The sequence below is a fragment of the Dermacentor andersoni genome, chromosome 8 (genome assembly GCF_023375885.2).
Source record: "Dermacentor andersoni chromosome 8, qqDerAnde1_hic_scaffold, whole genome shotgun sequence".
NCBI classification, from domain to species: Eukaryota; Metazoa; Arthropoda; class Arachnida; order Ixodida; family Ixodidae; genus Dermacentor; species Dermacentor andersoni.
In genome coordinates this window covers 138,142,805-138,214,893 of record NC_092821.1, presented here as the reverse complement: position 1 = coordinate 138,214,893, position 72,089 = coordinate 138,142,805, and the positions used below count along the sequence as shown (strand labels likewise).

General features: G+C 47.5%; 3 protein-coding genes across 3 annotated transcripts; 2 read left to right on the top strand and 1 right to left on the bottom strand.

Annotated features, from left to right (window-relative positions):
- Nucleotides 1-4,448: 4,448 nt before the first annotated feature.
- On the top strand, nucleotides 4,449-11,755 carry LOC126526044 (uncharacterized; the record flags this gene model as incomplete). The annotated part of the gene is made up of 1 exon (XM_072284130.1): nucleotides 4,449-11,755. A coding segment is annotated over one exon (6,585 nt), but the record flags the coding sequence as incomplete, so codon positions are not given.
- Nucleotides 11,756-15,408: 3,653 nt separating this feature from the next.
- LOC126526043 (arylsulfatase B-like) lies at nucleotides 15,409-33,959 on the top strand. Its single transcript, XM_055067829.2, has 10 exons — nucleotides 15,409-15,793; nucleotides 17,981-18,140; nucleotides 19,014-19,123; nucleotides 21,277-21,387; nucleotides 23,423-23,557; nucleotides 26,045-26,171; nucleotides 27,353-27,655; nucleotides 29,825-30,105; nucleotides 32,598-32,777; nucleotides 33,652-33,959. The coding sequence occupies exons 1-10, from the start codon at nucleotides 15,602-15,604 to the stop codon at nucleotides 33,835-33,837; spliced, it is 1,785 nt and encodes a 594-aa protein (XP_054923804.2). The 5' UTR covers nucleotides 15,409-15,601; the 3' UTR covers nucleotides 33,838-33,959.
- A 5,853-nt stretch (nucleotides 33,960-39,812) lies between these two features.
- LOC126525795 (uncharacterized) lies at nucleotides 39,813-47,382 on the bottom strand. Its single transcript, XM_050173728.3, has 4 exons — nucleotides 47,324-47,382; nucleotides 43,036-43,191; nucleotides 41,523-41,756; nucleotides 39,813-40,056 (listed from the first exon to the last, which is right to left on the bottom strand). The coding sequence occupies exons 1-3, from the start codon at nucleotides 47,333-47,335 to the stop codon at nucleotides 41,526-41,528; spliced, it is 399 nt and encodes a 132-aa protein (XP_050029685.2). The 5' UTR covers nucleotides 47,336-47,382; the 3' UTR covers nucleotides 39,813-40,056; nucleotides 41,523-41,525.
- Nucleotides 47,383-72,089: the final 24,707 nt, after the last annotated feature.

Genomic DNA, 72,089 nt, shown 5'->3' with positions numbered 1-72,089 from the left:
TCACTGTCTTCGGGATCGGCCCACGTGCGAGGAGCATTTTTCTTACGACACGGAAATTTTCTTGGACAGCAGAGGTATACAGCTTCGCTGTAAAATGCAGTTTTGTTCAGCATATTAATGCATTGTTAACACGTAAACGGGATTTTGATGCGGTTAGTTTTCGTGGTATTGTGATGTCGTGTGACCGACAGGTGAAGTGGGCGCAGCCCGAGAACTTTTCAGCAATAGCAGAGGGCTATTGGCGAAAAGTCACCGAATGAAAAATGATTATTTTTCTTTTATTTGGTCTATTCATGCATAATCAGTGCATGCACGTCATATCAGATTGGGAGCTATCGTTGCTTTAGTGACGTCGCGTGACAGGCTGGAGCGCGCTTAGCATATTTCGCGCTCGATTAAACGTGTTTCTGTGACAAACCATTATTATTTCTAATAATACAAACATGCCAACCACTCAGCACAATGGACCGGCTAGCTAAGTTACACTCACATTAAGGCTTCTTCAGTCTCACTCGCGCTGCTTGGTCGAAGGAAAGGCTGGCAAAACATGGCGGTGTTAATGGCATTACATTCCGCTGCCTGATGGGATATATAGATTAAATGGGTAGTACAAGCCTACTCTCCAAGCTCAATTCATAGTGATGAATAAATATAACAGCTTGATGAATATGTTGGGTTAGCAATGATAAAGGTGCAACAACAGTATACTGAAGTCATGAACAACTTCAGTGCAAAAGTGGTGAAAAAGCAGGCTGGGGACAAGCAATTGGCAACCACGGCATCGATTCTAGGAATAGTAGAGGAAAGATGTTGGTAGAATTCGAGGAAAAAAGTAGACTCCGAATAATGAATACCTTCTTCAGGAAGCGCAGTAAGAGGAAGTGCACCGGGAAATGCCTTGATGGAGAAACAAGAAATTAAATAGGTTTCACACACTATCCCGATCCCAGCATAGTGCCGGATGTAGAAGTGTTAGGTAGGGTAAAGAGTAGTGATCATAGTTTAGTGAGGAATATTATTGCTCTGAAGTTTAAGAGGGAAAGAGCAAAATAACCAATAAGAAACAGGCCAGCCAAGATGCAGTGTGGGTAAAAGTAGACGAATTCGGGCTGGTGTTCGCAAACAAAGATGCAGCTTTAGGACAGGAAGATAAAGATAAACTAGAGATAACTAATGAAAAAGTGACTAGGCTGATATCAGAAGTTGCAATTAAAGTGAGAGGTATGGGAGCAAGGCAACCAGTAGTTAAGCTCGTCAATGTAACAAAGGACCTAATGAAGAAATTACAAAGAATACGCGATAACTAAACGATTTCCTCGTGATCATTTTTACCACGAAGCCATACAATTATATTAACTCGGAATCTGAATTCTACAAATTAGTATAGAAATTACAGTGAATACCTTTTTGACCGAAAAAGCAACATGATTGGTCCTGATGTGACGTTTGAGACTTGTCATTCGAGGCGTTCGTAACCATTGAAAACAATGTCACGCTTCTGATTTATGCAGTTCACTGAATTACAGCCAGTGTCACCTAGAATAACAAAACTGAACTGCCGAAGAACGCAGTTGTACCGCTCTTAGCAAATGCTAATGAATGACGTGAATAGTTATGCCTCGCCGTCGAAAAAGAATGAGGCGAGAGGCAGGGAGGCTAAGCAGTTACATCATTCGTGGGCACCTGGTAAGGGCGTGACAGTTCCATTCTTCGGTAGTTTTGTTTCGCTGTCCAAAGTAACATTGGCTGGCATTCACTGAGTAACGTAAACCAGCAACGTCGACTTTTCGCATGCCTGGAAATGATTATATACTACTACGACGAAGGACTTCAAGTCTGGGATTGGAAACACTCGCCAGGCTAATCTGGTTGAAATGCGTTTATTTATTTATTTATTTATTTATTTATTTATTTATTTATTTATTTATTTATTTCAAAATACTGCAGGCAGAAATGCTGCCCTAACAGGAGAGGTTTACATTAAGTGCAATGACAAAGATTTCACAAAGGAATCTACATTTGCAAAATCAACAACAGACGCTGGCAGACAATTCCACTCTTCAATTGTGAGCGCAAAAAAAAAAGGCTTCTGAAACATCTTCGTCCTCGCAAAGTACGGGCGGATAAGATTCGAGTGATTAATTCTAGAAAACCTGTGTTGTGCGCAGGAAAGATAAGTATCGCGCGGCAGACCGATCTTGTTCTGATAGATCAAATAAAGCATTTTTAGTCTCGCAATCTTTCGGCGGACACGGAGGGGTTCCAGATTCAGTCGCAGCAGCCTGTCAGTAACAGATGAAGACCGATAGTCAGATACAATGAATCGCGCAGCGAGGCGCTGAATTCGTTCTACTTGTGCAATATCTTTAACGTAGTATGGGTACCATACTGCGGAAGCGTACTCAAGGACTGGTCGAACCAAAGTGCGGTATACCTCAAGTTTAACACTTGACGGTGAGTCCTTTAATTTCCTGCGCAAAAAGCAAAGTTTATTAAACGCTGTTGTACAAACGTTCTTCAAAAGTTTGTCCCAATTTAAGTTGCTTGTGATAGTTAGTCCTAGATATTTGACAGACGTTATTGATTGAATAGTTTAATAACAATGTGGCACTTATGAGACATTGGCGTTTTCTCTGTGGTTATTGTCATAGCAACTGTTTTATCAAAATTGATTTGCATACCGTTTCGTTTGCACCAGTCCGCGAGCTTACACAGGCTATTGTACAGTAGTGTTTGGCAAGAGGAGCTATTGACAACACTATACATCACGCAGTCGTTGGCGAAGAATTTTACTGTAACAGAATGATCGATGTTAGAAGCAATGCCGTTTATATAAATTAAGAGCAACGGAGGACCAAGCACGGAACCTCGTGGAACCCCAGAGAATACCGGCAGATCAGCAGACCTAACACCCGCACACTCCACAAACTGTGAGCGATTATTCAGATAAGCCTGCAACCACAATATCAATCTCTCAGGAAGCCCGGCATCCCTTAATCTGTCAATGAGTAAAGTGTGTGGCACACGATCAAAAGCTTTTGATATGTCAAGAGAAACTGCATCTATCTGCCTGCAATTATCTAGAGCTGAAGCAAAATCATGTATAACCGAAATTAATTGTGTAATTGTTGAGACAGTCTTCCGGAAACCATGCTGATACTCAACGAAGAATATTCTTTTATTCAAGGTGCTGAGATATATGGTGACGTATTACATGTTCAAGCAATTTACAGCATATGCTTATTAGAGAAATTGTTCTGTAGTTCCAAGCCTTTAGCCTGTTTCTCGATTTAAATACCGGAACTACCCTTGCCGTGAGCCAATCTGCGGGCAAGGAGCTTTGGTTGAGTTATGCGTTAAACAGAACATAAAGGTAATGGGACACAATCTCTGAGTACCGTACAAGGAAGGCATTCGGTATGCCGTCAGCGTCGCTTGACTTTTTCATTTTTGCATTTAAAAGAAGAGAAAGTATTCCTTCGCGACCAAGAACTAGGTTAGGCATTGAGATTGAAACCGGTGGCGAGTCAAAGAATTGCGTTCGTAAATATTGAACATTTGGTCTTGTAAACGCTTGGTGAAAAGCAGTGTCAAATTCATTTACAATTAAAGTAAGTTTTGTACACTTGTTACCATTAATCTTTAGATAATTCACACACAGTTTGGAACCTGACAAGCAGCGCCAGAATTTCTCAGGAGATTCCTTCAAGAAAGCTGTAAGAGTTTGGCCATAAAATTTACTACGCGCAAGTTTCAATTTAGTAACCAGCTGTTCTTGAAGGGCGGTTAATGCTGACGTAGTTTAACCTTCCTTTTCGTTTAATACGCCGCTTTAGATGGATTATGTCCTGACTAATCCATGCGTTCCGACGCTTTGTAATCTTTCTACGCAAAGGAACAAACCTGTCAATGCATGATGACACTAATTTCTTGAACTCGTTCCAAAGGTGAGAAACATCGCCACCATGCTCAAAATCAGAAAGCGAGAGATGCATTGCACCTAAGACATTGCCCTATTTTCATAACTCCTTGTTTAATTACTACCTCGAGTCATGTTAAAATGTAGCTGTGCTTGTTATAAACGCAATACAGTGCAAATTAGTCAATTATTGCATATTACAAATGTTTTATCAACTTCTAATGCATTTTCTGAAACATCCTGCACTGATGTCGAGTTCTGTTGGAGTCTGTAGCCATCATTTAGTAAGAACAGATGAAAACATGTAACGTGCTTTGAATATGAGCTCATAAGAGGGGCTGTTTGCGTAAGCCGACAATCTAAATGCGGTTATGATTATTTGGTTTACATAGCACACAGACCAGCTGGAAGGCTGGTCTGGTCGTGTCCAGAGTATAGAATTCACGGGTACACGCGCGCAATGGCTGGCAAGTTTCAATAGCTGCTGTGGTCCAAGATGCGGTGCCAGCACAATGCTAATACTGCGTAATCTTCTGCGCAGTGCATCATCGTACTCTTGGGCCTGGCCAGCAGCGCCTTCGCAGGATTCCTCCATGGGGGTGGCGCAGCCATCCTCCAGCCCGCCGCGCCCACCGGAGTAGCCGTCGGCACAGCCTACCCGGCGAACCTCGCATACAGGCCTGCCCCGGCTGCCACGTTTGTGCAGCAGGCAGCGCCTGTCGCAGTAGCACGGCCTACCGTGACGGTAGCCGCGGCGCCTGCTGCAAACTTCGCTTATCAGCAGGCGGCACCGGTCGCATTCCGAGGCCTACTTGGAGGCGCCGCACCAGCGGCGACATTCGTCAGCCATGGCCCTGCGGTGGCTCAAGTCCGGCCGTCGTTCGTCCAGTCGGCTCCGGTTAGATTCAATGTAGCGCAGCCGGTGTCCTACGCCGCACACGCACCCGTGCCAGCCGTGGGACAGACTCTGGTCGGACCTGCGCCGGGAGGTGGAGTACACGTGAAGCACATCGTTCCCGCCGCCGCGCCAGTTCAGCTGAGACAGTTCGTTGCCGCTGCGCCAGCGCCGGCAGTCATCCAGCAGGCCCCCGTGCACGTCAAGCACTTCGTATCGGCCCCTACGCCCACTTTTCTACAGCAGGCGCCCGTCGTGAGACAGGTCGCAGTCGCGGCACCTGCGCCAACGTTTGTCCAGCAAGCACCAGTCTACCGACAGGTTGCCGTTGCTGCTCCGGCTCCGGCAGTCGTCCACCAAGCTCCTGTACACGTCAAACAGATATTCTCCGCCCCAGCTCCCGCGACCTTCGTTCAACCGGCACCAGCCGTACCGGCACAGACCCCGACCTTCGTTCAGCAAGCGCCTGTGCACGTCAAGCACATCATCCCTGCGCCAGCTCCGGCAGTCGTTCAACAGGCTGCGCCACTCTTTAGCGCTCCTCGCGTGACCGTTGCAGCAGCTCCAGCTCCTGCGTTCGGTTACCGTCAGGTCGCTTTCCCTGCTCCGGCGCCTGTGCATGTTAAGCAGTTCGTGTCGGCGCCAGCGTCGGCTTTCGTCCATCACGCAGCTCCAGCGTTCGCCGGTCCTAGATTTCCAGTAGCTGCTCCAGCGCCTGCTGTACTGCATCACGCAGCTCCAGCCGTCAGCGTTGCCGCTCCCGCAGTCGCTTACCGAAGTGCTGCTCTTGCTGCTCCAGTGGCGACCTTTGGAGCAGGTCTTGGCTTCGGCCATACACTCGCTGCTCCAGCATTTGCTGCCCCAGCGCCCGTCCACGTTAAACAGTTTGTGTCCGCTCCCGTACCTACAGTTGTTCACCACGCCGCGCCAGCGTTCGCAGCGCCACGCTTCACTGTTGCTGCCCCAGCCGCGCCTGTATTCGCCGCTCCGCGTGTCACGGTGGCCGCACCAGCACCGGCTGTTGTCCATCATGCCGCTCCTGCGGTTTCTTATCGTACTGCTGCCCTTGCCGCACCGGTAGCGACCTTCGGAGCTGGTCTTGGCTTCGGCCATACACTCGCTGCTCCAGGATTTGCTGCCCCAGCGCCCGTCCACGTTAAACAGTTTGTGTCCGCTCCCGCACCTACAGTTGTTCACCACGCCGCGCCAGCGTTCGCAGCGCCACGCTTCGCTGTAGCTGCCCCAGCCGCGCCTGTATTCGCCGCTCCGCGTGTCACGGTGGCCGCACCAGCACCGGCTGTTGTCCATCATGCCGCTCCCGCGGTTGCTTACCGCACTGCTGCCCTTGCCGCTCCGGTAGCGACCTTCGGAGCTGGTCTTGGCTTCGGCCACACACTCGCTGCACCAGCGTTTGCTGCCCCAGCGCCCGTCCACGTTAAACAGTTTGTGTCCGCTCCCGCACCAACGGTTGTTCACCACGCCGCGCCAGCGTTCGCCGCGCCACGCTTCGCTGTAGCTGCCCCAGCCGCGCCTGTATTCGCCGCTCCGCGTGTAACGGTGGCTGCACCAGCACCGGCTGTTGTCCATCATGCCGCTCCCGCGGTTGCTTACCGCACTGCTGCCCTTGCCGCTCCAGTAGCGACCTTCGGAGCTGGTCTTGGCTTCGGCCACACACTCGCTGCTCCAGCGTTTGCTGCCCCAGCGCCCATCCACTTTAAACAGTTTGTGTCCGCTCCCGCACCAACGGTCGTTCACCACGCCGCGCCAGCGTTCGCAGCGCCACGCTTCGCTGTAGCTGCCCCAGCCGCGCCTGTATTCGCCGCTCCGCGTGTAACGGTGGCCGCACCAGCACCGGCTGTTGTCCATCATGCCGCTCCCGCGGTTGCTTACCGCACTGCTGCCCTTGCCGCTCCGGTAGCGACCTTCGGAGCTGGTCTTGGCTTCGGCCACACACTCGCTGCACCAGCGTTTGCTGCCCCAGCGCCCGTCCACTTTAAACAGTTTGTGTCCGCTCCCGCGCCAACGGTTGTTCACCACGCCGCGCCAGCGTTTCCAGCGCCACGCTTCGCTGTATCTGCCCCAGCCGCGCCTGTATTCGCCGCTCCGCGTGTAACGGTGGCCGCACCAGCACCGGCTGTTGTCCATCATGCCGCTCCCGCGGTTGCTTACCGCACTGCTGCCCTTGCCGCTCCGGTAGCGACTTTCGGAGCTGGTCTTGGCTTCGGCCACACACTCGCTGCTCCAGCGTTTGCTGCCCCGGCACCTGTCCACGTTAAACAGTTCGTGTCCGCTCCCGCACCAACGGTTGTTCACCACGCCGCGCCAGCGTTCGCAGCGCCACGCTTCGCTGTAGCTGCCCCAGCCGCGCCTGTATTCGCCGCTCCGCGTGTCACGGTGGCCGCACCAGCACCGGCCGTTGTCCATCATGCCGCTCCCGCGGTTGCTTACCGCACTGCTGCCCTTGCCGCTCCGGTAGCGACCTTCGGAGCTGGTCTTGGCTTCGGCCACACACTCGCTGCTCCAGCGTTTGCTGCCCCAGCATCCGTCCACGTTAAACAGTTTGTGTCCGCTCCCGCACCAACGGTTGTTCACCACGCCGCGCCAGCGTTCGCAGCGCCACGCTTCGCTGTAGCTGCCCCAGCCACGCCTGTATTCGCCGCTCCGCGTGTCACGCTGGCCGCACCAGCACCGGCCGTTGTCCATCATGCCGCTCCCGCGGTTGCTTACCGCACTGCTGCCCTTGCCGCTCCAGTAGCGACCTTCGGAGCTGGTCTTGGCTTCGGCCACACACTCGCTGCTCCAGCGTTTGCTGCCCCGGCACCCGTCCACGTTAAACAGTTTGTGTCCGCTCCTGCACCAACGGTTGTTCACCACGCCGCGCCAGCGTTCGCAGCGCCACGCTTCGCTGTAGCTGCCCCAGCCGCGCCTGTATTCGCCGCTCCGCGTGTCACGCTGGCCGCACCAGCACCGGCCGTTGTCCATCATGCCGCTCCCGCGGTTGCTTACCGCACTGCTGCCCTTGCCGCTCCAGTAGCGACCTTCGGAGCTGGTCTTGGCTTCGGCCACACACTCGCTGCTCCAGCGTTTGCTGCCCCAGCATCCGTCCACGTTAAACAGTTCGTGTCCGCTCCCGCACCAACGGTTGTTCACCACGCCGCGCCAGCGTTCGCAGCGCCACGCTTCGCTGTAGCTGCCCCAGCCGCGCCTGTATTCGCCGCTCCGCGTGTCACGCTGGCCGCACCAGCACCGGCCGTTGTCCATCATGCCGCTCCCGCGGTTGCTTACCGCACTGCTGCTCTTGCCGCTCCGGTAGCGACCTTCGGAGCGGGTCTTGGCTTCGGCCACACACTCGCTGCTCCAGCGTTTGCTGCCCCGGCATCTGTCCACGTTAAACAGTTCGTGTCCGCTCCCGCACCAACGGTTGTTCACCACGCCGCGCCAGCGTTCGCAGCGCCACGCTTCGCTGTAGCTGCCCCAGCCGCGCCTGTATTCGCCGCTCCGCGTGTCACGGTGGCTGCACCAGCACCGGCCGTTGTCCATCATGCCGCTCCCGCGGTTGCTTACCGCACTGCTGCCCTTGCCGCTCCGGTAGCGACCTTCGGAGCTGGTCTTGGCTTCGGCCACACACTCGCTGCTCCAGCGTTTGCTGCCCCAGCACCCGTCCACGTTAAACAGTTTGTGTCCGCTCCCGCACCAACGGTTGTTCACCACGCCGCGCCAGCGTTCGCATCGCCACGCTTCGCTGTAGCTGCCCCAGCCGCGCCTGTATTCGCCGCTCCGCGTGTCACGCTGGCCGCACCAGCACCGGCCGTTGTCCATCATGCCGCTCCCGCGGTTGCTTACCGCACTGCTGCTCTTGCCGCTCCGGTAGCGACCTTCGGAGCTGGTCTTGGCTTCGGCCACACACTCGCTGCTCCAGCGTTTGCTGCCCCGGCACCCGTCCACGTTAAACAGTTCGTGTCCGCTCCCGCACCAACGGTTGTTCACCACGCCGCGCCAGCGTTCGCAGCGCCACGCTTCGCTGTAGCTGCCCCAGCCGCGCCTGTATTCGCCGCTCCGCGTGTCACGCTGGCCGCACCAGCACCGGCCGTTGTCCATCATGCCGCTCCCGCGGTTGCTTACCGCACTGCTGCCCTTGCCGCTCCAGTAGCAACCTTTGGAGCGGGTTTGGGATTCGGTCATACTTTTGGAGCTCCAGCTTTTGCTGCTCCTGCGCCTGTGCACGTTAAGCAATTCGTGTCTGCTCCCGCACCAGCCGTGGTCCATCACGCCGCTCCACAGTTCGCCGTTGCTGCTCCCGCGCCTTTGCATGTTAAGCAATTCGTCTCTGCTCCCGCACCGGCCGTGGTCCATCACGCTGCTCCACAGTTGACCGTTGCTGCTCCCGCACCAGCGGCCACACTAGTCCACCACGCGGATCCTGTCGTTGCTTACCGTACTGCTGCTCTAGCGGCACCGCTGGCGATGTTCGGCGCTGGACTCGGTCTTGGCCACACTCTTGCTGCACCCGCCGCGCCCTTCTTCGCGCAGGCTCCGGTTCACGTTAAACATTTCGTCAGTGCTCCTGCACCTACCACGGCTGTGGTCCACCACGCTCCACTTGTGAGGCAGGTCGTCGCCGCTCCTGCTCCATCTTTTGTTCACCACGCCCCAGCGGCACCTGTGTTTAACGTCCCACGCATCACGCTAGCCGCTGCTGCTCCGGTTGTGCACCACGCTGCTCCCGCCGTCGCCTACCGTACCGCTGCTCTCGCCGCTCCTTTGGCAACATTCGGAGCTGGACTCGGCTTCGGCCATACTCTTGCCGCACCTGCATTTGCGGCAGCGCCAGCTCCCGTGCACGTAAAGCAATTTGTATCGGCTCCAGCGCCGGCTCCCAGTTTCTTCCACCATGCCCCAGTTTTCGCTGCGCCCCGCGTCGCAGTAGCAGCTGCTCCAACGGTCGTCCATCACGCCGCTCCAGCCGTGGTTCAGCACACCGCTCCGGCTCTTGCATACCGCAGTGCTGCCCTGACAGCTCCACTGGCCACTTTCGGTGCAGGACTCGGCTTTGGACACACGTTCGCTCCTGCGTCAGCTCTGGTCCACCAAGCCCCTGCCGTCGCAGCTGCCGTTCCTCACGTTAAGCACTTCGTTTCCGCTCCAGCTGTGGCTCCAGCACCTGCCGTGTTCGCTGGACCAGCAGTCGCTCCTGCTCCTGTCGTTCACCACGTGAAGCAGTTTGTATCCGCCCCGGCCGTCGCTGCTGCGCCAGCATTCTCTGCAGCTCCCACCCTAGTCCACACCGCTCCAGCAGCCAACCTAGTCGCTTACCGCACCGCTGCCCTGGGCGCTCCCCTCGCCACGTTCGGAGCCGGTCTCGGTTTGGGCCACACACTCGCTGCTCCCGCGGTACCTCATGTCAAGCACATCTTCTCTGCTCCAGCTGCCGCACCTGCAGCTGTCTTTCAACATGCTCCCGTGGTCCAGCAAGTACACGCCGCTGCCCCAGCCGCCTTCGTCCAACACGCCCCCGTAGTCCAGCACGTTCAGGCAGCGCCCAGCGTAGTTGCCTACCGCCAAGCCGCACTCGCAGCTCCACTAGCGACGTTCGGAGCTGGTCTGGGTTTCGGTCACACCTTCGCCGGCCCGGCTACTTCGGTGCTCCACCATGCCACTCCGGCCGTCCACCATGTGAAGCACATTGTCCCCGCTGCTCCAACCTTCGCTGCTCCAGCTGCCCCTGCCGTAGCCGTCGCCCACGCTCCGGCGCCAGCTTTGGTCCACCACCTCGCCGCTCCTGCAGTCGCCGCGGCTCCCCAGGTCGTCGCTTACAAGACTGCTGCCCTCTCCGCTCCACTGGCCACTTTTGGCGCCGGCTTGGGTTTCGGACACACCTTCGGAGCTCCAGCTCTGCTGCAGGCTCCCGCTGCTGTTCCTCACGTCAAGACGCTTGTACACCACGCTCCAGCGGCCGTCGTCCAGCAGGCAGCTCCGGTGACAGTGGTCCAACAGCAGCACGCAGTAGTCCATCACGCCGCTCCTGCAGCAGCCGTCTTCCACCACGCTGCTCCCGCCGCGGCAGTTGTAGACCCGCTGGCATTCGATCTCAGTTACCAGAAGCTCTTCGCTTCTGGTCTCGGTCTGGGTCAGACCATCTCGTACGGCAACGGCCTCGACGAGGAGCCCGGCTGGGAGGTGAAGTACATCGAGTTGCTTCGCAGGAGGAAGAAGAAGTGAGCGGCGCGCTCAGCTCCGTCGGGAAAACTAATATATTGTTGCGCGAGGATGTTGTTGAAAGGAAAATAAACTTGTACAGGTTGACAATAAATTTTGGCTTGCGAAAACTGACACCAAGGCGCTTTTATTTCGCGAACCAGCCCACTCTTGAAGTATGTGGACAAATCAGCCAATATGTACAATGATTAGAGGCCGCTTGCACGTGGCATTTTAGCAGTGATTGATTTTAACCACTGTTCAACAGCGCTACATCTGCGAGAGTAGGTTCCAGCAAACTAGACTGTCGATGAGCAAAGAAGATATTTGAGCGAAAGCACTTTTGCTTTGTCACTTGATGACATAGGGTGCAGCAACTTAGCGTCGTTTGTGGGACACGTTTTAGCCGCGGCTATACTGACCCAATGGCGTCGCATCCCTCAGAGGAGAGACCCACGATGTCTCAATGGTTTCGATAATAGCGTTTAATTGAACACGACAAAGCATTGCCATAACGTGTATTTTTTCCCCTCTTGCGCTTTGGTTACACGCCATAATGTGGGTTCGTATACCTAGTGTTTGAATGACCACAGTCTGCGATTATTCAATGTGCAAGATTCAAGAAAAAGAAAAATTCCTACATTCAACACAGCGCTTCATAAGAGCTTCAAAACAGCGATGTACATCAACAGTGGCGCGATCAACCCCAATTTCAAAAGCAATAAAGTTAACTTTTTAATCACCGACTTTACGGAGCATGCTCTAATTACAAAATTGAAGCCAGCCAGTGCTTGAAGCACAGCCTCCTGCTGCAAGCTCTCTTCTTTGCGTCAGTTAGCATGGGTGGGTACTTAAATGTGCAGCTAAGTGCATTGCTGTTGCAATATACATGAGCTCCTTAGAGTAAAACTATGCCGTACGCAACACTTAACTGGAACAGCAATGTATATAATGGCACAATTTTAATGCGTGGGTCTCAAAAGTGGTACTATACGTACCAAGTTTCTAGCTCAATGTTGTGATTTGGGTACTGGCAGACTTCAATCCCGCAACTACAGAACGCGCCCCAAGATCATCAACCAAAAAAAGTACAAGTGGAAGCTTCGCATATATATATATATATATATATATATATATATATATATATATATATCAGCTTTATTTCCTTGGAATAGGAGGAGTGCGGGACTAAAAGCTTGAGCAGCTTGACGAGGTCCCGACCCCTTTACAGTTGGCAAAACAGCAGGATGACGGTCAGTCATGCACAAAGAGTTCAAATAAATCAACGAATATTACATAACATCGAGCAACAGAAAAAGTTTTGTAACAAAGCGCAAGAACACTACAACCCGATTGCATAGACTTGAAATGGCATGAACATAAAAAAACAGCCATCGACAAGCAGAGGGAAAAGAATTCGAAAGGATGTACTATTCCCGAAAATAAATGGACTGGGCGAAACGCTTAATGAGAGAATTTTGATTACACAAAGGATCACAATCTCCATGGTTTAATAGGTTCAGAAGGGAAGGTAGCTTATAGGACAAAGATTGTTCATCATAAGAAGTTCTAGGGGTGGGTACAGTCCACATTTATTTGTGCCTGGTACAACGAACACTTGTGTTTGCTTTTAACTTAGCAAGATTAATTATGGTATTGGTAATTATGATATATATATATATATATATATATATAAATATATATGTATATATATATATATATATATATATATATCCTAAACATCATGTCGACGCTGACGGTGAAAATTCTCCTGGAGTATCCATATATTTGCTATCGCACTAAATGCTCATTATTGACAAATGTCTTCATAATCGACTTGACGACTACACCTGCAGATAATCCCGTCCGCCACTGTTAGGAAGCTTGGTAAGTAAAAAAGACGATCAGTTTATCTCTGATATCCCATTTCTAAATAATCTCAGATCGTCGTCACAGGAACGTGCAACATCTTGCGCCCTTAAAGTAAAAGACAAGAAGCTCTTTTCCAAGAAATCTGGCCTTCGAGTTGAGTAAAATGATCCTCATCGTAGACGAGAAAATCTACCTAACAGAAGAACACGCCAGCTTTGATCAATGTTAAACTTCCTCGGCAGGAAGTCCGATGCAATAGCGACGTCGCTCTGCTTATACTTTGATGGCTACGCACTATTATGTCTCGTGGGCGAAAATCTATTATGGCATAAGCAATAAAATTGAATGATTCAAGCATAGCAGTGTGCCTGGTAACCATTTTTTCAATGCCGGAAGTAAACCCCCATGAATGTATACGGATTACATTTATATTCTTCAGAAGACGCCTTGCGCTTCTGTGCGAAATCAGCAGTATATTTTTCGGCAATACCGTTATCACTATCGCAGACACGTGTTCGAAAAGAAACCATGCTTGGTCATTACGATTTCTTAAAAAAGCGAAAGATATGCTTTGTGCTTCGCAGCTACGGGACCCTATACAACTTCATCTAACCAGAAAAAGAAACAAAACCAATGACGATTTTACCTAAGCATGTTCCAGCTTCTCGTATTTATGTCTAATGTGCCACATCCGTGCGATCGGAAAGATTTGATATGGCGCTGTATGATATATCAGGTTATCAGGTGCTCCAGCTAGGCATTTGACGTTGTAGTGGCCCATGCGTTATCACCATTTTGTTTTGCTTTAAAAAAATTCGCCGATGATTACGATGCCTCCTAATGCGAAAGCTGAACGCAGCTGTATACATGATATCTGGGCTGGCGCTGACAATCTGTCTCGTGCGGCACGTTGAAAAAGCAGCCAACTGAGGTGCGACTGCCTCGCTAATCGTGGGATCGTGAGAGGAAGCGCGTGGGTGGCGCGTGGGAGCGATTCACAGCAGCCGCCGCCGACAACCTGTCGCTCATGCAGCGCCTTGTTTCGATGCAGACGGTGCGCGCTACTCTGGCGCCATCTGGTAGCCATCGTCGCCGCAAAGCCCCTCGTTCGCGGCACTACGCTTTTCTTCTGACGCTTCCGCCATACCCTCCTCATCCGCTTTCCTCCTCGCGTTCTCTTCGCTCTCGCCGTTTTTTTTTTTCATCCCTCCACTACGCACTGCGTTCGCTCTCATCTTTCGTTGTGCTCATTCGCTCGGTTACGAGGTAGGACGCCGACGCTTGCCACAGGAGCGGGCAGCGCCAGCGACTGCGCTGGCGCGGGTCTTGCTTGTAACGTAGGACCGGACAGTCCGCCTTCATTGTTCACTTGAAGACTAAACGAAGCCTCTACGTCTGACGGCAGGACCACTACAATGTCGTTCCGTCAGACATGACGGTAAGCAAACAAGATTTACAAGTACAGTCCGATCGACATGACCGGTCCTTGCCGAATTTAACCCATTATGATATACTTCCTTTGGAAGCCTAAGCTTTCGAGTACGCTTATAGGGAGGTTCGCTGTGTCACTGCGTTTCTCTTGTGTTTTATTTTTATTCAACGAACTCATCTTGCTAAAATTTTTCTTCAACTTGTTATAGTTTCTATTTCGTCTCACGTTTTTTTTTCCTTCAATCTCTCCGTCGTTATTATGAGTTCAGTTGATCTTATCGTGTAGTACCACAGTACCCTTAGTTAAAACCCTCTGTAATGGTATTTTGCTGATCACGGCCGAAAAGAATTAATTAAATACGGAAGATCATATCTTGGTTTTTGATTTTTTGCCGCACTCTTGTAATTACCACACAGATGTGGCAAACAGATATAGTTTACGTAGTTTACCACACAGATGTAGTTAGATAAATGAGGGGAAGTCTTGTTCGTTAAGAAGTTCCATAAGTGGCCAGATAAGTCGATTTTATTTTCGTGCATGTCACCGCTTCTCCTCTCTGAGGAGTAGGAGGGCATCGGAAATCCTTGTACCCTAGTCTGGCCTGCTCTTGAATGTTCCTGTGTTTTTATCATTCGGATCATAAATTATAAGGCAAACCCATAGCAATCTATGCGTTAATTACCATGGAATTTTCCGATAAAAGCTTATTTCTGACTCCCACTGAGTAGTTCACATTAATGCGCTTATTTTTCTTTATCTTCTCCTAGTAGTCCTTTCTTCATTCGTTTAGTTCAAACACAAACATGAAACTCCCATCATGCGATCGTGATTGCCCAATTTCACTTTTTTATTTCGTTTTCTCGGCTTTATTGATTGATCTTGTAAAGTTTGTTTTGATAAGCTATTTTTTTTTTTCTTGAGCCGCCTCAAACCTGTGTAGCCCCCCTTAGAGGGTGTGCGCCACAGCATTTCGAGATTATCATCATTATCAGGTCAAATCAAAGTCAACATGGCGTAGCGTGGCGTCGCAAGACGACTAGACCTGCAATGTAAATTGTCACGTAATACTAAATTGTCGCCCCGTTCCGTTCGCCCCGTTCCGTTCGCCCCGGCTGACGTGACGCTCCCATCAAATTCGTCGCACTATGCCAGCAAGCAAGGAGGCTGGCAAAGCAAGCATCTCAAGGCCCTAATATAGAAGACCTACAGCATTAACTACATCCGTCCACGTGTGGCATAGGAAACCTCCGGTGGTGTATGAAGTATTCACAGGCCCCGGTCACGATGTATGGTAGTGTCCCCGACTACGGAAGGCACACCAGCGGGCCGTGTACCTAGCCTACAAGAGTGTGTTGACCCGCAAGAGGTGGCCATGATGCTAAGAAGATGCATCGCGGTGGCACTGCTCATGCTTGTATGGCCTACGCTCGTCTGGGGACTGCAAAAGCCGCATATTGTCGTCATCATGGTCGAAAGCTTGGTGAGTTTGCATGCAGCATTTTATTATCTCAATTAGACGACTGACCGAGTATAACCCTCATAGTCAAAATTAGGGATTGCGCTAAGTAAACCTCAAGCGAGATTGACGAGAAGTGCGTGTGCCTGTTGGCGTTCTTTACTCTACGCTTTCGAGAGAGAGAAAGAGAGAGAGAGAGAAAGAGAGACAGGCACTCTTCAATGGCTGCTGGAGATGTTTGCCTGGTTATACACCTGGCACGCTACTGCGGATGATTTTCGTGATGCGTGGAATTATCCACTAGTACATGATACACACACACACAAAATGCGTGAGTGACAAGCACAATCACACACGGTAACAAGCTCAGTGTCCCGGAGGTAAACTAAGAGCGCCTGCGTTGCATGCAAAGAAGTAGCAGAGCTGTGCCAAGCTTGCGGAATATGTTCGAGCTCCATAAAGCCGCCACGTAAATTTAAAGCAGAGTTTAGGACAATTCTGGTGTAGGCAAAGCATGTGCAGTCGCAAAAAAGCTTGGTGTAAGTCGTACCACGCACATTACACATTAGCGATCGCACCAATTCACGTCCCGCTTGCTGCACGTGCTATCATGAATGCCACAATTGCGTGGTGAAGCGCCTTTTCCAGCGCAACTGAAACAAACACAAGAAGCCGCACACTACGGGCGCTGTTACAACGCTTCGTGTTTGTTTTATGTGCGCTAGAATGGCTTCACCAAGCATCAACTCACTTGCGCACGAACGAGAGATTTTCAAAATGCAGTGGTTCATGGGAGCACAATGGCGAAGCCAGAGTCCAAAGTCTGACATTATCTGTGTATGGAGAATTCAGGTACCAAAACTCTGATGTGTGGATGGGAGGGGGGGGGCGGCGGTGATTCAAATTACCCCGAGTTCACTGAACCCTGCCGGTTAGCGTCGCCCTGCACTACCAGGCACCGGTAGAAAAACGGTTCAGTCGAGTCGAGTTTGTTCGAGTTGACTTTTTGGCATTGAATCAGCTTGACCGGTTCCTGGCAGAGAAAAATGACACGCCAGATGAATTTTTAACCGGGCTTGGTTGGTAAATTATACTTTAGTATACCATAGCAAATGTCGTTAAGTGGAGGGGTTGGTGCGCCAAGGAACGCTTAGAAACTAAAGGCAGATGGCGATGCCACATGGAAGCTCCGACACTAGTTTCCCGTGTCATCACGGATTTCGACTGCATCAGCTGGGAAGTAGTATTAGCCTCTTCATAAACAAGGATTACATAGGGTATAAAAATTGAAAGAAATTACCTACGAGCTTTGTAACCTTGGACAATACAATAACATACGGGCTATGATCATAGTGCGAAAGTAAAAACGGAAAACTTCCTCTCGCACTTTCTCATCTACTGCGTTGCCTTTTTCTTTCACTAAATAAATAAAGATCGAGTATTGAAATAATGTTACACCAGCCGCACAAATCTATACGTTCGCGTTGAGTGGAAATTGTAGCGCTGGTACAATCTAGGAGGCACACGCATTTCTCGGTCATAAATTGAATATCAGTGTGCTCAGTACTATTTTGCCTAGTGTTTATCGACCCTTAGGTAAAGAGATTCTAGTCTGCATAATTTAATCATGCATCGCTGGAATTTCATGCTCTGTGACAAAGGAGAAGCAATGTGAATGTATCAGATGTGGCGAAAGATAGCGAGGCTGAGGTATAGCACCTGCAGGCGAGATAAACACTACCAGAAAGTGTTACAAGGTCCATCAAAAAAGTGGTACACATCGCGATTAGCCTGTCATTATGGTACGCCATTTCTTTATCACGATACGCCACACTCTATCCGTAGCATTGATATAGGAAGCTCATTTTAAAGTTTTTGTGCTGGAAGCCAAATAAGAGGGACCTAAAGGCTTGATCACACTTCCTGTTACTTAGGCTTCCACCATGGGTGCAAGACTTCAATCATGCCTTACTTTGAGAATGTTGCATTACTCGTAAAATGCGCCGGCGTTTGCAGGCTTAAAGTTGGAACTGCGAACTTCTGCTTGCCCTAAATTTTTTCTTTGTTTGTTCGTCCCTTCTAAAACGGCCACTACGTTATGCGCGCACCCTAAAATGTTTGCTTATGTGGCAGATCAGGCAACCAATAGGTGTCGCAAACCTGGGTGCATCACTGCACTTTACATTCTACTCCACAAAACCTGTTGCTCAGGGTTGGGCTGACGTCGGCTTCCACGGTTCGCGCCAGATGCGCACGCCCAACATCGACGCTCTGGCGGCGGACGGCGTCATCCTCAACAAGTACTACACTCCGCCTTCCGGCGTGGCCTCGAGGGTTGGCCTCCTCACCGGGGTGTATCCCTACCGAGCAGGTACTAAGCGAGCGTCACCGTGCTCTCTGGCGTCGAAGTCTTCATGCCGCCAGGACAGGAAAACGTGGCATCAAAATTACAGTAAAAGCCGATTTTCGCGAAACTACTTTTTCATCAAACTTTGCTCTGCCTGCTAAACCCGTGCCCCATCGCTTTCGCAAGTGCCATTTTTACTTTATTCGTGCTCATGTGCTTCAATTTGCCGAACGATCTGCTCTTCCTTGACTGTCTACTGGTCTGATGGTTAGCTGAACTAGAATACTCAATGCATCGGAAACACAGAAACACAACTTATTCTTGCTCACCTATACGAAGCTTTCCATGTGAAAAAAACTAGCATGCGTTCTTATTGGCATCGAACTTTATCTTTCCTGGTGAAACGGCTATAATAGAGCGACGCTATGGGAGTGGCTTACATTATTAGGACCCCAAGCTTCGCAGATGTAACGGCTGGGCTACGGGCAATAACCACTGAGGGACCGCGGTTTAGCAGGCGTGAAAAGCTTAGGTATCTCAAATGTTCTGTTGCGCCGGCACTTGGTTGGAAGGGCGACGAGTAGAAGTCCGCTCACCGAATTGTTGGCTCCAGGCTGGACACTTTCACATTAGACAACGTATGCTGCACATAACTTTCACATAACTCGTAACACAGGAATGCTCAACCTGGAGCCAATGTTTCCACGACGCATCTTCATCCTGTCTTTGTCTCCCAAAGGTTGTCGAAACGTTCGCTCCGAGTTGAGCTTTCCTGGTTCGGCCACTCTCTATCCCTTAGACTATAGTGGACGTTGAACAACGTGAAAGAGACCTTATTTAAAGAGATGTACTGACTACAGAGGCTAAAGCTACGAAACATGTGTTTCTCACCCGTAGGTATAACAAGAACGATACACCCTTCGCAACCGACTGCGCTCCCTACGCTATTCACGACGCTACCGATGTTTCTGAAGAACTTGGGCTACGTTACGCACTTCGTTGGAGTCGTGAGTCTGTATTCTTTGGCCACGCTTAGAGACATACAGGGTGTCCCAACTTAAATGCTCCAACATTTAAAAATATACAATAGCCACGTAGCTGGACAGAACCCAAGGTGATGTTGTTTGCCGGCGCTTGGAGATACACAGATTATTATTATTTTTTCATTCCGCCTAATCACATAATTAGTCTTAATAATTCATCAACTTCTTAAATATTATAGTTAGATGAAAAGTGTCATTGGGAAAATTGTAGAGTGACATGAAAAACTCCCGATACAGCTTTCTGTTGCTCCATACGTGCTATATAAAAGTGTTTTTCGAGCGTGAAAGAAGCCCGCAAATGGACACAAAATTGCCGTGCGGCTGGCCGCTCGAGGCACTTTGAGGTATTAGCGGGCTTCTTTCACGCGCGGAAAAACAAATTTATGTAGTACGTATTGAACGACAGAAAGCTGTATTGGGAGTTTTTCCCGTTGCTCTACAATTTTCTCGTTGACAGTTTTAATCTAATTATAGTATTTGAGAGGTTGAATTATTAGTTCAGACTAATTATTTAATTAGCCGGAATGCGAGAAAAATGATAATTTCAGTATCTCCAGGCGACGGCACAAACATTGGTTCTGTTCAGCTACATGGCATATTTATATTTTTAAATTTGGTGCATGATAGGACGCCCTGTACATCGTGCAACCTGCTCTCGCGCAGTTTCCATATGTTTTCAACTCCGTGCAATCTGGTGTTCGCATTTAGTACGTTCATATGCACCAATGGGTGTTTCAGCGAAGAAGCGAATTCACTACGAGACTGTCCAATACAGATACGAAGAGGTTATTTTCTCGGCGAGAGAACGTTTGCTTTGGCAAGCGTCAGAGACTGAGAGGTAATTGCAGACTAACTGGGTAAATAACTTAAATTCCGTCATTGTCTGGATTTCCCTTTGTCGATTGCTACCACGTATTACAATTCGCGGAATGAGAGCCAGTCACGGAAAAACCTGTAAAATTTTCGAGATTTCACATGGTCGCGGCCCAAAATGCTCCGTCTTAGCAAACAGGTCCCAAAGCAGAGATCATAATCATGAATATGTCTTGCTATGCGTTCTATATTTCTTTTTTTTTGTTCCTAGACGTCTTTGTGGTAGTTTTTTTAAAGTACAGTTTGAAATTCCCACCCGTGGGGGCCGATCAGCGATCACAGTGTGAGAAGGCAAAAGTAAGATTTTCTAAAAACGACATCTGATCTCGGTGTTGTGCTTTGTCTAGAAAAGTAGCTTTCCTAATAAGCTCTGTCGTACATATTCAGAAGTAGACCGAAATCGAGGGGCCTATACCTTCCTTGTAATAAAATAGGCGCGTGACACTGAACTTATTCCAAGATTCTCTGTGCAGTATTAGCGGGACTATTTACGGGCTATTCACGTCTAAAAAAAAGAGCCACTATGAACGGAAAACGACAAATCTGTTGCTTGCTTTATTAAAAGTTCACCAAAGTCAGCGAATATCCAGCTAAGTTAGTAACACTGAGTCAGTGTTCAAGCCGTGTCCAGTGAGAATTAGCTCCGCTATTGCCACTAGTTTCCATACTCTGGCCCTCAACTTCTTTTACGGAGTAAACGTGTTTCCTGAAGAAGCACTAAATATACTTAAACGAGGAAGAAGGTGGGACACGACTGTTTTTAGGTTATACAGCTGGCTTTTGCGTTCTTGTAGTGCTGCTAGATTTAGGCAGCCTCGAGGCTCTCACCTTACACCTTGCTTACGTCTCCGGACTGAACAGTTGCTGAGATTGTTTTAAAAAAAAAGTTGCCTTGCAGAATGCACTACTTTAGCTAAACGAAAATGCAACACCTTCGTCACGTAAAAACAAACTGTAATAGTGGCTAACCCACCTTATCACCCATAAGCCAGCCCGCATAACTCGCAGAATGACCGCTCCATAAGTAGGCCGGTCTAGCATAATATCCCATGTACTGTCTCTTTTTGCTGGGAACTGCCACAAAAAGTAGCACTGTGAATGTTGGAGAGCAGTTATTTAAGCAGTTTTAGCTGTCTTCAGGTGTCAGGTGTAAGTGCTTAAAATGAAGCCGAAGCTAAAGCTTTGAGTGTAAATAAATGCTGTAGCATTCACTATTTTTTTCTCCTTCCAACTCACCGGAGCAGTGGAGCCTGGGCTTCTTCAAGGACGAGTTCACACCAGAGAACCGTGGTTTTGACACGGCCTTCGCGAAGTGGAGCGGACCGGGAGACTACTGGACACACGTTTCGTCGGATGTGAGACGTGTGCATGTTTACACTATACGAATGCATCTGACTCAACAGCAAAAAGAAAAAAGAAAAGAAACAGGCATTATACCGTAAACTCCGCCTCAGCGAGCATTTCAAGACGATGTAAGATCAACGTGCTGAGCGGAACTCTACTACGCCTTACTGCCACTTAGGTCACGTGTCTCTAGCATAAATTTTATTGAGGAGATAGAGATGCTCTGCAGAAGCAAAGTGTGACAAATTGGACCTTAATAGGCGCTCTAACAAATGTAACCTACGAAATCGCCATGCTTGAACACTTGAAAACATCTTTTTATCTTTGAATTTCTGCGATTCCTCGGAGGATATCATATTGGTTGACACCACATGAATTTTTCAGTGACTCCCAAGAGTAAACTTTTTTTTAAAGACCAAGTGCACAGACGTTACCCGGATGAATGTTTCCGATTCACCGCTCTGGTCGTGGGCAGGGAAATATTTAGACAGTGGTAGGAAACAAAGAACGCAACAAAAAGTTACGAGAGGTTCAACGCACTTGGATCAAACGTTAAGCTAACCTTTCTTGTATCGTTATAATTAAACGCCATTGAAAGAGACACGTGATATGTGCAACCTGTGCAAACCTGTGTGACCGTGGAGGCCCTCCGCAGAGCCTATCCGGCGAGATATGCTTTGTGGCTGTCATATTGTACCTTGAATGTTCTGCGGTGTTCCCTCTTCGCGTCACAGCTGTTTAAGAGGCTCCCCGGTTTTTCTTCTATCTCTTTTTCCCCAGCTCTCCTCCCCCCCCTCGTTTGGCGCTGAGCCGTGTTCTCTACAGAACTGCAGAAGATAGAGCCGACCTTCCCCTTCTTCACACACAACCATTTCGCTCTCTTTCCCTACTACATGCACTCAACGAGACAACTTCGCCCAATACGTAGAAAAAGGCAAAAAAAAAAGGCAAAAAGGAGACGTCCACATTCTATTCCATAACAACTGTAATACGGTTAACACCCGCCGTGGTTGCTCAGCGGCTGTAGTGTTGAGCTGCTGAGCACGAGGCCGCGCGACCACATTTCAATGGGGGCGAAATGCGAAAACACCAGTGTACTTAGATTTAGGTGCACGTTAAAGAATCCCAGGTTGTCGAAATTTCGGGAGTCCGCCACTACGGCGTGCCTCATAATCAGAACGTGGTTTTGGCACGTAAAACCCCAAATTAAAAAAAAATACTGTTAACAGCTACTGTAACATCGCGCAGTGCGATAGCAGGAAACATGATTATCGAAATTGAACTACCCCCAGGATCAGCCTATTTTAGGAACCACGTGGAAAGCTTGCGTGGACACATGTGTAGCAGACTGGTGTTAGGATCGGCCGACCAAGCCACCACCTTGATTACCCAGTCTCCGGAATCGGCCCAATTTGGATCGCACCATCTCAGGCAGTTCAGTTTACTCCTACACTGCTTCAGAGGTCCATTCGGTGAACGCATTCGTTAACCCACACCAAACCCTGGGAGGTGGAAAACGAAAGCTCTCTTAAAGAATATGGAGTACCCTAGGCGTTTATACAATCCGGCCAGTCACCCGCTAATGCTTTGCACGGCTTTCTGCTGGGAACACAGGCAGCGTCATCTCAATTGAAAAAGCGTCGTCTAATTGGCTGAGCATAGTGGAAAATGTGCGTCATTGCGCATATTCCTTTGCGAATTTTAATCTGCCGCGGTGGCTTATCGGCTATAGCGTTGTGCTGCTAAGCACGAGGTTGAAGCACATATTGATGGGGGCGAAATGCAAGAACGTCCCTGTCCCGTGCATTGGGGGCACGTTAAAGATCCCCTTGTGGTGAAAATTAATTCGGAGTGCCCTACTACGGCGTACCTTATAATCAATCGTGGTTTTGGCACGCAAGACCCCAGAATTCAATTGAACTGTGGGCACTTGGCCTTCAATTTGTTTAATGGGTGGCTTGGGGGCAAGAAGCGCATTTCATTTGCTAGGAAAAACCAAATAACTATTGCCCTCAATAACCGTGAAGTTGATGTAATTTTCTCCAGCGGAAGTACAACTACTTTCACGGCTACGACCTGCGGCTAAATCGGGAGGTGCTGTGGAACAAGACGGGAACATACGCGACCCGCGCCTTCACGGAAAGGGCAACGGAAATCATCGCCCAACACGACAAGGCGAAGGTGAGCGTACTGTGAGACCGGTGGCGTGGTCCTCTATTGATGCAGTTATAACTCGCTGTACAGGTGTTTATACTTAATCATGAAACATCCCTTCCGGCATCTGCCATAGCCAGGCGTTGCAGCCCATGTCATTTGACAATGTCGGTGAATCAACAGTTGCCTACCTAGATACACATATGCTCATCTGACTGTCTGTGTTTTAGTTTTCTCAACCTGTCTTTTCGTCCTTTGCTCTGCATCTTCCACAGAGTTCGATACCATTACTGGAGGGTACTTTGGCGCTGGTGTCTACAGGAGCTGCATGCAGGACGGGCCAGCCAGATTAGGAAGGGTGGGCAATACAGGAATTTCCCCAACCTTCGTCATTCTGGCTTTAAACGGCTTCATGATTTTGTAAACTGGTCATATTCAACAAAGCACTGCGTTATAGAGATAATTAAATAAATATTATTAAAACGGTCTCATGGCAGAATTCGAACACAGGACCGCTTTACCATCTGAGCTAACCAGGCGGCTCAGATGTAGAGCGGGTGCCCCGAAAACGCGGTGGTCCCGGGTTCGAGTCCCGTACCAGGACGAATTTTCCTTCAACTGCGAGGTTTTTCTTTCGAGGAACCCGTATGGGTTTCCTTGGTAGAAATTGCTACGATTGGGTGGATGTCTCATTTTCCTTTAATTAATTAGCTTTCTCCAACTCTGGGCTACCCAGCAGGCCTACGAAGCGGCGAAGAAGCAAGACCTCGACGTCCCATCGTGAGAGGCCTAGGCCCAGCAGGCTAAACTGCTGGTTCTCATTAAAGTTTACTCTCTCTCTCTCTCTCCACCTTGCAGGTTTCCGCAGAACTATTGCCTCAAGCTTTCTGATGTGGAACGCTCTGCTTATTTCTCTCTCCAGTCTATTGCGCTCTCTCCCAACTATCGAAACACCATGACAAACTGGTCAGCACTCGCATCTTTTGCAATGGAAGAATAAGTTCCCCGCTGTGCCAGTAAGAAGCAAATTTCGGTGCTCACGCATTCGCTCATATATACAGCGGCTTGCCTCGCCAAAGTAAGACTGCATGTGCGCACGAGAGAGGTATAAATGTGACACCCGACCGATGATCTATATCTTTCCGTGAAAAAAAGTACGTACACTTTTTGCATCCGAAAAAGTGATGCGCACGTTTTTGTTTATTTTTTTTTTGTCAAAGAGTGCGCATCATTGCTTTTGATAGTGTTTCGATAGTTGGGAGAGAGCACAGTAGACTGGAGAGAGAAATAAGAGAAGCGCTCCACATCATAAAGTTGGACGCACATTTATGTGTGAGTGAACCTACGGTCCATATCACTGATAAGGAACTTCAACTTTTAAAATTATCGCGCTAATCCACGTATTGTAGCCATTGTCGGGAGGGGGTGTGGCCTGGATTTTTCGCGTTCATCTTTCACTACAAACCTTGTTACTGTTCTAGTTTTCTACGCATGCGTGGCGGAGAATTTATGGAATCCATTCGCAATAAGTTTCAGTAGCAAGCCCTGTGCGTTTCTTTTTCTTCTGCTCGCATCTGTACTTCTTGGAACCCCTTTGCGGTCATCATGCACCAACTGGCCCAGAAAACCACACTACTTAACAAATAAAGCTAACAATGTAAAGACTTCGCTGCCGCTTCGTTTACCACTGTCGGCGCTGCGCTGTCGTCGTTTCGATGGTGGCGACACCCCAAGGCTTGGACGCGCAACAAGCCACATGTCGCAGGCTTGACGCCGTCTCGACGCTGATGCCGACGCGACGAGAAAAGCGCGAGCTGACGAGAGTCCAAAGAGCTTCAAAGCCAGGGTGAACTATATATGGTGACGGTGCTAGCCCACAATAGTTAATTCTTAGGCAGAGTTAAATCGACAGCCACTTTTCGTATAACGTCAGCTATCGGCGAATGGAAAGGCTCTATGGGAATCTGCCCGCCGACACCGAGGGGCAGCCCTGAAAGGGTGATGAGAAGTTGAAAGAAGTATTTGAGATAAAGGTGACTTCGCACTCCGCTTGTGAGCCCCACGTGCCACGTACGAGTGCAAAGCTAGTGTGAGATACCTTCAATAGCGTATTCTATTCGCAGAGTTTTTCACCTAGCAGAAGGGTGGTTCAGGGCCCCTTTAAGTGAGCTCGAGCGATTACGCTGCAAGGTTTAGTGAGTCATGTATAAATAAACGATGCATCTGAGCACGGAATATCAGTGATTCTGCTCGCCGCTGTCATTGTGCTCAGTGTTACCATCTTTGCTGGGCACAGGTTCACCCGATGACCAGTTAGTTCCGTCACTTTCGTTGTCCCATAGTGATTGTTATTGAGGTCATAGCGCTCAACTGACACGCAGAAGAAAAACGACAGGACGTTACAGAATGTCTTTCTTGTCCGTGTCAATTCAGCGCTCTGACCTCAGTTATTTTCAACGAACCAACTAGCTCAGAAATCTGTAAGCCTTAACCTTGTTGACGGTTTCGTTACAGCCTCTGTTCATGCTGATCGCTCATCAAGGTGTCCAGGCAGCCAACAACTACGGTTCAGTTCAGTGTCCACCCGAGCACTTGGACACATTTGCGACCATCGCACATAGAAAAAGAATCCTACTGGCCGGTAAGGCAGCATGTACCTTACGTGAAAAAAAATTAAACACGGGGGTCTTAGGTGGCAAAACCTCGATCTGATTATGAGGCATACCGTTGTGGGGTGCTCGGGAAATGTGGACCACCTGGGGTTCTTTAACCTGCACTTAAATCTAAGTACACGGGTGCTTTCGTATTTCGCCCCCATCGAAATGCGGCCGCCGTGGCCTGTACCTTATATGACTCGATGTCCAAAACAATTGCCTTACGCGGTATAAAGCTACGAAGTAAAGATCCCGCTATCGGCAAGATGATCCTGTTCGGAATTTTTTTTTCTTTTTTTCACGTCAGGCCCGCCTTCGCTGCGTTAAGCCAATTAATGCTAGCTAAAAGGGGTAGTCCCGATTCCTTCCCATGCAGAACGCGGTGGGTTCGCGTCTTCCTTGACCAAACTCTGGAAAGCACTGACTGTAGTCGTTTCTTGGTACCGGAACAAATTTGCTTTTGTGAGCACCTATTCGTACGTCTCCATTAGGAATGCCACATAGGTGGACAAGGGCCACCTAAGGTTGCGAGACGCTGCCGTTCTCAGAATCCACAAAATATAACGTGGACGTACACTTACCGAACGTCGTTCGCAGGAGCCTATAGTCCCATGTTTCCAAACCGAAAATGCTTTTGGAATCCTTCGCAAGGCTTGATGAGGCGTATCAATCTTCCTCGTGGTTTTCGTTAAATGCTGCAAACACGGCTGTATCGAGTAGGACGGTTCCTATTTAGTGGGAAACTTAGCACGTCAAGTTTCGTTGCGTTAATTGTTCTATGGTGCGGACACAGCTGTATTGAATGTCAGCATTCTTATTCAGTGCGAAGTCTTGCCCACAAGGGGGAGGGGGATCCTTTGCACAGGGGAAGGGCAGCCGAAAGCTTTCCTGGGCTCCCCTGGGGCTGTATTTTATGAGTGTCCACTAAGTGAACTGATCACTTCAGTGCGCGCTGATATTCGATAGAGCTGGAAGGCGGTAGGGCAGGCGCCACTCCTCACCGTTGTCACCGCCGGCGAAAGTGGGAGAGTTACGTTTGAGCACGCAAGGTAGCACGTTGATACGATTATGCGGTATGCTTCATGTCCATCTTTACCAACTGAATATGGGTGAGCGGCCCTTCTGCTTCTTCCAAACGCTCGGCGCATGCGCGGTCTGCGACAAGCAGGCGCCCTGGCCGAAGTGGACGACTCCGTGGGCAAGGTGTTCGGCGCGCTGCACAACCGGTCCATGCTAAACGACACGGTGCTGATTTTCGTCTCCTCCAGCGGCGGCCTTGCGGATCGGGAAGACGAGAGCAGCAATTGGTCCTTCAACTGGCCCCTGCGAGGCACCAAGGGAACGTACTTCGAAGGCGGCATCCGGGTGCCTGCCTTTGTGTGGAGCCCGCTTCTCGGCGACAGGTCACCGCGAGTGTCCAGTCAATTGATGCACGTCACCGACTGGCTTCCGACACTAGTAAACGTCGCCGGTACGCAAGCGAGTGGGTGGGAAAGCACGGCGTGCTTGGTGAACTGGGCGAGGGGTCGAGGGGACGCGATTAAAGTGGATACAATTGCCGTCAGCCAGATTTAAGCTCACTTCAAGAGAAAAAGTAATCGTCCCTGTTCTGCACAAGTTGATGTCGAAGCTCTCGGTCACAAACGTCTTGCTTGTTTAGCTGCGTCATCGGTGCCTTCCGAAACGAATAAGAAGCAATCTAGCGCATTCCAAAAGCGCGAATCATTGTGTCAAAGCAAAGGACGCGGACCTGTATCCCTCTCTGGCTATTCGCTAGTCACGTCATCGCCGATGGCGTGGTTGATTATCAGGACACGATGTACACGGAGCGTTGGCTACGCTACGCTCGCACGTGACGCTGCGTTTTTATTATTATCTGAAATGTTATCGATGCCAAGATATTTCTCCATATAATGGTAGCACTTGTGGCAGCAACTATAAAATATGAAAGCGACCTAATTTTCACCGACTGAATGGACCTTTAAGAAATGCACTTAAGACTTACTACACACGCACGTGTGTGTGTGTGTGTGTGTGTGTGTAGTAAGTCATAAGTGCATTTGTTAAAGGTCATTATAGTCCTTATAGTCCTTACACACACACACATGTGTCTGTGTCTCTCTCTGTGTGTGTAGTAAGTCTTAAGTGCATTTGTTAAAGGTCCTCATAGTCCCCCCCCCCCCCCCCACACACACACACACACACACACACACACACACACACACACACACACACACACACACACACACACACACACACACACACACACACACACACACACACACACACACACACACACACACACACACACACACACACACACACACACACACACACACACACACACACACACACACACACACACACACACACACACACACACACACACACACACACACACACACACACACACACACACACACACACACACACACACACACACACACACACACACACACACACACACACACACACACACACACACACACACACACACACACACACACACACACACACACACACACACACACACACACACACACACACACACACACACACACACACACACACACACACACACACACACACACACACACACACACACACACACACACACACACACACACACACACACACACACACACACACACACACACACACACACACACACACACACACACACACACACACACACACACACACACACACACACACACACACACACACACACACACACACACACACACACACACACACACACACACACACACACACACACACACACACACACACACACACACACACACACACACACACACACACACACACACACACACACACACACACACACACACACACACACACACACACACACACACACACACACACACACACACACACACACACACACACACACACACACACACACACACACACACACACACACACACACACACACACACACACACACACACACACACACACACACACACACACACACACACACACACACACACACACACACACACACACCGCCGTGGTTGCTCAGTGGCTATGGTGTTGGGCTGCTGAGCACGAGGTCGCGGGATCGAATCCCGGCCACGGCGGCCGCATTTCGATGGGGGCGAAATGCGAAAACACCCGTGTGCTTAGATTTAGGTGCACGTTAAAAAACCCCAGGTGGTCAAAATTTCCGGAGCCCTCCACTACGGCGTGCCTCATAATCAGAAAGTGGTTTTGGCACGTAAAACCCCAGATATTATTATTATTATTACACACACACACACACACACACACACACACACACACGCGCACGCACGCACGCACGCACACACGTGTGTGAGGACTACAAGTACGTTATCTGCGACAGACAATTCTTAAATATTCCGGAAAACTTGAACATTATCACCCCATATAGTGGTCTTGCGTATGATGCCCTTTTTGAGCTGACATGCGCAATCAAATGACAAGCGGATGAATGCACCATATTTTATTCATATCAGCGCAGCGGTTTCTTAAGAGAAAATTTTATGCTTCACGTGTATTTGCACAAGAATTTAGGATTTCGCACCCGAGCCGACGCTGCTTCTTAACCATTCTATTCCTGCACAGACAAGAATGACGACTCTGTCTTGCGCAGGCGGGGATGCGAAGATTTTAGGAGACCTGGCCGACTTCGATTCGTTCAACCAATGGCCGACGATCAGCAAGAACCTCGTCTCGCCAAGGAAGTCCATCATCCACAACTTCGACATAGCCCGCCAAAATTTCGTGATCCTTCTGGGTCAATACAAGGGCTTAATCGCCACGCACCGCAGCGTCAGCTGGGACAGGAAGTCGAAGTGGTTCCCACTTGAGGGTCTTGAGCTCAAGCAACCGTCAAAGTTCGAGAAACGCATCTCCTCCGGCGAGGCCTACAAGGTGCAAACATCAATACTGTTTTAAAACCAAATGTGCAGAAACATCGACGATTATTGTTATCGTATACGTGAAGAATAGCGGAACGCTTGTAGAACGCCATCCGCTTTAAAGGGACACTAAAGGTTACTATGACGTCAAGTTAAAGTGATAAAGCAATGCTGTAGAACGTCTAAGGCGTCAATATAATCGCGAACAGAGCTTTAGTAGCCGAGAAATCGAGGTAAATGCATGACACAATTTGAGACACCCCAGCGACATTCCGGTACTAGCCCGATTGCGAAGGCACTCCTCATCGTAATTCATGTCACTAGTACTCAGCTACTGGTATTAAAAAGGTCATTTCATTAGATTATATGACGGAAGAAAATGCTACTTGTCTACTGCTGTTCGATTCTAAGAAAAAATAACATTTTGACGTTACCCTTGAGTAGTATGAGTGGTCGAAAAGTTTCGTTTTCGCTCGACTCTGCGCACGCGACTCTGCGCCGCGCGCGCCTTGGAGTTTCAGTTGTTTCGCTATCGCGTCGGGCTGCGCTGGTTCTGCTGGCTCGCGAAACTTGCATTTGGAACAGGCAGCGAGAATGCCACGTTCATGTGATGTCGTCGGATGCGGGAACGGTCCGCGGAACTTGGCCAAGGGCAGTTGCAGCGGCGAATCGAACATTACTTATCACTGTGTGCCAACGAGTGAACCTCTCCGTTCGAAGTGGTTAAGTGCCGTAACCCTGCCACAGCGCATTGGCGAAGAGCCGAAAAATCGCATAGTGTGCTCGCTGCACTTTCGTCCAGAGGATTACGAGTTCAACGCCGACTTACTGAAGTTGTGTGGAGTGTCTTTCAAAGCAATGCTTTCCCGTGGCGCTGTTCCGTCGGTCTTGCCTGCATTCTCCGAAGCGCCAGAACAACTGCAGATCGAAGACGAGGTGCTTAAATCGCTGAAGTCGAGCCCAGCATCGCGAGCCAATGTATCGTTGTCAGGCTCGTTCATTGCAACGAGCGTCAAAGTTGGCGTCATAAACTAAAGAACCAGCTTATCACAGATGGCGCACAAAATCAAAAATCACAGATGGCGCAAGGAGTAAAGACACGTCAAGAAAAGGCTCAGAATGGCGTCAAATTTCTCGGGGAGCTTCCTGTAAACAAAGTAAATTAATGGCTTTGAAAAGATCATTTGGTAAATTTCGGAGGAGGTGGCGCCACGTCGTTAGTGTTTAACATGAGCGCGTTCATGGCGCTCCGAGATCTACAAATGGTACAATGGTTTAGCATTCCCACGCCTAAGCAGCCTTAACGGTGTCCAAGTTTTTTTTACTTGTGTGGAAAGTATACATCGAGTTCTTCTTATGAACTATGTCGGCTATCTATGGACCTAAAGTCGTCGCACCTGTGCATATTGTGCGTGAAAAGAACTGTGCTAGGATTCTACAGATAACGAATAGCTAGACTGAGATTTGTCCATAAGTCGCTGAAGAAGAAAACCGGGTATTAGTACAGAACAATAAAATATAATTAGCTCATAAATAGTGTGAAAATCCCGCTTTCTGTAACCATGACGGTTGATTATGTCATATGACGCTATGATCAGAGGACTATTCCATGCAGAACTACATTTACGCCGCGTAAAAAAAGCTTACCGAGGTCTTTCTCTAAACTTTGCATACTACCAATGGACTAACTGCCTAATAACTTTTTGCTTTCTATTTTCCATAATCAGCGTAAAAGTAATGACTTCGGAAGTTCATGGATGGAAGTTCATGGCGCGGCGTTTATACACGGCCTGATGTAGCCTCGTTAAATCGACAACAGAGAAATACTGGTCATCGTTATTTGTTTATGTTATTTTATTGAATACTGCGGATACATGGTCCAAACAGAGAGGACCCCAAAGAGTACGCACAATGGCAGCAAGCGTGACAGTGAATGATAATGCAGCACTGAAGAACAGAAAATTATTAATACAAGAATTAGGACCTGAATTCAATCATACAATTCCATTCTATTAAAAGTTGGCGGGAAGATACTTGTGTTTAATTCTTCGTTCAAATTGCGATGTTAACGCATTCCGCTTGTAATGTAAGAGGCATCAACAGAGCATTTTTTTTTTTTTTTTTTTTTTGCTGTGACCATTGCGAGTGATTTCATACGATATGATGCTACGGTGAGGGAAATATGGCTAATAGATCAATTCAAGCTATCTGTAATATGCGTAGAGAAATATTTCAGTAAATTCTTCAGAATGTCTATGAATATCTATCTATATCTCAAGAGTAATGTACTTAAAAACAATGATATTTGGCTTTTCAGACGCCGTAAGCATGACGTATCCTTTTCTCCACCTTGTTGAATATGTAAAGGGTTTCGCGCCCAAGGGCCGGTAGGTGGGGCTATGTGGCGTTTGACCTTCAACAGTCTGGTTGTTATAAGGGTTTCACCATGAATAAATAAATCATGCACTACCGCGCGGCGTTTATAGTTTATGTCCATTTGCGCAGGTACTTCAACAGCTTCGTGGCAAAGGCTTCAATCTGACAGACCCCACACGAAGGGGCTCTTTACTGAACTGTAAGGCCATCGCGAAGCCCCGGGGTTGTAACCGTGGGCGAGGTCCGTGCCTGTTCGACTTGGCCAATGACCCTTGCGAGCAAGATAACGTTGTTGATAAACATCCCGCTGTGAGTCTGCACACTTCTTTTTATTTGAAAAAGGGCTCTACGAGGAAGTCCGCGTGTTATCGTGATCTTTTAAGGCGCGTATCCAATTTGTACTAAGCAAATGTTTCATTCGTTCGTTATCTCATCGTCACGTGACCCTGTGGCACACAAATCTCATAAGCTTTGCTCCTGAACGGCATCGGCTATTGGCTACGAAAGTTTTTTTGTACAGCGATTTCATATGCAAATCACTTGTAAGGCCGCCTTTGTGATGTTGCGGTAGCCACAGTAATGACCCGGTAACGATCGTTATTGTAGTAAAGAGTTGAATGAAGGTTTACCTTGTCAGGCCTTATTATGAAAGGTGTAAATTGAAGCCATGCACCTTCTTAGCCAAAAGCAGTGTGGGGAGAAGTGTCTACGTGTTTGACCGTTCAGGAACCTTTTAATTCTCTACTTGTCCTCAGGAGGGGTTATTGTCAACAAGGAACACAATCAACCCCTAACATTCCTACCTCCCCCAATTCTCCCTCTCGAATTCGTCAATACCCTTTTAATATCACACTATTAATTCACCAGCTTCAACCTATGCCACGACGGCTACTGACTGATTGACTCATTCATTTGTTTGTGGATTGATCAATTGGAATGGCTGAGCGTCCGAGGGAAACACCTGGTTAACGGTGTACGCCGATAGGCCCATTAAAAAAACCGTGATTTGAAATAAACGGACGGTACCCTACTCGACAATTTCGAACTCATCCTAGGACTGGCTCGAAGGTACAGTTGACGAGGGACGAAAGGTTACGTACGCTTGTCCTTTGCACAGGGCTTTTTTTGGGCTGTCCGACACGAGCAAAACACGTTAATTAACTTTGCGACGCCCGCCACGCAGGTCGTGGCGAAAATTAAGCAGACCATCATATACGGCGACAACTACGTTCCCTGGGAGAACGAGAAGATGGGGGACTCGGACGCCGACCCGGGACTGTTCGGCGGTGTGTGGGTCCCGTGGCGGAGCCCGCCGCACAACCGTTACGGCCAGAACAAGCGCTCCCAGGACTGTCACTTCGACTGCTAAAGGGCGAGAGCTCTGCGCCGCGTTTCTCCGTCATTGATATCGATACGGCTTGCCCCATCCGCCAGTCAAGAGGCGGCCTAAAGAATGCTAAAGTATATCCCTGAGTCAGTTTACACGCAGGAACTTATTAAAGGTTGCTAGGAGTGGACGAGAGGCGCTTCGTCTTTGGGCTCCAGGTGCTCCAGGAGCATTGCGCGCTGCGGGAGTACTGGAACCGGAGCTCTACTGCAAGCGATGGCTTCTTTTCGTTACCGACACCGCCGTGGCGAAGCATTCAAAGCTAGGTGTGCTAAGATGAGCCTGTACGCTATTCTTTCCTGGTGCATTTCCTGTAGAGGTTGAAGTATTTATTGGCGGCTAACATTCGGGCACTGAGGGCGCTCGCAAATCGGTACACACGGACGTGGTAAAATGTGCACGGCGAGAAAGATACATCGACGGCCAGTCGGAGTTGCGACAAAAAAACATTGTTTTCTTGGACCTTTCAGAAGATTGAACGTTTTGCGTGCCGCTGTGGCATAATACCCAATCACAAGCAAATCATACGTGTACGCAACAGAGCGTTATTCGGGGTGGCGAGGGTGCCACATGTAGGAGAAGGTGATCGCTTCGTTTTTTTTTTCGGGGGGGGGGGGGGGGGGGGGGCCTTTGGCGCATGACAAGCTTCCGCAAAGACAAATCGCGCGTCATCGCCTCAGCTAGCTGGGTACCGTTATTTGGTTGTGTAACTTTCAGTTGCGGGAGGTGGTTCTAGGTCCTTTTTTTTTTTACATTTCGTACACCACGAGATTATGCCATCCACTAGAGGGATCCGAGAACCAAATTAGAGTCATAATGCTTTCGTCAAAGCACTGTGACAATACTTCGTACTTCCTTGAAAATACACTGAACTCGTTGATATCTACGGTAGTACGTACGCTGTAGTCGACTAGGTCCCATGAGGTGCCTCTCGGTGGCCTCTGCAGCAACTGATATCAGGAACGCGAGGCATTTCGAGTAGTGTTGCATGCGCGAAAGACACCCAGCTGCCCAGCACTGGTCTGGCTGCGCCTCAACACATGTAACCTCTTCAGCCTGGGGGCTTGGCGTCTTTCTTAAGGGCCACGGTGTATTCCGGAAACTCACGTCTCCACCTCTCGTTTGGTCCCAGTCCGTGTGACTCGAGAACGGAGTATACGCGGCATTTGTAACTTGTCAAGGCCGCGAAAAAAAGAAAGAAAAAAAAAACGTCTCGTCAAGCTATTGGTCAAGTGATCGGTGTGATACACTCTTGATTCCAAGTTTCGAGGATTCTATGCTAAATATACAGGTTTTAATGAGACTTAAATGCTGATCGAGCACTAGGAATAACTCGCTCATTTCCTTCCCCACTTGCATTGCTCTGCTAATTCAATCGAGTATTTGTAGCAACGTACGCAATTCATTTGATGCCGCTGCACTGCCGCCAACGTGTTTTGGGAATCCACAGCTCTATCAAGGTATTGAGAGATAGCTTTTACCGTGGGCTCCTCTACTTTCACGTACATACGTGTTGGCGGAATAAGAACAATTGACAACGAATGTTGTACGCGTGTGTGTGTTTCCTCCTTCTACAGGGGCTGCGAATTTAAACTCGCAACTCGCAGCGAAAAAAGAATGCAGCCGAGTTGTGCCCCTCAAACATACACTTCTTGCGTGTGCGCTCTTATTTACGGCGGCAGTAACTGTAGGGTCCCGGCGAGCGCGAGGGGAGGATTATCTTAATGCATACATTTATCACATCGAAGGTTTTCCTGGGAGTAGGTCGCCCGCACCGTCCCAGCTGCAGAAGCAGATTAATCGCCCGCCCGAACGCGCGCCGCCTGGCTTTCTGCTCCATCTCGAATGCGCGAGGTTTGCGGGGCGATTGCCTCCCGCGATGGCCTTGCAGGACGGAGCCCGCTCGCCGTGCCTGCACCGTCTTTCCCCTCTTGCGAAACAAGAGCGAATGGATGAGGGGGAAAAGAAAAGTCAAGAGGGAAGAAGAGAAAGTGGGAGGGAAGTCAGGATGCAGGGCTTTCCGCTGTCAAGTGTCGCCATCTGGCGCCGAAAAGTGACGATGCTTAGGCACGAAGTGTGTGTGTGCAACCCTAGCCGAAATAAAGGGAGAACGGGCGACGTTGAAAGGAGAGTAAGCAGAGGAGGAGTGTGTGTGTGCGTGTGTGTGTGTGTGTGTGTGTGTGTGTGTGTGTGTGTGTGTGTGTGTGTGTGTGTGTGTGTGTGTGTGTGTGTGCGTGTGCGTGTGTGCGTGCGTGTGTGCGTGCGTTCGTGCGTGTGTGCGTGCGTTCGTGCGTGCGTGTGTGTGTGTGTGTGTGTCTGTGCCAGAGGAACCCTTCGAGCTTCTGCCACCTGTAGATCGTTTACCAAATTATGGTAAATTACCGAATTTATGGCCTTAGTCAAAATTCGTAATAACCTAGAACAAAAGCTTCCCTATTTTGTATTCTTGCGTTTCACCGTTCACATTTTTTTCTGTTCCGTTTATTCTTCTCACTTGTTTCTACAATAGCCATCATTTCTCGCCATGAGATATTTCTATGCTATCACTATTCAATGTAACATGATCGTGAATTTCGCAACTACTACGTGATTACGCATTGATTTCGCGTCCTCTTTCATGTCAATCTTTGTTTCTCCTTCGCACCCTCTCTTCCTTGTTACCGTGTCGTTGACAAGCGAAGGTTCTCAAGTTCTTTTTTAATCGTCAACGAAGGCCTATTGCGGGACTCTCCTAAACCATGACCATCAGTCGCGTAGCCGGAAATGTCTTGCGTGGGTAAGGGTGGTGACACTTGATCAGGGCGGAGGAGCTTGAGGGGAGGGAAGGGGGAGTTGGATAGGCCCCGTATTAACACATAAATGTCTGGGGGGGGGGGGGGGGGGGGGGCACATGCCCTGTGTGCTACCACATGGCTACGCCACTAATCAGCACAACTCCGACTCATATTGGCGTGCTTGCATCTTGATGTCAAGACGACGGCTCTAGTTTCAGTCGGCCAACGCTTGACTAATAAGGGGGTTGTTTCGAAGAGTATACATGACCCGTCATTCTTATGTAATCAGCCGCTCGTGAACAGGTTCAGTCATCTACGTACGAAGCATCCAGAAAAGTGTCTGCACTGATGGGTTCATGAACGGAATGCACATATCTTCTGGCATCTGCAAATAAAAAATATTTTTTTTTTTTTCGATCGCTTTCTTGAAATTTCTCATCACGCCTGTATGCACAAGCGTTGTCAATAACTACCATTAAAAAGCGGTTAAGGGTACAACGTTTGAAGGTGTAACGTATGAGAAGTACGTCGACGTTAATTACCTAGTTTTGCTCAGAAGTAAACTAAAAAGACACGCCTGCTTTGCCTGAATGAATTTCACATTGAGTTATGTGTTGATGTCGTACTCCGTAACTCTGTTTCGGTCGAGGTGAATGTGAGAGGTTTCATGTTGCCTGAACACTCCGAAAGATAGATTACTTCTTGTTTCCAGAAGAGAAGGGAGTTGACAAATTTTCAAAACTATACTTCGAGAGCGAGCGCTCAGCCCTGTAACGGCCGAAGATCAGCCACAGCGACACTTCCGAAAAACATTACGTCATGTACAGTGCCTCCAGCGCCCCTATACTCCCACCTGCACCTTGACATGTAGTGACATTATACTAATGCATCAAGGCGTTGCAAGATGCAAACTTAGTTGTAGAGCTTCCGCTTCACTGATAGAGAAAACTACGTCACCGAAGATGCCAATTTTACATGCAATTAGATGAGACATGTGGTAACCGGCGTCATTTTGACACGTGGTCTTGGCTGAAACACTTCCACTAACCGTACTTACCTGTAAGCTTCGCGCTTAAAAAAAAAAGTAGGCGAAGCCTGCTAAGGAAGCCCCGTGGTAAACTGGCGGCCAGAGTTTCGGTAAGCCCGCCTGCTCTCGGGTGATTAATGTTGTTTTCGTCGCACAAAATCTCCGAACACATGTTACCGCGCCAGTAGATAGCCTTCCTAAACATGACGTCACTGACGTCATACTGGCGCACCAATGATGGTTCTTAATTAACAGGGCTTATAGCAGGGAAGAGCTTAACTAAATCTAAAGGGAGGTGCAGCTTGCTTTCTCTGCTATAGCGCAGTGGTCGCAAAGATGACTGCGAAATTCGTATAGCACCCCAGTGTTTCACAACGCGGGCTATCTCCCCCGAAACTTTATCGCTTTCATCTCAAAAAAAAAAAAAAAAGCACCACCTCTTAGTTCGCGTGCAGAAAGTGATTGACGCTATCGACGGCTTTCCCGGAAGGGATTCGGCCACAGTCAGGCGACGTGCATTAATTACGCAAGATCACAGCTCAAGAAGGACGGATATTTTTTTTTCGTAAGGAACAACCAGAAAACCCCGAAGCTATGCAAACTGTTTCCCAGTTCAGGAGGTGTGCCACGCGTAAGAACTGACGCAATACCACGCACGTCAACGCACACGCACACACTGGGGGCTATTTGTACCGTACAGTGTCCGGCCAAAGCAGCGAATCAGAGGAAGCGAAGAGAAGGGTGTAGGCCAGAGAGGGACATACTTTATCAGTGGCACGGTCGCGCAGCTCTCCTTGAGTCCCGTCCACAGTCGCCCCGGGGCTCAAACGTTCAGAAAGAAAGAACAAATGAAGGTAGCTGCAGAAACAATCTCCCATGTAGACCTCGCAGTGGCGTCCAGCCCAGCGTGCCAGGAGCAGGCGTCCGGCTCGTTGCCGGCGTTCCCAATCGGGGGCAGCGTGTTGGTTGTCGCCAGCCATGGCGCCTTCGTCGTTGCCTCCGCCGACGTTCATTCAAAACAACAACAAAAAAAAGAAGGCCATGCTCGCGCGCATACCTGAAACAAGGCCGGGCGCCTTGGGTTTCTCGCCTGCCCCGCCCAGGAACTGACCGTTGGCCGAAGGAGAGAAGGCCGGAGCGCGATGTCCTCGCTGATGCGGCGCCTCGCAACTCTCGATTACGCTTGCCTGGGCGCTGTGAGAATTCAAGCCTTTGGCACGTCCAGCACTGGGCGCAGGCGACGGTGTATACGGCCAAAGCCACGTTTCACGCGGTCCGTGTCGTTTGCGAAGGGCGATCTCGATGCTTTCAAGAACGCTAACACGAAGGCGGGTGGTATAACACGTGACGTACAGCGTATGTTCATCGTAAACAGAATCCCCCGAAAGCACACAAAAGAACATATACTTGAAACAGATAAACCGATATCACTGACTTCTTGGCGAGTGCGCGAACTCGCTTGGATTTATTTTGTCCTACTTCTTCACGGGATATAAACGACAACGGCGCACTTCCGCATGAATAGGTTAATAAATGCACTGGCTACGTACCTTCTTTTTTTTTTAACAGTGATTATACTTGGGAACCGTATGCGATTCCGAAATACCAACATCGTATTAGGGTTTGGTCCTGTAGCGAAATTTTCAGCGATGCTTGACCACACGAACTTTCGTCGCAACCGTTGTCTGCGAACGATATGTACGCTTTAGCATGTTTTATTGCCAACTTACCGTACTTTGCACGTTCACGCGCTGTCCTAAATCCCCTGCGTGACGATAATAAACTTTCGCACAAGCCTACAACACGTCCTCATTGAAACTGTTGCTGTACTGCCAGGCCAGCAGGGTGAAGAAACACCTTTTGGTAGTTAAACTCCTCACGTGAGATCCGAATGTTTCGTGTAGTCCTAACGCCATCATTAATTTCATAATCGTCAAGCAGTCGTCCTTTGAGCAACTCGCAGTTCCAGCTGTAACCACGTCCATGTGCGCTCCGCTGCACGAGTGAGAAGGATTCCATAATGCACAGATGCAGTGGTCTCGTCAGTGAGCGCGAACTATGTAATTAACCCGTAATTTTTTTAAACGCTTATAATTTCTGCGTAGCGATTGGCAAGTTGATATTCACGGGTGCAACCAGTAACTCGCAAGGCAGGCTTTATAAAACGTTTTTCTTTTTATTGTGTCTCGTGGTCCGTGGAATGGTGCTTGTCACGTGTAATGCATGTCACATGGGTATAGTTTTTGTGAGAGTTTTGTGTAGATACTCGCTCAGTGTGTTTGTACTCTCGAGTTTCAGCGCATTGGCCGACGGCGAACACATGGCGTATCCGTCCTGCGGAGCCTTTGCCCGGGTTTCTGTGTTAATGTACACAAGCGCAGCTGCTGGCTTGGGTGAGTTCTGAAAAAGAAAGAAAGCGAAAAAAAGAACAAGAAATGAAACTGCAGCCAGTGCATATTGCCGGACGAAGAGAGCCGTATATATAGCCCGGCTGCCAGCGTTCGGAAACAGCCTGGCTATAGAACCCTTAGCTATGCTGCCAGGGACACTAACGAGAAGCGCTAAATTGGTTTAGTCCTACAAAATGTTTTTTTTTTTCTGAAAATTTCTAGGTTTAATATATTCGCCGTAAGATATTGATTATTAAAAAGGTACAATGAATGTCAATATTCCGTCTTTCTTTTTCCTTTTTCAGTTTCTCTCTGGTATGCCAGTGTGGCGACAAGAATTTCAATGTATTTCTTTTTTTTTCGTACTTAGGCCCTTGTGGATGAATAAAGTATCTTAAGACATGCTAAATTTAGACTCCAGCTTTTTCTTTAAATGCAATTCAGCCCATGCTTAGCAATAAAAAGAGTAACTGTAACGGAGCAGACGCCGACAAAATGGTGACATCTCTGGAACTTGATGCAGGAAATTGAAGGGGTCGTCACCTACTGTCTGTTTTCACTTCATTTCTGCCTTATTAAGCCTCTCGTAGCAGTAAGAGTGACTTCTTGGTATTGACGAAGTCTACCTTACTAAAACACTAGGAAATATATATATTTTTCTTGTATTTAGTGTCCCTTTGAAGAGAATCGACAGATACCTGACAATTTATTTTGCGAGAATCAACTTCCTTGTGCAACTTTCAACTCCCCTTCCCCCGTCTCACGAATTCTCGTACACCTAAGCGAACCCCTTAAGAGGCGTAATTTTTTTTTCGATTGCGATTTTTTGCTCTCATTATTAGCCTTCACATAGATAGACCCAAGTCTTCAGAAAGCTTACACGAACATCCTTGGTGAAATTGCGACTGTGTTCTAGATTTATAGCAGCCTGACTGGTCAATGTTGAGCTTTACAACTTCGCCAATCTTTAAAGTCCTCAGCCATCTGTGCATAAGACCTACTCCATTCATACAAAGTTTCCCCTTAATACGCTTTCTTGCTTCCCTGTGGCCGCCGTTTCCAAAATTGTCCGCAGACTTCTAACCTACGAAGACGAGCTCTTAGCTGCTGATGGTGGTACGAGGCGTGACCCAAACCACGTGCGAGTGTCACGTGTCCGTACCACGCGCTAGATGTGCCATGTCTCAAGGACGGACGTCGTAATGCGGGCTCTTACCAGCTAGAAATGTATATCACTAAAGAGGTATATTGGGCCTGTTGGCGATCTATCTTGACAGGAGACGAATAATGGCCTCGTGTACTAGGACATAGAAGTAGTGTCTCCTGTCACTAACTTTGCTTTAGTCCAGAACGCGCTATACTTTTACTGTTCCTAGCAGCTAACGGTGTAGAAGACGAAGAAGAATGGCGTAAAGAAATTGATCGGAAGACAGTCATCTCTGCAGAGCGCCTCAAGAGCGCGCACAGGGCGCGTACCGTTTAACCGTAGAGCTTTCCGTATCCAAGACCGTGTCCGTAACCACCGTAGCCGAGGGCAAGACCGTGTCCGTAGCCGCCGTGGCCGAGGGCAACACCGTGTCCGTATCCTCCGTAGCCAAGACCGTGGCCGAGGGCGACGCCGTGTCCGTAGCCACCGACGGCAAGACCGTATCCTCCGTGTCCGTAGCCGCCGTAGGCGACACCGGCCTTGACTCCGCCGCCAAAGCGCACCTGCGAACGATTGTGAAATGAATTCGCACAGTGTGTAGACTTCCAGGTTCTCTTATGAATTCTTGCAGACTGTTCAGCCTTCTTATACACTTATAGATTCGTCACTCCATAGCCTGTGCAAGTCCAGGACAAAAGTCAGCGAGCATATTTCATTTGTTCGTTGGACTATTTGCTGAAAGTCCCCAGACGTTGGTCAAATAAGAACAGTAAGACCATAAGCCTGCAGGAAAAAAAAAAGCAAACGTGTATGGAAGTTCTATTGACTGCTTTTATATATTGTTGTGGGGACTAGAATCGACTTGGCGCGATAACTGAAAGTTGTGGAAAACAGGCTGAGAACGAGTGCGTTATCGTGAAGAGTGAGACAAAAGCAACGCACTATAGCTTGAATCGTCTTTGACCTTTCGTCCGGCTCCCCTGAGGAAACCTTAGTGCACCAAGTGCTCAATATATGCCCACCAGTATGTTCACCTTCCAAATGGATCGTCGAAGCAACTATGCTGCAGGATGATGCAGTCATGGTGACGCGCCGTCACTGTTATGGCTGCACATATAACCATACAAAGCTTTAGGTATGCGTTGTCATATCGAACCAGTAAAAGCAGACTATCAGTAAGAAATTTGAGTGAAGCAAGCAAAAATACATTTCTCGGGTGACGAGGAATCTACGCGCTATCTTCCAAGGAGCATTGGCGCGCGGGAAACTAAACATATCAGAAAGTCGATCGCAATCGCAAACAATTCACAAAGTCCTGTACTTATGGAACAAAAGTTAGCTCTTCTATACTGGCCATGTGATTTCAAAATCTAGCTATCTTGTGACCCCAACAAGCATAAACTCAGCAATTCGTTCGTTCCATTGTACGAACAATAAAGCTATTCCGATCCTTACTTTTGCCGCATACGTGAGCACAAAGTTTTTACCGAAGCGCACTGGGCATGGAGGAAACGAAGGGAAGTGAGTGTTCATGTACGCGTGAAGGTTTGCTGAGAGTCTTACACGGGAGCAGCAACCCAAGTGGGCTCGATGAAAAAGTAAGGCGTGGTGAGGCCCGGCCTTTCTTCGCCGATACATGTTGTGTATCACATTGTGCTCAAAGCTTCGAACACAATGTGACGATGCGAACGAATGGAATGAAAGGACGTAAGCTTGAGAAGTATCACAAGTGTTTTGCGATTACACGGACCAACGAAAAACGTTTGCAAGCGTTACTTGCTTTCGAAAGCTTTTTCGAGAGGCTTCAGTCATTCATAAAAAAGGAAAGGTACGGCGACTCACCTGCAGGTTGTAGGCCTGAGGCAGGAATCCGCGTCCGCCGTATCCGTAGCCAACGGATCCGATAGACGGACCATACACGCTGGCGGCGTAGGGCGACGGGGCGGTGAAGCCTCCGGCGGCGGCGTAGGACGCCAGGCCCAGAAGAATGGTGGCCAACTGCGGAAGACAGGCGGTTCGCTCAATGACAGTCGACGAGCTCCGACAAAGCGTCAGCTTTTCTCTTGACCAGTGACGGGCAATTGCATGGATTACTGGTCCGCGAGCTCTTAACTAATTAAACGAGAGACTCCGCAATTCATTTGAAGCATGCTTGCGTTAAAAATGTCTGGCGCGAGAGGAATAGCGGGCGTGGTTTCACTCGTAGTTGAAAGGACGCTCAAGCACCGTGTCGGCAATACGATGCGAAATCTCCGTATGTGCTGTCTGGTACATGTATTCTTGAAGAAGCCCCAACTTTGTTTTTGTCTTACTATATGCGTAAAAAAAACATTCACAGCTCATGGATTCCAACTTTCAGTTTAGCTTTAGCAGAGGTCAACAACCTTACTTTCCTAATACAAACAATACGTCATTGCAGATGGTACTAAGGTACAGACTAAAAAGCTGACGCTACAAAAAAAGTATTCATGAACGTGACTGACATAGGCACAGGCTTGACGTGAAGGGTTCCGCTGTGCCGCGTTGTGTAATCTAGTTTCAGTCTTTACCATCACAGGTGTGATGTTTTAATTTCGCGCCACTCAAAAGTTATGCTTCACGGGAACTTTGCTCAGTTAATCAACTATAACGCATGCTTTTTCAAGGCACGAAGTGCTTTTCTCATGTAAAATGTCGTTCAAGTTGGAGCATATGGTCCTACAGTTTGAAGATAAGCTTTACACATTACCCCCGAAAGGGTGTTAACATTATATTGATTTCTTATTGCATGTTCAAGCTTCAAGCACAATCTCACTACTTCTCTTTCAAAGGCTGCCAAGGAGGATATGGATTAACCTAGAATCACTGAGGTTTCTTCTCTACACTATAACTGACGAAATTCGATCCCTTAGAGATTAAACGTTCACTGATCTCGCATCTTCTCATAGTTGCACAACTACTTTATGCGGCTAGTTCCAAACAACCGATCATGCGAAATTTAAAACAAAAATAAGTAAACCTCTCAGCTGCAGCTTATGCAGCCTTGTTAGACAGATAAATGAACGTGGAACACTATAGGAGCACAGGTCACCGACACAAGGTCGCAGCCGAGTCTCCGGGAAACACCCACACATCAAAAGTGCTTCTCAGCCTCCGAACGTAAAGCCCACGATCAGGATTAAACCGTCGTCGCGGTAGCTCGGCTTGGTCTACAACTTCAAATGTACTTACAGTTAATCTAATTCGAAGCTCGCTATCTAACCGAGCAAGGATCACCAGTGTAACCGAGCACCACGATAGAGAGAGATAAACCCAGCGAGCTAGAACCTCCTCCCCGAATCTTCGATCAGTCGGCCCGGGAACATTTAGTCCGAGACTCTCGCCATCTCTCTTTCCCTTACGATATGCGAACGCTTAACGCTAATCGAAACCACCTCACTTCGAGCGCTTGCGGGCCTTGAAGCGGGGGAGGGGGGGGGCGGGGAGGAGCGAAGCAAAACACGAGGAAAATGACCTCGTGCATTTAAAGCAACAACCTTGCAAGGAACCGGCACGCAGATACACCGTCGCGCCGTGAATCTATAAGACGTTGCGGTCCGCCTGCTGTTGTGCTCGGCTTAATTTTATTTTTATATGTTTTGCTTCCTCGTAAGCGCGCCATAACGGAGGTGCCCAACGTTCGAGACCCCTTCGCAGCTGAACAGAGCCGCCGGGCCGCCAGGCGCATACATTGGTACGCCAAGGTCCGGGACGGCCGGTAACGATTGGAGCACATTACCGAAAGTATTAAGCCCGGCAGAGAACGCGATATCGGACCGCAAAAGCGTCGAGTGCTTTCCTCAGTAGCCGACTATCGGGGGTGCACTTTCGAAAAAAAAAAGTAGCGAGCGCGAGAGCGCCGAGAATTCCCCTGCCGTTCGCCGCGCTTGCACCGTCTCCGTTCGCGTCGGAAATACGAAGTTCGGGCTCGGCCTTCTTTTCTCCCTCGTGATCAGGAGGAAGATAAGCGCCGCGAAGAAAACGACGCATCCTTTGGCGCAGATATTACGAAAACAAACAAAAAACAAACAAGCGAGAGTAACGTACTTTGCGAAACAAACAAACAGATCTAATCCGCTTTTCTCATAATCGCGTCGGTCAAAGCGGTTTTAGCCGGCAGCACTCGATCGTGCGGAGCTAAAAGCTGTGAAACCGAGCCACGCTCCACGCCTTGCCAACAATATTTACCGCGCGACTATAGATAGCACCAATGTTCGAAAACTCCATCAACTGTGACGTCACCTGCGGGGCAAACAAGGAAGAAACAAGTGTAGTCGAAAGGTATATCCTGTGGGCGAGAAGTTATATCCTATTTGCGCAGCTGATGTAGAATAATTTCGCGTGCTGGTTACACCACTAGCGCACCGCGGTGTCTACGCCTCCGTTTTGTCCTTCTCTGCTTGCCCTAAAATGTTATCCAAGAAAAGGTAGGCTTTGTAAACCTTGCTTCTGAACTACTGCGATGTCACAGCTACGGCCGACACAACTACGCAGTTCCCTGCGATTGCACGTGCGTAGGATTCCCGCTGTATATCGCGCACACGTACATTAGGAATGCGACGATTTGCTTCTACAAAATGCTAAATCAATCCTGTAAACGCCGATAAACAGTACCCAATTTGGAAATTCTCTGGAAGCTACATTACCTCCTCTGCCCGCTAGATTACATGAAGATGTGGAAAATAAAACAAAAATGATAAACAAGTGGACGTATACTGCCACAAGATGGCATACAATGCCTTTTTGCTTGTAACATTCGATAATAACACCGGAAAATAGTGGCAGACCAATAACTATAATAGGAACAAATACAGAGCAGGCCAAGTTGTGGACTTATCCTCATGATATCATGGGCTTCGTCGCAGTAATAAATAAAGCGAGAATACTGTCAAGGGAGTACGGAGTTATGGACCATAGGTCTTCTCCACACTGAGGATAAGTTGAACAGTTAGGCGGGGGGGGGGGGGGGGGGGTTGGGAAAGGAGCTTTAAGGCTGGAGAAGATACGGGCGTCTGAGCGGATGCAACGGAGCAGCAATGAGCTTTGCATTTGACAAAACGTAGCAACTTCTTTCCTTTCTTTTTAAAGTGGCGCTCTCAGGCTTGTTAAGCCTGCACGCATGATCAAAATGTTGCACCTAATTCGAAGGCATTACTTTGTGGCATTACTTCAATATATGTAGTAATTGCAAACTGCTCTCTAGTTATCCGCAGAATCTGAAATCTGGTATGACATGAAGATTTTTGTATTCAATGATTTAGTAATTTAAAGCCCGGGCAGTTGTGCACGCGCATTAACAAAATTTGCGTACGCCACAGATGCAGGTTGCTGAAGAAATTGATAAATTCCATGAAGTGCTCACTGTAGGTACACCCTTCCTTATCATCAGACAAAGCCCACTGCGAATGAACTTACATCCGTCACTAACACGAATCTATGACGGCAATCCAGAGATCCTGGCATGGAAGGCGTACGTGTTCCAAGGGAAGCCGAAAGTCGCTAGCATGATAGATGCATGCAGAAACGTAGTTCTTGAAGAAGCACTCCGACCTGTAACTTCAAAGGCGCACATCGGCACATCTGTCCCAATTGACTCTAAGCCCGATATCTCCAATGGGCGCGTCAGGAAAGCATGGCTACGCCAGCAACACGGAACTATGACGTAACGTTAAAACCACAACCGAGGCCCCAGGCTATTAGCGTCCTTGGGTCACGACTCGCAAACCCCTAAGCTGCTTACGGTTGACCTCGCGTAACATCGAGCGGCTTGCACTTGCAGCACGGTCCAACCGCAAATGCAAATGGGAAACGTCCGCCGCGTCGCAGCACGTGACAGTGTTACAACGTTCACGACGTTCCCCGTGACGATGACGGCGTCACGGACGCGGGCTCGTGACCACGCGCCAGAACTTTAGCGTGGTCACACGTGACCACGCCACACGTGACCGACGACCTCCTCGGAGGATGTCCCTGGGAGCCTCGAAATCGTCAACCCCTCGCGCGACGTGGAATCCGAGGAGCAGAGCACATATATACGCGGATCGTACGCGACCGCGAAGCGCAAGCTTCTCGACGTCGCGCACGTGCAGGCACGCGCACGGGCTATACAGACCAGAGCGTTCATGGTGGCGACGACGGCTTGCGTGTGCTGGCGATAACAAACCGAGAGCGGCGAGTAATTGTTCTCCTGGCCGGCCCTGGTTTTTATACAAGGTGCGGTGTGGGGAAGGTGGGCCACCCCCCCGAGGCTTAGCCGCGAGACCAAGCGTCCTCCTCGTTCGCCGACCAGCCGCATGCGGCGGTCAGGCATGCCTCGGGTCCTGTCAGTCCTGCCGGTTCTCCGTTTTTTTGCGGAGCAAGGCCGCCCCCTCCCTGTACGGGCGCCCACCGTCGCTGGGCGCGGTTTGTCCGCGCTGTAGCGATCACCCTTCGCGCGAAGGACCTCTATCGCTCTGCTGGCCTACAGCCGCGCGAGCCCGTTCTCGTGTCCGATCAGCGAACGTCCGGGTGTTACACGCACGCGACGAGAGCGGAGTGGCAGTGTGCGAGATTCCGCAGAACGCCGCGAGGCATAGAGGCATGCAGAGGGGCTGCAGCAATGTCGGCCACGGCGCGTTCACCTTTTCGGTCTTAGGAATGTGTCAGGATGATGTCGGGAAAGAGTTGACGCTTTGTCCACCGCAAGAATAACAGCGGGAAAGCATATTCCTGGCTCTTGAATAAACAATGGGGCTGACAGATGGAATAGCACACTGAGGTGTATAGGTTATAAACAGGGATAAGGTGCCTCAGAAAGGCCAGCCAACGTTTCGATAGGTGGGCCTATTTTCGTCAGAGGTGGCCTCGTCATCTGCGGTATATTACTTTTAACGAGTTCACGAGGCAGCCTTTTACGAATACAGGTCCACCTATCGAAACGTTGGCCAGCCTTTCTGAAGTACCTTATGCCTGTTTATAAACCTTATTCCTAGCTCTAGGTTACTTTAAGTGTAATAAGAGGGATAAAGTTCAGACATGTTTAGTAAAGCGCTACGTATATGTTGCCGCTGAACTTAGTTTTCCACGTTGCTTACATGACATTTACGTAACATGGTTACGATGCGCACACGATAACGGTAATTTCGTTGGCATTCTAGCCTGGAAGTTATTTCCATTACGGGAGAGAAACAGCAGAACACTGATCAATGCGGCTAAGGTAGCGTAGGTAAAAGAGGTTTCGTCTTCCACAGGGAATCCTTGCTCCATAACTGTACAAGGCCCAATTGAACAATTGTTACTGCAAAATGCTTCTTTCAGGAAGCCGAAATGCCTTGTAACCTAATTTAAGCGCACCAATCCGTTCTGCGCTCTTCCTTTCTTTTCGGCTTGATAACGGCATGCTCTCTTCACAATACTAATGAATAACCTGACTTTTTCTGCGGCACAGACGCCACGACGCAATCAAATTAATTGTAATGCGTTTCATACAGATTACAAAGCAGTGACCGGTATAAGAGAGGCAACATTGAATTGGAGCACCTATTATGGCTTTTGCTAATTTTGCTTCTTCACTTCACGGCGTGCATGAAATGATTTCGCGTACGGCACATCGTGCCACTATTTCATCAACTACTACCCTGATGGGTTTCTCGCAGATGTGGTCTTCTGCGACGAATTCGTTAGAGAGGGGATATACAGCACATTCTTTATTGGTTGCTGGAATTTAGAGCATTGGCGTGGCCTATTGATGAAGGCATAAATGACATCGCAAACGGGAGGTCACGAGTTTTAATCTGTTAGTTGTCTTCGCTGTTTGATTGGTTCTTCGTAATAGAGGTTGCTCGACGACTTGCACTTAAGACCGGCCAATCTTGCATCAGAGCAATGCCCGCAAACTGGCCCTCAAAATCTGTAAAAAACTGTGCACTCCCTCAGCACCGTAAGTACGCTTGAAGCTATAGCATTATCGTATTTTAAGATATACATTTACTAGCGCTACTAATCATACACAGCGCCTCTCACTAAATAGATAAGATGAAAGATAAACTCACTAAATTTATATGTACGACTTGCTTTTTTTGAACGCAAATGTTGCTGGCCCCACACGTTTTCTGCGTATCAAAACAAGGGATGGAAATGGCACCAACTACGGCAACGCTGCGCGTGGTTTCAAACAGATGTGCCCACCACACGCCATGCGCGTGCTCTATTTATCGCTATTTATTGATGCGCCCTCCCTCCATATCGGAATATTAAAATTCAACTCTTGAAGGTACTGTCGCGCACTCCAGTTTGTTTTGTAGACGCACGACTTGTGCAGTCTTCCCCGTCCGATAGTTAAAGTGCATCACTTAGAACATCACTATCTTTGTCCGTGTGTCATCGTGTTCCACGCTGCATCACAATTAAATGCTGCGTGAGATTTGGTGTGGACGTGCACCCTATCCAAGAAGAGGCCACTGAAAACACCACTACCTAGTCACAATACAGGTCTAAATTTATGCTATAATTAAGTTTTTAGCAAGCACGCTATTAGAAAGCCAGTGGAAGATCCCGTCTTTCTTAAACGTAAAGACAGGGAATGATTGAGACAGGGTGAATGATTTGTGCGCACACCTACATTCACACCGCTGTTGAGTTTAAAATTACAAATTTACACGACAAACGTCATCTCGGAGTGATCGATCACGTGACAGCATAGCCGACAGCATCCTGCGCGCAGCGAGAAGTTACACGAAAAATTAGAAAGGCACTGAATCAGGAATAACCCGACTTACTCTCGTGCCAAGGGCCAGGTGTTTAATTTCACTCGCGTGATGTCACAAGTGCGATTCGCATTGCAGGTGAAGACATGAATCCGTCTGCGGTAGGCGAGGGGGAGAGAAGCGGGAACGATTGACTCAAGATCACGTGGTGCGCAGCCCGCATATCCACACAGCAATGTGGCGTGTCGTGTGTGCGCTGCGTTAAGCGCCGTAGTCACGTCTGCTGAAGCCAACCAAGCAGACGGCGCTGATGTCTTACTTCTGCTCGAAAGTTCGCAAGTTATTAACTTTCCGCGATGTTACGTCGAACATCGCTGGGGCGTCGTGATGCGAAAATAAAAATGCCTCCAGGGCGTTCAGAAGGCGTTTCTAAACGAAAGTGATAAGGTCTGAATGTTCCGCGCTCGTAGAAGGTGCACCAGACATTCAAGGGGCGTCGGGTAACGACCGTGTAGACACATTGATGGACTTGACCGAGACACCGAGAAAGGCCAATGAACGGTCGTTGGGCGTGACTCGAGCTAATCGCTTCCGAGTTGCGACTGCACGCGATGGAAGCCAACTGGGTGCCTCACGAACGAGCGGGAAGTGAGAGAAAGTGGTGCACTAAGAGTGCCAACGGCACGCTTGTCCGTTTTAATGAGTTTCAGTCAGCAGTTTAAAAAAAAATGAAGTGCGAGAAATTATTCTAGTTACGTTCCAAGCACAAATAAGTGAAGCACTGGCGGCATTATACAACCTTATCATTGTAACATGCTATGAATCCAAACAAGACACTGGTTTAAAGGAAGATGAAGGCTTGGTGTGATCAACAGTTCGATCAACAATACTATTTTTTTTATCAAGGCGTTCCCTTGTTTCCTTGTAGAAAATCGGCTCCAGCTTGAGACATTCCATGTTGGACAACTGTTCACAACATGCTATAAAGGCGAACATTGTCCAATGTGATGGTGGCGACTGTCTTGTTAACTGATCAGTTCTGATTGTTAACAGATTGTTAACTGATCAGTTGACTGTCTTGTTACAGCCAGAGATACATGGTATACCATTGCGTGCGCGATCCGACGTATGCGACTAAATGTACCTACAGCCTCATCGATCGAGTTCCAACGAGTTCCAACACTGCAAGCAGAACAACATACTGAAATGCAGCCGCGTCCTATGGGACGCTGCATCACACCATGTAGCGTTGTTGTTGTTGTTGTTGTTGCTGTTGTTGTTGTTAAAACGTTTGTTAAAATAAGCACGAAAAGCTTCCGCCCCCAGGAAGCGGATTCATCAGGACGCGGGGAGGGACAAAGGAGGATGTCAGTTCAGGTATTATTGAACATCTTTTAGTCTTGTAGAAATCGAAGTAATGACTGGAATTTGAGGCGCCGGCTCTCGAGGGGAGGTGGGAGTCGGGAGGCGCCAGGCGTCCATATCTGAGGCTCTGAAGTGCTCGGCTTTCAGGGGCAAATTTGAGGCGCTCGGCGATAGCCGAGAAGCGCCAAAGTATATGCACCATGTGTATTTTGCTTCTAATCTTCGAACTTTCGAACCACGAATCTAGCTTTGATGGTTTTCTTCTCATTTGCGCTCAGTTATAAAGGCAAGGCCAATAAAAGTAAGACTTATAAGACCATTGTATAGGCAACTGGTGCTCCTGCACAAAGATGGACAAAGGTGGACTGATAATAACCTGTCCCGTGCAAGCACCACTCCTTTGAAAATTTGACAACTTGCTTCGAGTAAACTGAATACGTAAACTAATAAGTAATAGGTAAATAATAAGTAAAACAATAAGTAAACTTAGTAAACTTAAGGACGAGTAATGCGCACCATAGAAGTCTTCTAGCTGCTTATTTCATCTTGCGGCATAACCTTTTCGTCGCATAACATCCATTGTTGTGGAAAGGCGGGCGAGACACATGATGTGACCAAATGAATTCCGTTTATAGAACAAGCCGCTTGTGAAACAGACTGCGAATGCTATAGATTCGCCGAACCAATACTGAGACAGCCCCTAGCTCAGTGGCTACAGAGTTCTACTCTTTCGCACGAGACCGTCGGCTTTATTTCACACCGCGCCCGTGACATTCAAATGAGGTGTACGTGAATGTGCTATGCTCTCAACAAGCCTTGTGTGCACGTTAAATATAGCTGGTGGTGTGGTGAAAAATCCATAGCATTCTCATAATTTTTTTTTCTCGTAGCAAGCCGGTTGTTTTCATAACTCCATAAATAAGTAGATCAGCAGTAGTCACACATGTCTGCTGGACAGGGTTGAAACCAAGGAGAAACATAGGGGAGAACATTCGGGGAGAACTTATTTAAGATGCCTATCCAAGTATGAGAATAGCAGGCTTTAGAGACTAAAATTATTCCGGTTAAGTTTTCCAGATTTCTTTATTTTTTTATCTTCGTTTATTTAGGGGTGCCGTGAATGAGGCTTACGCCAACATTTTTAGACTACGCTATCTTCGTGATCGACCCAAGAAAACTGTTGGATAGATAGCCGGAAAGAAAGGTGGTCTCACAATGCAAAGAATGCTATTCGCATTAATAACTGTTTATTAATTGTGACGTAAGCCTAATTATGAATGCGCATAATATCTGCGAAGAGCTTCATATTGTTACCAAACAAATAGAAAGAAATAAAGATAAAACAGCACGACATGCTCCCAATCGGAACTGAAGTCACAACCACTGTACAAGTGCGATGCTCTACTGAGCTACGGCGGCAGCAATCCCTCCGTGCAATTCCCTGACAAAAAAAAAAGATACGAAGCTCATTGCCAGTTTAGCCCCTCATTAATAATTATTGTACATTTAAATGAAAAAGCTGCTTTCGTTGACTTTATTGTCTCTAGGCTTCATTTTCTCATTAAAAATGGAACCCCTCCGTTTGCCCGCATCATCTTTGAACGCATATGTGACGTATACCGAATAATATTGCACATACAAGCAGCAACTTCTCCTCCACTCGCAGCTTACCGGATACCTCCAAAAGCCGGAACCCGAAGCTCGTTCCTTATGTAAGCGCGGACATTTTTTTTCACTCGCTCGCCCAACCGCTTGGAGCCAATTAGGCCGCCGTGTTCTTTTGTCGACGCCAGCTGGAGACCGCAGCCTTCTATCAATGGCACGGTCGAACCGCGTTCTCCCGCGCGCGTTCGCCTTATCCCCAGGAAAGCAAGAAAAACAATGCGACCCCAATCAGTGCCGCAGAAACAAAGGCGAACAACAAGCAAATACGACAACTCGCCCAGCATTTTTAATGCACAGCGCTTCAATCGATCTGAGCTTTCTGGCCTGCCGCAGACGTCGAGCGTCTGGCTAGACCTGACAAGTCGTCGAGCGCACAGAGATGCCCGGACGTGATACGACGAGCCAGCGGTCTTGAGGTTGTTAGCCCACGTGGTCAGCCGAGGTGGAAGCGAGGTCGGAGAGTGCGTCGATCGAGCGACGTGAGAGGAGCGTGGAATCGCTCGGCCGTTGACCATGACGGCGCCGCGCCGTTGACGATGCCTTCGAGGAACACACGTGTCAGTCAGTGAAAATATCCCTGGAATGCGTTCCCTGAATCGGCTACGGGCGTGACGCGTTCGCGGGACCCAACGTCCGGTGCCTATGACGGGTTGAACAACGTTGACTTTAGCGCCAGTCATGCCGGAGAAGAGATACTGCTGAGTGCTGCGGTCGATCAGTCACCGTGAGGAACCACGGGGTACATGTGCACGGGCATAACATTCGACATGAATTCATTGAGAAGACACACATTCATGAAGTACCGTTTTGGCTTTTAAGGATCTCGTGCTGCAGAAAATCCGATGTCAGCGTCGGACGACGTTGCAGCGAAAAGGTTTTCGAACCACCCATACCCAGGCCCTCCATGGGACGCAAGTGATTTACTGAACTAATTGAACTTCTCAAGCTAAAATACGTGGAAAAATTGTAAACTATGACTAACAGTCAACTTAAAGATACAGAAGCTCTGGGATTGTAATTTGACTTTCCGATAAAAGATAATTCTATTACACGAAAACTAAAAAAAACTTTTCCAGCGTATCTGCCATTCACAAACCAGCCGTCCAGCTGTTGCGCGCGCCCGCGCGGGTGTCTCGAGGGCCACGGAGCGGCGCGCCCGGTTCATTGCAACACCTCCAGCTGGCGCTCGCCTCCGTCTCATCGCGGCCCACGCAAGAGACCGCTTTTCGACCACAAAGCCCGCCTATATGCATAGCATTCGCGGCCAGCGTTTCCCGGTAAACATTATGGTTACATACGCTCCAGTCGCCGGGAAGCGTGAGAGACAGTCGGGGATCTTTGAATGCTATCGCGTTCCACTCTTAAAAGCGAAGCTTAAGCGTCCTCCATATTTTTGTTGTTCTTCGTGTTTCAATAACGCTGCGTGCAAGGCTCGTAACGTTTCCCCTGCACCGCAGTCACACGCTCCATTTCAATTAGTATTGAAATCAAAGGCCATTAAAATCCGCCTGACTAATTCGCTAATTTGTGCGAGTTCGATCAAGAGAACCATTGGTATCCGCATATTGCAGGGATCAACGACTTCAATGGTCATTGAAAGTGCGCTCTTGATGGCGGGATGGGAGGTAGTCAAGTGTTTTACGCTCACAATTCCATTTTAATTAAATCACGAAGCTCGAGAGTACAGGCCTGTGTCGTGAAATCAAGCTGATACTGTGAAGCCACATTCCACCATGCACAAATTTTATAGCGAAGCTTGCTTTGCAGCTTCCTCGACGTTTATCGTTCTTCGTCGTTTCCTCGCCAGATATATTTGTGGCTGTTGAAAAATGGCAGTAATTTCTTGACTCGTCCTTGACAGCCGATTATTGAAGTGGTAACTTAGTGTGATAAAAACTACTGAGACAACAAAGGTCACCAAAGACAAGCGCTACACTCACAACTGTTTAATGGAAGGATAGACAAGATATCCTCTTGTCACGCATGCGCATACCAAGCAAAAGAAAAGAAAACGGGCACATGCACGTCAAAGGCGGCTGCGCAAGAAGTCAAAGTCCGCATCAAGTAATGAGATAGAAGGCTCACGATACACCCATGTCTATTCTTGATAAAGGAGGCCTCAAGTGCAAGCCTAGAAGAGGTGTTGCCGCTCCTGCCCAGAACCGTAGCCCCGAAAATCGAGCGTCACACCCACACGCGGTAACATGAGCCACCATATGTGCGCCCTTATCCTCCTTTTTCTTTAGTTTTCGCGCATGTTCCCTTACATGGTCCTTCACGCAACTCTCGGTATGTCCAATGTACAGCTGCCCACAAGGGTGCAAGAGAATTGCATATACAACCCCTCTGGAGCACTGGACAACGGGCTTCTCATGCCTCGTGCGCGGGCTTTTCTTTGTATTCCTGAAATAAAGTAAGCGTGTGAGGTGCACCTTGTGGGAAACACCTCATTTTCACGCCTCTTACGATCGTTTACAACCGCCCGACATCTTGACAATGAGGACAGCGCTGAAATAGTTCTACTATTACTTTAATTGAATAATTTAATGTCAAGGACGAGAAAAGCACGGGCGGTTTCTCAAGAAAACACTAAAACTGCGTGCACTTGGTTTTATTCACGCATATTGATCCATGTTTTCTGTTTCATTTTTTTTTTAACTCGGTGCGGGATAGTTGGGAAACCTTGTTCCTTGTATAGACAACGGTGCAGTCAAAGTTCACTCTGTAGTCCAGCGGGTTGCTTTTTCACCGATCTCACGTCTGCATAGTATATATATATATATATATATATATATATATATATATATATATATATATATATATATATACAGGGAGTGCCGACTACCATGTACCAAGAGTTAAAATATACGCTAATGCCACGTAGCTGGGCAGAACCAAGGTGATGTTGTTGGTCGTCGCTTGGAGATACTCATATATTTTCTGCATTCCGCCTATTCACATAATTAGCTTTAATTAATTATTCAACTTCTTAATTATTATAATTAGATGAAAAGTGTCAATCAGAATATTGTAGAGCAACATGGAAAACTCCCGATACAGCTTTCCGTTTCTTTCGGAAAAAGGAAAGCGTTTCTCCGAGCGTGAAGACCACGAATACACGCAAAGTGCCTCGAGCGGCAAATCGCACGACAATTTTTGGTGAGAACCTATTCCGTGGTTAAAAGGGGTACGTAACTTTCCTTCACCCACTTTGACAGCTGTAATTTTATTACTTGCATTGCCCATTTTATACGGGGTCAAAATGTTTGTTTAACAGAATTTTAAGAAATCGCTTGTGGTAGATAGTTTAATTTCATTCTATGGGCTGGAATATTCAAGGAGGCGGACATTACTTGCGCGAGAAATCGAAACAAGTATTTAATTAATTAACAATGTTTCCAAATTAACTTCTTAATCAATTAACCGCACATATGAAGATCATGCTAACACATGATCTTATTCAAGTGGTTAATGAACCCACGCGTGTGCAAGGGTCATCATGTTCTATATTAGATGTTATTTTTTTAAAACGAACTTTTTCCGAACATACCGTGTCAATCGAAGATGGCTTATCTGACCATTACCTTATTGCACTTTCCTTGCCCATTGTCAAAACTCCTGTTCCTAAAACTTCCAATACCAAATCTTTAAAGATTACACCAGAGCGGATGACGCCAGCATAGTCGACTACATGGAAACTTGTCTTACGCGCTTTGCAGATAGTGGTAGTGATGTGTCTGCACTTTGGACCACGTTTACTACAATGTGCAGGCATTGCATAGATACATTCATACCCACTAAAACTAAGAAAGTCAATAAAAATACGCCTTGGATGACGCGTGGAATAATACAACTAAAGCACAAAATCAAACGAATAAAAAAGAAGCATCGACGCACAGTCGATATCACGGAACTCCAAAAACAGCTGTCATGCGCCGTGCGCGATTCCAAAAATTTGGATTTTTCCACAACATTGCCCAACTTCATAAAAAACGCACCGGATAAGTTTTGGGGATTCCTTGGCAATAGCAAGAAGACTGTTACGGAAATTGCAGTGAATGGAACCATTCTTAACGACTTGAATGCCATCGCACAACATTTTAACACTTATTTTCATAGCGTATCCTCCCGTGCACGGTCAGGCCCACCTTTGAGTTCTGTAGTGTTTGAAGAGCATGAGGCGAGCTTTATATCTTACCATGGCATAGTGTCTATGTTACTCAATTTAAAAACCAGAACAACCCCTGGTCCTGACAACCTCCCGAATGTGTTTCTTAGGCGATACGCCGAAACTGTTGCCAAATTCTTAGTTGTATTATTCAGAGCATCTTTGTTAAGCGCGAAAGTGCCTGAAGATTGGAGGATGGCTCGAGTTGGTCCGGTCTTTAAGAAAGGCGATCGATTATTGCTCGAGAATTACCGTGCCATATCATTAACGTCATCGTGCTGCAAACTTTTCGAGCACATAATCGCAACTCGCATTAATGAATTTCTAGATCAACACTCCATACTAACAAGTGCTCAACATGGCTTCAGAAAAGGTTGTTCTACTACCACACAATTAGTAACAATAATTGATTCATTTGCCAAAGCTTTGGATGCCAACGGTCAAATTGATGCAGTGTTTTTGGACTTCAGTAAAGCATTCGATAGGGTAATTCACAGAAAGCTAATTTTAAAATTAAGGAACATTAATCTTCCGGACATCATAATTACCTGGATTACAGACTATCTGGATAATCGCCAACAGTATGTTTCAGTTGACAATCACAACTCGGGATATTTACCAGTCACTTCAGGTGTTCCCCAGGGCAGTGTCCTGGGTCCATTGCTCTTTCTTTTATATATTAATGACATTGTTACCGTCGTCAAACCAGGAACACAAATAAGGCTGTTTGCTGATGACTGCGTTGTATTCCGTACTATTAAGTCCGTGGATGATCAGAAGGAACTTAACTCTAGCTTGAATAATATATTTTTGTGGTGCGAAGAATGGGGCATGGCTGCAAACAGATAAAACTGTCTCTCTTCGCATAACGCATAAAAAGAATCCCCTGGAATACACGTATCAAATGGGATCTGTTTCATTAAAGCAAGTTGAGAGTTACAAGTACCTTGGCGTAACGTTCACTAATAAATTTTCTTGGAACCTTCAAATTGACAACACATGTTCTTCCGCCTTTCGGAAGCTAACCTATCTGCGACACAAACTAAGAAATGCCCCTTCAAACGTTAAGCTACTCACTTACCTAACCTATATCCGGCCAAAACTTGAATATGCTTGCGTTGCATGGGATCCCTATACTAAAGTCAATGTTAACAAACTTGAGAGAATACAGAGAAAATCTGTTCGTTTTATTTATTCTAAGTTCAAAAGTTCGGATTCCCCGTCAGACCTGATGTTGGCTAACGATATTCCTTCGCTTGAACAAAGAAGACAAAAACACAGGCTAGACTTTTTACATAATCTAATTAATCACAAATTGGCTTTGGACCCTTCACTATATGTAAGTCATCTCTCCACTAGGTATATACGACACCATCGTCCGGATACACTGACACCTATCTATGCTAGAACAGACAGCTATAAGTTCTCCTTCTTTCCCCGAACTATTTCTGAATGGAATTCGCTGCCCGTCCCTTACATTATGTGACTCTGTTTTATGTAAGCTTTTATTGTCTTTTTTTTCTGTATAGAATGTGTTCTTCCTGTTGAATGAGCGGGGCAGGTCCTCGGCTCTCAAGCTCCCTTGCCTTTGATGTGCAGTTCCCTTGCCTTTGATGTGCAATTTTCCTTGCCTTTTTTTTTATATCGTTCTGTTTGCACCATTAATTCATTTAGGTATTGTGGTTTGATCCTTTTCACTAAATGTTTCTGTGAGCAATATATCATTGTAAAGTGTATATATTTTATGAATGTATACGAACGTATCTTGTATATGTCTTGTACTCAATGTCTGCCCGTCCTGCAAGGACTACAATGTGGTCTGCAGTATGTACTAAATAATTAAATAAATAAATATTGCAATTTACGAATTGTCGCCGCTGAGTCTCCAAGGAATATCCACTAGGAACAAATTTTGAGGATGGCACGGGGTTCTAGGTATGCGCCATCAAACTCGCAGTAAAAAATGCGCTGTTGTTCTACTGAAATTTTAAAATACTGCTCTCATATGCATTGAAGCACAAAAGTAACTGGAACGCCCACGTATTTCGTAGCACACTTCGACAACAAATATCTCGAAACTCGTCGCATTGTGAAAATTCATTGCGAGTGGATACGCCTTGCAAGCTCATCGGCTTCAATTCATAAATGACAATAAGTGTCGTAAAGTAAACAATTAATAAGGTAATCAGTGCAGTTCTACTAATTAGCTAAGTATGCGTTTCGATCTCTTGCGCAAGTAGTGAGTAATTGATGTCCTCCTTTTTGAACATTCCAGCTCAAGCAATTGAATTATGCTATATCTAGCACAGGTGATTTTTTTGGAAAAATTATGTATATTTGAAAATGATCGCTCTGTTTATCACGGTCGTTACTGTGCTATTATCACCGACCTAGCAAATCACATGTACAGTCAACCGCAAAAGCTTACGGGATGCAAGATCTGATAAGAAGCTAAATTCTCGCGAAGCGTGGTCACACAGCTTCGAATTAAATGTTCCAGCATATAGTAGCCTTCGCCACCTACACATTGATCCATTAAATACGAAGTGTAATGCTTTAACAGTGAAGGAATTGAGATTTAAAGGGGAAACCGCATCCCGTAAACTTTTGCTGTTGACTGTACGCGCCATTCTGGCGTCATGGTGCTTGCTGTCGAGAGTGTTGTAGAGCGCATGCGTGTCTGTCCTAAACTGTTGCCCTCCACTGTAAAGTAATTTACACCCTTAAATGTGAAAAACGGTGTAAATATGTCCACAAGTCACTCCCTAAGGGAGTAACTTATAGACACATTTACACCCTTTTTCACATTTAAGGGTGTAAATTATCTTGCAGTGTGTTCGCTCGCTCGTTTCGTGTCGACGAGTGTGCCGTTCATTGGAATGTGACATCGCCGCCTGCAATAGTACTGACGAAGAAACAGGGGGCGCTGCGGTCACGATTCCCGATTGCCGCGCTTTGGATCCGTTTCTGAACTATGGAAGCGCCTGCTCGCAACTTCGGTACTGGGGGGGAGGGGAGGGGGCTTCCGATCAGCGATTCTGAACATATAGTAGATGTAGATGTAGATCCGTGTAATATACTGGCACGCACGCACCCTGGGGGATCAGCCAAGAATCGGGAAGCTCAAAGTGCAAACTAAGAGGTTGAACTTTTAGTACGGGCAACTTAGAACCGCAAGATAGAGATAGGATCCCTTTAATGCGCGTGATAACAGAGAACATTACATTTTCACTTTCTTTTCTGCTCACGTTTCTGCCGCGGCTGCCTAGGGGAGGGGGGGGGGGGGGTAAGCGCGGGGGGGTATTCGGTAGGGGTGAGTATGGTATACTCGGACCAATCGTAAAGTTGACCGTTGACTGAGACAGAAAACGTCCATTATGGTTTGAACGTTTACCCATACTACTCACGCTTGTCATCACTCACGGGTAACGCCAGTACTCGTCATTATTGCTAAATTCGTATTTTCTGCGATGGCCAAAATGAAGAAGGCGAATATGGAAACTTGAATCGGGCTACTGTAGCTGCCGCTATGTCTGGCTAAACAATTTTTCAAGTGTGCGTAAAAAAGAGGAAAAAAGAGGCTTTGCAGTTTTTGGCGCGGTGTTATCGTTCTTACATGTTCACCTCCCGTCTTCGCCGTGCCGACTGCGAGACGCTGTTCGGAGTTAATGAAGGCCGCGAATCGTTTGAAATAGACAATACCGTATGTACAAGGTTGGCTTTTTACTTCTTTTCATAGTTCTTTGCGCCCTACATTCGTATTGTTCTTGTTTTCCAACAGCGACATATGACGATGTGCTCGGTAGCTCGGAATTCAAGTGTATTCATGGATTCTGACCTTGGCTCTAAAAACACACCACAGCCGCCCAAGTGAAACTGATTTCCATCTGTTTATTGCCGGCGCGATGCTTTAACACCAGAGATCGGGAAGCGGCAGCTTAACGGATGTCGAGAAAATGAAAAAGGTTCATTACCTATAGTGGGTACTTGGCTTGTTCTAGAATAATTTTCATACTGTTCAGTTCTTATCAGAAGGGCATCATCTGTCCCTGTAAACGCTTTTCCGAATTCTGAGTGCCTCGTGCTTTCTCATCTTTATAAGAAATCCTTCGTTTCCTTGTGCTGCCTGGTAATCTCGCATGTTTTCCGTGAAATTAACGCAGTGATGTACGCTACGCCATACTTTCGCATAACCTCCGTTAAGGACTGCCGGGAAAGCATGAAGAAGTTTGGAGTTCGTAATTATTGCTCGAAATGTATTAACAGGTATTTCCTATATGCCCGTGGTAAATCAGTGGCTATGGCATTATACTGCTGAGAACGAGGTCAAAGGTGCGACTCTCGGCTCCCGGCGGCCCCATTACGACGGGAACGGAATGTAAGAAACGCTGGCGCGTACGTAGATGTCGGTGGACATTAAAGAGACCCGGAATGCTAAAAATTAATCCGGGGGCACCTTCCTTCGGTACCCCTAATAAGCTCCATAGCTTGAATACGTAGTTCGAACTTATACGCGTTTTAGAAGGACAAGTCTTACCCGCTACTGCGTGCCGAAATTCAGGGAAACCGAACTCTTGCACGCACGGCGGACCACCGTGCTCCTTAGGAGTATCAATGTTTACATTAAAGTCAGGGGTCTTGCGTGCCACAAACAAGGATATCATTACAAGGTATGCGCCGTAGCTGGGGGCCCCGGATTAATTTTTGACCGCCTTGGTTATGTAACGTGTGCTTCTAAAGCTAAATACACAAGCGCTCTTGCATTTCGCCCCTTCAATATACAGCCACTGCGGCGCGGATTAAATCAGCGACCTAGTGTTATAGGCCATGTGCAAAAAAAGAAAGAAAAGTTGTTTACGTCCGCTTAAAAGAACGCAGCGAGTCCAGAAAGTGAAATGTAATCACAGCATCAAAATCTGCGCAGGAAAATACAACGCAGGAACGATACCTTGCGGAAACTGTTGCAACCTATTACGTCATTAAAATATAAGTTCTGTAGATTTAGGCCCAGCTGACTAAACTGCTGGTTCTCAATAAAGTTCACTCTCTGGAGATTTAGGCGCCAAAAGCAGGATCTCATTATGAGGCACGCCGTAGCGTGTGAACTCCGGGTTAATTTAGACCCCTTAAGAGTTCTTTAACGTGGCCCTTCGATGCACGCGACACGGGCGTTTCTGCATTTAGCCGCCGTCGAAATGCGACCGCCGAGATCGCAGATTCGATCCCTCGACCTCCTGTGTAGCAGCGCAACACCATATCCGCTAAGCCACTGCGTCGGGTCGATTACGTCATGCGGCTTTCAAATGTCGTTTCATGTGTCCTTGGGCTATCATGTCCAGATCATTAACCTGTCACATGCACGCGTAGCCTAGCGATAACCCGTACAACTTGTTTCAAGGAAAAATTCAAGCACTTTTCAGAAACTATGCATTTGAGATACACAGATATATAGAATATTTTTTTGTAAATACTACTACACGTGACAAGGGGCGCCATGAATTATTTGATAAGTGCCAATAGGCTTTTAACATTTGCGCAAATGTCAGTAATTAATTACGTAATTGTGCATGTTGTACGTGCAGGAATAAAACAAGCCGATGCTTAAGAAATAACGATTGAATAGAAGGCCACGCATAGAATGCGTTTCGAGATATATGCGTCCATGAAACGTGTTGAAAATGCGTCCCCCAAACTTGGCGCTAATGTTCCCCGTGACTTTTTCACAGCATCGCTTACCTACGCAGCACGAATTAGCACTAAGTGCCACACTAGTGTATTTGACAGCAGATTTCGAGGAGCAGTATCTTCAGGCTCGCGCTATAGGTTTCACATTGCTACTTAATGGATGCGTCTTGGGCGATCGCCGCTCTCCATTCGATATTACAACATTCGTGCCAGAGAAGTGAATATAATAGAATAGAATTTATTGACAGGAAAGACAGAGAAGGTCGACCTGAGCTAGTGCGCTCTAGTCTGCTACTCTGCACTGGGGAAGAGGGAAGGGGAGTGAAAGTACTGGCATGGATGATGATGATGATGATGATAAGTAGTGAGTGCTTATGTATATGAGACAGGTGCCTTCCTAGAGCCTATCGTCGAGCTTGGTGTCCTGAAGAAACTTTAGTTGCACGCATTGAAGTTGCAGTGTCAGGCCATTGAGCGAGGATAGCTTCCTCCGACAATGGTTTCCTGTTAATGCTGGCTAGGAAACCTTCCAACGCCTTTGGCCCCAAGTGACTACAAGGTAATTGTTGTATTTTAGTAAGTAGTTATACATTCATTGGTAGTTTCGGCATTATTGTAACTCATGTTTTTAGTATCCATGCGTTACGGAAAGAAATTAACTTCTTTGTGCTCACTGGAAGATTTTTAAGAGTCACTTACTGTTCTCTGACGCCCGCTCCACTTCACCTTAAGTCTAACTGTAAATCTGTCGAATGCACCACTACACCCTGCAGCAAAAATCCACTTGAAAGACTTTCTTAGGAAAGTAAAACATATCACCTATTACTGTATTTCACCAAAGCATAGTAGACATGCTTTCTATTCTGGTTAATTTTTTTCTTTTTACATATCTTACCAGATGATCTGGTCAGCACTTTTGCTTTGTTTCGCGGTATTTCTTTCCTTTTTCTTTTTTTGGTCTATGTCCTGTGAGGTTTAAGAGGAAACTATAGCTCGGGCCCAACTCCAACGCAGCCTGTTCAAATACATGTAAAACGCAGAAACACTTTTCTGAGATAACCCCTTTACCGATTTTAATCAAATTTCCTACATTTGAGAGAGAAAGTTCAATTCTAGTGACTGCTGGAAGCAGAACTCCGATTTCGGACGGGAATTTTGCTAAAATATTTCAGTAGCTTGAAAGCGTGAAAAAAAAATAGAAGCACGAAGTTTACAAATTAATAGCTCTGCATCAAAACAGTTATCGCGGTTCTGTCAACGGCATCCATTAGATCATTCAAAGCAGACAAATTCTATTTGTCAATTTGTACCTTACGTGAATTAGTTACGTTGTGTAAGAGGATTCTGCAAAAGCTGTATTTTCATATTACTAAATTTTTTTTAGATTCATGTGTAACATGTCAGTTTTGTCCGCTTTAGATGTACTATTAGATGCGATTCACATAATTGTGATATCATTTTTCATTGTTGAGTTACAGAATTGTAATCTTGGTAGTTTTGTTTCTCGTAAATTTCAAAATTTCGCCAATTTTTAATCAAAGTTGACGGCCGACATCAAAAATTCCAAACCAACAGTCACTATAGTTGATGTTTTTTTTTTCTTTTAAATGCAACAACCATCGTTAAATGAGGTGCAGTGGCTGTCGAGAAAAGCGAATTCTCCTTTTATATATATTTGGATAGGAGTATCCGAGGTAAAGCTTCCTCTTAAGTCTGGTTACGTAATCAAGTAGCCGCAGTTTGACATTTCACAAAATATGGCACTCAATTTACAATGTCGATATCGCACGCTATTACGTGCTGTTAGCGCTCCAAAGTTTGTCCACCGGTTTTCTGCCGGGAAACGCTCTAGAAGCTAGAACGACGTTTCGGCCAAGGGAAGTGCTCTCCATGTAAGTTAGCTTCGATGTCGAACGCAGCCCAAAACAAGACCAAGGCGAACGTAGCGTGTAGGACAGAGCGTTGGCGTCGTGCTCTCTCAGCGTACGTGACGAGGGAAGTATTTCCTGCTTCACCTTTTTCGTCTTTGCATTTGCTTTTGTTTTTACCGCGCTCCTTTCTTGTTTTTCTCGTCGTATACGGCTTCCGGCATTCCTTTTTTTACGAGCTCGAGATTAGGGCGGGTCGAATCGGGGTCATTGGATTTCGCGTCAAAAACGATAAGCATCGCCACGAGAGGAAATCAGAAAAAGAAAGGCGGGAACGCACGTGTAGAGCATAAGTGGCGGAGCGATTCGCGGAGGAAGAACAGGAGCACGCAAGCGAGAAGCAAAAAAGTCTAGATCGGTAGGTGCTGCCACGTAGCGGCGGCCGCGGTTAACGTAGAACTTTAGTGCGGAGCAGTGAAACTGGTGGCCGCCAGATGTCTCTACCACACCTGGGTTTAGTTTGTGATTCCCGCAGAGAGCTCTTTTAAACTGAACAGCCACAGCCGATATTTAGTGTTTCGCACGGCTCCCACAGTTTAACTTCATTAACGTGAAGCTTCGGCTTAATGTTTAGCATGATACGGATGTTTCCTTGAATCTCAGTTACACTTCTCGCAGAGGTCAAGTACGTTCATTCTTAAGGTTTGGCGAGACTGTAATGAACTACACACACGTATGTATTTCATGCTAATTACAGTCGTCAGCAGAAAGCCGAAACCATAGAGCAGGCACAGAAATTTCCAGCTTTTCCATATAATGCCTAATTCCCCTAGCATTTCGGTGTTTCAGCACCGAATATGTCATCCGCAAGCTCTTAATATTTTTTGTTCACATATGTTTATGTCTTCCATTTCAGACAATCAAGCATTCAGCTTAATTACATAGTTCTGACTCGTCCACCATCTCCCTCTCTTGTATATCTTAATCAACGGGACTTTATCAGCGGGACTAATATTCATGTTTATACGGTCAGCTATTTCAGAAGTGCAGATTAGATGAGTTTACAGCTTTTTGTTCACATTTATATTACATAAATATGTGTACATATACGTTCCTTTTTTCATCTGTAATGTGTGAAACGTTTTGTAACTTCACTACGCGCAACAACTCACTTTTCACTTAGTGCTTCACATGCATTCTTGCAAACTGTGTATTTTTGTATTGTTAAAAACACGCGGCAGCTCCGCGCTGCCCATGTCTTGTGGTGATAGGGGGCAGGGTGTTTTTTCAAGCTGCACTCGTAGCTTTTCTTCCCTGTCTCCCCCAAACTGTTAGAAATAAAGATATATTCAATTCAATTAAAAAATCTTGTCACTGCAAAAAATAGCGACCTCTCACTGCAAGTTGACTTTTGTAGCCACATCACACATGTGATCATTATGCGAATATGCCAGGAAGGTAATTGCCGTCAGAATCATAATTTTTCTTCAACGAATCCGTGGATAAGCAGAGCTGGAGGAGAGCAGGCAATTACTTGCAAACTGGTCATTACGTACATGCAAGAAAAAAAATATATGCAAAGATGTTGTGACCTTGTGAGTCAAATTGTTATCCTGTTTATTGTACGCTTTGTTTGAACCGCACATTATCGCAAATTTTTAAAAGATATGATCTCGATCTTTTAGAACTCGGCATGTGATCCGCGTTTGATCTTGTTCATGTGGCTCCACCTTAATTGTGGTTTATGTAACCTCTCTCTCTCTCTCTCTCTCTCTCTCTCTCTCATCTCAGCATACTTTAGTGCGCTCTCCACATATTCCTTGGTATGCGCCAAAACCTTACCACGCCTGGCCTTTTCGTTATGGCACACTTATTTCATGTGTTCATTTTTCTTATTCAGTCAGAATGTTATTGCCACTGTACTCTATTTCATCACGTCGTTGCCGTTGAGGCTAGTCGGATGTTGGAAAATTGTAGCCCGCAAGTTTTCAACATCAATGAAATAAAACAGGAGCTTGAGTGGCGGGCAGCTAGAAGTAGTGTATAGCAACGTATCGAAAGCAGGAACGTCTGTTACGGCAACTAGATAACACTGTCCACTCAGGGAGTAAGTTTGAGAGTCACGTTGGGAGGGGGGTGCAACTATACCGCTTGACCAAAACATCTCAGATTTGTTGATGTGCTCGACAGAAAATTGTCTGCTTGATGATCACGGCTCCCAAACTCTCATCGTATTCGATCGCGCACTTTTGCCCAACATCGGTGCCCCCCTCACGTTGATTCTCTGCCGTGGGATTCAGAGCATCGAGTGATTTATTATTTGACTTTACCGTTTCAATAGCAACTCAGTGGCGATAAGACACGTCGTATTTTCGACTCTCTGGATTTCGTTAACTCACGCGGCACACTAAAAAAAAAAAAAAAAATGTATACTGGCGTTTCTTGTTATTTTCTTTTTTTATTATTCCTTTTTGCATCTTGGTACCACAATCCGCAAGGATATGGTCACTTATCACGGGAAGGGAACCCCTGACCTTGAAGTACCGCGGCAGGTGCAGAGTATAAGTGATGTGGGCTTGCTTTCTCTTCGTTATTTTTATTATTTTTTTTTTTTGCTTCTTGGTGTTTATAAAAACGAACAACTTAATTCTTCCAAACTTGAAAGATCTATCGACCATTTATCCATGGCTGCCGACGTTGGGTCACTGCAACAAAGTGCAATACTTCTTCATTCGCAAGAGATACATCATCCTAACTTCAATTTTCTATCGTTAAGTTCACATGTTAAAAAGGAAATAAAGGATGCATAACACGAAATAACAACTGTTTTGCACACTGCATTAGCACTTCGTAACAGTGGTAAAAAAAATGTGTTGCTGGTGGTGTAACGCGGAATAACGTTCACAAGTGTTCCAGTAAGGTTGAAGTTATTTATGGAGGGTTCTTTTCAAGCGACTTTGTTGAAATAAGCTTTGGCGAATAGATTAACGTGGCGGACAGGGTCTACCACACATGTATAATGAGCAGGTACGCGAAAAAGAAAACAGATTAGCGTAGGCACCTGGTGGGCAGGATTTACAACGTATCTGTAATGAGCAGGCATGCAAGGAAAGCAAGCACTGTGTACCTCATGCGGGGCCGTTGAGCGGTCTGTGGTGCAATTCATGTCGCCAATGCGGTGGGTTTGCGCAACCATGCGACGGGAACTGTGGCGGTTAAAAACGTTATCAGCGCAGGCACTGTTTCTCGTCTATGCAGAAGAAAAAAAAACAAAAAAGAATGACGACGGCAAGAAATAGACGTCTCCACTAGAGGACACCACCCCTCGGTCTCAGCATTTTGCAGCCTTGACCCAGTTTACACGTGACCAAAAAAAAAAAAAAAAAACGGATTGAGAGTTGCGTGGTCGTGCAGGCGTGGTCAGCGCTGCTTAACGCGGGCAGGAATGAGTTAGGGAAAGCGCTCGCCGGAAATGTCGGGCGCGATCCGTTATCGAGCTGCTTGCGGGCCTCAGCGTTGAGTGTCCGAGGAAGTGGACAGCCCTGAATTCTCGCGCACGCTGATGGATCGTCTGTCTGGATTTTTTTCCTTCTCGATCTAGCTTGGACTCAGCGAGATGATAGCTTTACGAGATTGAAACAAGACGCCATTGGGACATAGGCGACGAAGACGAACAGATTCTTTCTTTTTTTTTTTAGTTTCTTTACAGCCAAAGGCAAATTGTGCCAAGCAAACATATACGATTGATTTCTTGAGTGCGTCACTCTGCAAGAATGCAAAACGTTGTTAATTGCTCAGTGAGCTTATCAGTGTCTGCAATTGAACCATTACACTGACATCTTGGATGCGAGAGACGTTGCAGTCTGTGGAATTACCTGGATTACCTTCGAGGACGTGTAATTCTTTTGCGTCTACCATAGAGTCTAAGCAAAGCAACTGTTTGGACTATTGCTGCTGCGCAATGCACTTGGTCATACGAACATTCACTCAATCCTTTCTTTATAATTATCTCTCTATCTCTCTCTCTCTCTCTCTCGAGCATGTCGCATAAAAAACAGTTACACGGTTGATTGAGAATGACTGATGGGGGAGCCCCGTTGCTACACCCCGCCGACGTTAGTGTCATCGATCAAAACATAATCGCAATGCTTCGCGTCTAAGTGCTATTGTGTGGCCGGGAGGTGACTTCATACTGCGTCGATGGCCGTTAAGGGGCTCAGGAACTCCACGAAATAACAGCTGGAAAAACGTAACGCCCACCGTAGTTGCGTCGCTGTCGCAATATGGAGTCGTCAACCGCAACGTTCACTTCAGCATCAAGGCCCAAAGCTGCTATGCTAGGTCTATAACAAACCACTGGTGCTACAATAAATCAAAGACGAGCAGATGGTATTGCTGATATCCCTGCCATTTGAACCTTTCTTTATGTATTTTGCAGCGCTGCAAAAAGGCTTTTGCAATTTTTTGGCTTTTCAGACGTTCATGCCGAGACGTTCTTGCCGCACTCAAACTATTGCCAATTTTTTTTTTTTTAGTGTTGCCATAACTGAAGGGGTAGTCAAAGCGCTACAAGCATCGCTTCACGTGACCTCATTCAGTTTATAGTCCCAACAATGTTTCTACGCGCGTCCCTACACACTCTGGAAGCATTACGTCTCATTTTCTATGGCTGTGCAATTTGGTTGCGTCCCTGTAAGCAACACTGCACGAAACTCCGCGTTCTTGACGACGCCTTGTGTGAAACGACAACCGCACCTTTGTAATTGCTTTTCTATATAGCGAGGAGAATAGTGAATGAAACGACTTTCGTTCCCAACTCCCTTTGTGCGTAAAAAGCGGTGAACGCGCCGTGACTCGAGGCGCCGACTGTTTCATTCATAGTGCACCCCGTGACGCACAATAGGCATGCACGCGCGACCGTCATAATTGCGAGACCGGGCCATTGATAATATATTACGCTCCGCAGACACGGCGTGTCCTGCGCTGTCGTTCACAGAAAACAACGACCACAGGCACTCTCGAAAGGGAGCACAAGCAATCCCGGTAAAAAAGAAAAAGTGTACGCAAAGAAAATAGCCAGCCCGAACAGGGCTTAGCCCAAGGCACCTATAGACTGCTTTGGCAACGTCGCGATGGCTAGGGAAACCGTTATCTTTCCGACAACGGGCGCCCGACACTATAGCTTTCCTTCTTGCATTCCTTTCTTTTTTTTCTTTTTTCTTCTCTTCTTTTCTTGCGCGTAATTGCACCAGACTCTAACGGAGGCAAGAAAATGGATGTCCGAAGTGGAACGGAGCAGCAGGACTCACTTCGGCAAGACAGCTCTGGGCTGTCGTTCAAGTTCAGGTTCACGCTCTGATACAGCCCTTGGGGTATCGGCTGTTACACGCCTTTTGTGCTGTCATGGGTAAGGCCACGATGTCGGCACTTTGTTATGCGGCAAAGCTGGAGTATGAGGCTTAGGTAGCCGGTGTATACGTCCCGTTTTTATTGTAGCTGGTCCCACCACAACTTCCTTGTTCACTTGATCATTCTAGAAAGAAAATCACATGCGCAATAAAAAAGGGGAGTGCCAGGCGTTCACGGGTATACCCTTGTGCGATGCGTTTATAGCTTCTGTAAGCTCCAGAGCGTAATTATATGTCGTTGCGTTAGTCCAAGTATGGAGGCGTACTTGTAGTCACGCTCATGGCTTCTCTTTGCTGCTTCGGCACAAGGAAAAGATGAAATTTGTGATTAGCTGTGTTAGACTGAAGCTCGCATGTGTCCTCCACGTGTCACACGTGATTGCTCCAGGCGCCATATAGGCTCAAATGCTGGTTAATCCCTGTTCGTTGACCATGGTTCTCGTTTCAAAATTTCTTTTCCTTAACCAATGAACATGTCCGGCCCTGGCGGCATGGACAAGAGTAAGGAAAACTGGGTCTAGACTACGGATGTGGAGATCAGCAAGAAAGTTGGAAAGTGCTGGAAGTTGTCCTCGACTGACACAGTGTGGCTAGGAAAAACTGTCGGTCTCTGAAAACAGCTTCTTCGAAACGACACACCGAGCTCCTCAAAACAACAAGATCTACACAAGTTGTACATGATATCTGACATTTCATACGTCTTTCACGAGGTTGCACACGGCGCCTAGAGATCTTCAAAAAAATTTCCCCCAGACAACAGAGGCGTTAAAAACGTGTTCCAGTAATGATGAGGAGGATGATGCCATACATATCGAAATCGACAACTGGGCTTGAATACTGAGACAATGAAACCGCCGACAGCTGACGCAGTTATGAATCTACATAGCGGGGTGTGCGATCAACCAGGAGCGGTGTCCCCCAGTCCACTCCCGCGTACTATATATTATGACAATATATATATATATATACTGCTGATGCGAGTATATGCATACCCTATTGTACGTTAAACATTCCGGCAGAAACCAATCTCAGGATAATTGCCGCCGTTAATGCGATTGGTACTGAAACAACGCAGCGGCATAACGCACGAACACCGCCTAAACGCGTCTTGCGTGAGGCGTCTACTGCAGCCGTGTTCTTTTCTCGCGCCTTGCACGGGACACACTACGCCATCTAGTGACGGCGCAGCGAATTCCGCGCTCGGCTCGTCCATCTATATTCAGACAATGATCAGACAACATTGTCTGAATGTATAATATGCCGGTTCGATTGCGGCCGGCACTGGAGAAATTTTAAAGTATTTTTTTTGTTGTTTGCTAGTGAAGAGTGGCGCATACCCAGGGGCTTATAACCAGTGGGCGAAGTTGGCGTCCGAGAGGTTCATCAAAAAGCAGAGCACACCCAGTTGCACACACCGAGTGACCCAAGTTAGGTCTCGAACCCGGTTCCCTGAATAAAGCAGCCAGACACTCTACCCATCAGACCGTCGACTGCCCAGTGACCCAAGCTTGCGTGAGAGAGGTTTGATACGGACTGACAAACAAATACGTAGACAAACATGCCGCAAATTTGCTGAAGTTCCCGAAGGATGCTAATCGCAATTGAACAGTTGGTTCTGAATTGTGTGGACAGAGGACGACGTGGCTTAATTACAAAATTTCTTATCTTGCTTGCCAAATTGAGTGTAGCACGGGTCTCAACAAATCACTGGAACTAAGCCGCATTGTGCTTGGCCAGGTGCTGCTTGAGAAGGAAAACCACTAAGAGGGCAAGGTGTTTATGGATTCACTTCTTCGGTATAGTAATTCAAGATCTGTTGGATTCTATTGTGCTCCAAAAGTACCAAAACGCAAAGTATCGATGCGTTGTCCCCAGTCGAGAAATTCCAACAATCCAGACGGACAACGAATTTAATTGCTACTTCTAAGAGCAAATGTAACTGCAAACAATCGTCTGCCGTTAGCGAGAACGCGGATGCTAATTACTAGATAAGAAAACCATGTCGCCTTTCGAAATCTCGTGCGAATCGCGCCTG

Bases quoted from the DNA above. Each gene is read 5' to 3' on its own strand.
- LOC126526043 (XM_055067829.2), top strand. From the start codon at position 15,602: ATGGTAGTGTCCCCGACTACGGAAGGCACACCAGCGGGCCGTGTACCT. The intron at 21,388-23,422 runs GTGAGACGTGTG...AATTTTCTCCAG, and splicing joins GGACACACGTTTCGTCGGAT to CGGAAGTACAACTACTTTCA. The intron at 30,106-32,597 runs GTGCAAACATCA...CCATTTGCGCAG, and splicing joins CCTCCGGCGAGGCCTACAAG to GTACTTCAACAGCTTCGTGG.
- LOC126525795 (XM_050173728.3), bottom strand. The intron at 41,757-43,035 runs GTGAGTCGCCGT...AATCGTTCGCAG, and splicing joins CTCAGGCCTACAACCTGCAG to GTGCGCTTTGGCGGCGGAGT.